Raw genomic sequence first — 68,548 nt, forward strand, 5'->3', positions numbered from 1 at the left:
CATGCTCCAAGCTCTTCTCCAGCCATGAGAAGATGTCCTTAACCCTGGCACTGGGCAGGCAACACAGTCTTTGGGAATCCCGGTCGTGGATGAAGAGAATAATATCTATCCACCTGACCACACTGTAACCTACCTCTACCACATTCCTTTGTACTCCCCCCACTCGAATGGCCTCCTGTAGTAGGGTTCTGTGGTCAGTTTATCCATCCTCCCTGCAGTTTTTGTTCCCATCCACACAGGTAGTAAGAACCTCGTATCTGTTGGACAAGGGCAAAGACTGTGCCTCCTCCACCACTGCATCTGGGGTCCCCATACCTGCCTGACTTGCAGGCAAATCCTCCTGTCCCTGGGCCACTAACCAAATCTAAACTACTACCTAACCTAAGAGATATGATTGCCTTCTGGATCAAAGTGTCCAGATAACTCTCCCCCCTACATGATGCATCGCAATGTCGGCAGATCGGACGCCAGCTCAACAACTCTGAGCCGAAATTCCTCCAGTTGCAGACACTTACTGCAGATGTGATGGTTCAGGACCACACTGGTCTCCACAAACTCCCACATGATGCAGTCACAACACACAATCTGCACTGCCATCTCTATCTAACCTTGTTTTATTTATTTAAATATTTTTATGTCGTTAATTCACTTGATTTATTTTTAGTATTAGCAAGTTATAGGTTCCTAGTTGAAACCACTCCCTGAGCTTAGAGAATATAAAATATATATTAATCACCAACCTCATGTCCTGTGACTTCACCGGGTCTGGAAGATCTTGACCCAGCCGAATGAACGCTTTTGGTAAAATCTCACCCATATTAAACTCGGTTTAATTATTCCACTTCTTTACCTTCGATCTTTACCTCAATTCTTCTCCCCCATAATTACCTTACTTCCCTCGGGTTCTGCCTCTCCTTCCTCTCTGCGCTGATTCTGACCTCACCCTGACGTTAATCTTTCAAATTTCTGCCTGTGTTTGAGTTGATCTCGGCTCCCGCTCCGTCCAGTCTCGGCTCCCGCTCCGTCTGGTCTTGGCCCTCCGCACATCATATTCCCACTCCTTCTAACCTCAGCTCTCCGCTGCCTCCACACTTTATATCCCCGCTCTCGCTACACTCCTGATCCTTTTAGGTCTAAATTTTAATTCCACAAATGGGATGTTGGGTAAATCTTGTCAAAAACTAAAATCCGACCCCAACTGGCCTCCAACCCGCCCACTTCCGGTTTTAATGGGTGTGGGTCTGCGGGGGGTGGGGGCGGGCGACCAACGCGCTATCAGGAGGAGGGTCGGTCACCAACTGCATATAAGGAGGCTGCCGGCCTCCATTTTTACAGCTTTATTATTTTTAACTCCTGGGGGCCTGGGTTCCCAGGCCTTCAGATTAATGCCACATCAGAGGAGGTGAGAAGGCCCGGATCTGCAGGGAAGTGCCTTTGTTGCACTGCTTGTGGGCCCGAAGGAGCAGGAGTGCTTCCCTGAAGCTCAACAAGCCGATCTGCAGTGCCATCCCCTCTAGGATCCCTTTATATTTCCAAGTCAGGATGATGTTTGACTTGGAGGGGAACGTGCAGGTGGTGTTGTTCCCATGTGCCTTCTGCTCTTGTCCTTCCAGGTGGTAGAGGTCGCGGGTTTGGGAGGTGCTGTCGAAGAAGCCTTGGCAAGCTGCTGCAGTGCATCCTGTGGATGGTACACACTGCAGCCACAGTGCACTGGTGGGGAAGGGAGTGAATGTTTAGGGTGGTGGATGGGGTGCCAATCAAGCGGGCTGTTTTGTCCTGGATGGTGTCGAGCTTCTTGAGTGTTGTTGGAGCTGCACTCATCCAGGCAAGTGGAGAGTATTCCATCACACTCCTGACTTGTGCCTTGTAGATGGTGGGAAGGCTTTGGGGAATCAGGAGGTGAGTCACTCGCTGCAGAATATCCAGCCTCTGACCTGCTCTCGTAGCCACAGTATTTATATGGCTGGTCCAGTTAAGTTTCTGGTCAATGGTGACCCCCAGGATGTTGCTGGGGACACGCCGTGGGGTACCTACCGCCATTTTGTCCAAGATGTCGACCGCAATTGCCTCTATGTTGTCCAACCGGCTGCCGTACTTGCCGCCATTCTGTCCGTGTGCAGATACACACATTTCGAGAGAAATATATTATAAATACAAGTTGCTGTTGTTGTAATAATTGTGGTGGTCTCAATGCCACTCTGGGATCAATCTGGAGTGACTGGGTGCAATCTGGGATCCGTGGCTGCACTCTGTATCGCTTTGGAGTGACTGAGTGCACTCTGGGATCCCTGGCTGCAATCTGTGATCACTCTGGCGTGACTGAGTGCACTCTGGGATCCCTGGCTGCAATCTGTGATCACTCTGGCGTGACTGAGTGCACTCTGGGATCTCTGGCTGCTCTCTGGGATCATTGTGGGGTGACTGGGTGCACTCTGGGATTCCTGGCTGCACTCTGGGATCAATCTGGGGTGACTGGGTGCACTCTGGAATTCCTGGCTGCACTCTGGGATCATTGTGGAGTGGCTGGGTGCACTCTGGGATCCGTGCGTGCACTCCGGGTCGCTCTGGGGTGACTGGGTGCAATCTGGGATCCCTGGGTGCACTCTGGGTTCATTGGGGGGTGACTGGGTGCACTCTGGGATCCCTGACTGCACTCTGGAATCATTGTGGGGTGCCTGGGTGCACTCTGGGATCCTAGGCTGCACTCTGGGATCATTGTGGCGTGACTGGGTGCACTCTGGGATCCCTGGGTGCACTCGGGGTGGCTCTGGGGTGACCGGGTGCACACTGGGATTCCTGGCTGCACTCTGGGATCAATCTGGGGTGACTGGGTGCACTCTGGGTTCCCTGGGTGCACTCTGGATTAATGTGGCGTGAATCGGTGCACTCTGGGATCCGTGGCTGCAATCTGGGTCGCTCTGGGTTGAATGGGTGTTCTCTGGCATCCCTTGGAGCACTCCAGGTCGCTCTGGGGTAACTCGGTGCACTCTGGGATCCCTGGGTGCACTCTAGGTCGCTCTGGGGTGACTGGGTGCACTCTGGGATCCCTGGCCGCACTCTGGGATAACTGTGGGGTGACTGGGTGCACTCCGGGATCCCTGGCCGCACTCTGGGATCAATCTGAGGTGACTGGGTGCACTCTGGGATCCCTGGCTGCACTCTGGGATCATTGTGGAGTGACAGGGTGCACTCTGGGATACCTGGGTGCATTCTGGGATCATTGCGGGGTGACTGGGTGCAATCTGGGATCATGTGGGGTGACTAGGTGCACTCTGGGATCCGTGGCTGCAATCTGGGTCGCTCTGGGGTGATTGGGTGCACTCTGGGTGACTGGGTGCACTCTGGGATCCCTGTGTGCACTCTGGGTCGCTCAGGGGTGACTGGGTGCACTCTGGGATCCCTAGGTGCACTCTGGGATCCCTGGGTGCACTCTCTGGGATCAATGTGGGATGGCTGGGTGCACTCTGGGATCCCTGGCTGCACTCTGGGACCATTGTGGGATGACTGGGTACACTCTGGCACCTCTGGGTGCACTCTAGGTCGCTCTGGGGTGACTGGGTGCACTCTGGGAACGCTGGGTGCACTCTAGGTCGCTCTGGGGTAACTGGGTGCACTCTGGGATCCATGGCTGCACTCTGGGATCATTGTAGGGTGACTGGGTGCACTCTGGGATCCCCGGGTGCACTCTAGGTCGCTCTGGGGTGACTGGGTGCACTCTGGGATCCCTAGGTGCACTCTGGGATCATTGTGGGGTGACTGGGTGCACTCTGGGATCCCTGGCTGCACTCTGGGATCATTGTGGGGTGACTGGGTGCACTCTGGGATCACTGGGTGCACTCTGGGATCATTGTGGGGTGACAGGATGCACTCTGGGATCCCTGGCTGCTCTCTGGGATAATTGTGGGGTGTGTGCACTCTGGGATCATTGTGGGGTGACTGGTTGCACTCTGGGATTCCTAGCTGCACTCTGGGATCAATCTGGAGTGACTGGGTGCGATCTGGAATCCCTGGGTGCACTCTGGATTAATGTGGGGTGAATCGCTGCACTCTGGGGTCCGTGGCTGCAATCTGGGTCGCTCTGGGGTGACTGGGTGTATTCTGGGATACCTGGGTGCACTCTGGGTCCCTCTGGGGTGACTGGGTGTACTCCGGCACCCCTGGGTGCACTCTAGGTCGCTCTGGGGTGACTGGGTGCACTCTGGGAACGCTGGGTGCACTCTAGTTCGCTCTGGGGTGACTGGGTGCACTCTGGGATCCCTGGCTGCACTCTGGGATCATTCTGGGGTGACTGGGTGCACTATGGGATCCCTGGGTGCACTCTAGGTCGCTCTGGGGTGACTGGGTGCACTCTGGGATCCATGGCTGCACTCTGGGATCAATCTGAGGTGACTGGGTGCACTCTGGGATCCCTGGCTGCATTCTGGGATCATTGTGGGGTGACGGGGTGCACTCTGGGATCCCTGTGTGCACTCTGGGTCGCTCTGGGGTGACTGGGTGCACTCTGGGATCCCTGGCTGCACTCTGGGATCATTGTGGGGTGACGGGGTGCACTCTGGGATCCCTGTGTGCACTCTGGGTCGCTCTGGGGTGACTGGGTGCACTCCGGGATCCCTGGCTGCACTCTGGGATCAATCTGGGGTGACTGGGTGCACTCTGGGATCCCTGGCTGCATTCTGGGATCATTGTGGGGTGACAGGGTGCACTCTGGGATCGCTGGGTGCACTCTGGGATCATTGGGGGGTGACTGGGTGCACTTTGGGATCATTGTGGGGTGACTGGGTGCACTCTGGGTTACTGTGGGGTGACTAGGTGCACTCTGGGATCCCTGGCTGCACACTGGGATAATTGTGGGGTGACTGGGTGCACTCCGGGATCCCTGGGTGCACTCTGGGATCATTGTGGGCTGACAGGGTGCACTCTGGGATCCCTGGCTGCACACTGGGATAATTGTGGGGTGACTGGGTGCACTCTGGGATCCCTGGGTGCACTCTGGGATAATTGTGGGGTGACTGGGTGCACTCCGGGATCCCTGGGTGCACTCTAGGTCGCTCTGGGGTGACAGGGTGCACTCTGGGATCCCTGGGTGCACTCTGGGATCATTGTGGGGTGACTGGGTGCATTCTGGGATAATGTGGGGTGACTAGGTGCACTCTGGGATCCGTGGCTGCAATCTGGGTCGCTCTTGGGTGACTGGGTGCACTCTAGAATCCCTGTGTGCACTCTGGGTCGCTCTGGGGTGACTGGGTGCACTCGAGAATCCCTGTGTGCACTCTGGGGTGACTGGGTGAACTCTGGGATCAGTGTGGGGTGACTGGGTGCACTCGAGGATTCCTGGCTGCACTCTGGGTCGCTCTGGGTTGACTGAGTATATTCTGGGATCCCTGGCTGCACTCTGCGATAATGTGGGGTGACGAGGTGCACTCTGGGATCCGTGGCTGCAATCTGGGTCGCCCTGGGGTGACTGGGTGCACTCTGCGATCCCTGGGTGGACTCTGGGTCGCTCTGGGGTGACTTGATGCACTCTGGGAACCCTGGGTGCACTCTGGGATCATTGTGGGGTGACCGGGTACACTCTGGGAACCCTGGGTGCACTCTGGGATAATGTGGGGTGACTGGGTACACTCTGGGAACCCTGGGTGCAGTCTGGGATAATGTGGGGTGACTGGGTACACTCTGGGAACCCTGGGTGCACTCTGGGATCATTGTGGGGTGACCGGGTACACTCTGGGAACCCTGGGTGCACTCTGGGATCATTGTGGGGTGACTGGGTGCATTTGGGATCATTGTTGGGTGGTTCGTGCACTCTGGGATCCCAAGCTGCTATGTGGGTCGCTCTGGGTTGACTGTGTGTAGTCTGGGATCCCTGGGTGCACTCTGGGATCATTGTGGGGTGACCGAGTGCACTCTGGGATCCCTGGCTGCTCTCTGGGTCGCTCTGGGGTGACTGGGTGTACTCTGGGATCATTGTGGGGTGATAGGGTGCACTCTGGGATCCCTGGCTGCACTCTGGGATCATTGTGGGGTGACTGGGTGCATTTGGTATCATTGTTTGGTGATTCGTGCACTCTGGGATCCCTAGCCGCTCTGTGGGTCGCTCTGGGGTGACTGTGCACTCTGGGATCATTGTGGGGTGCCTGGGTGCACTCTGAGATCCCTGGCTGCTCTCTGGGAGCAGGAAAATAAAGAGCGAGGAGCGGAGCAGGTAAATAAAGAGTGAGGAGAGGAGCAGATAAATAAAGAGTGAGGAGAGGAGCAGGGAAATAAAGAGTGAGGAGAGGAGCAGGTAAATAAAGAGTGAGGAGAGGAGCAGGTAAATAAAGTGTGAGGAGCAGAGCAGGTAAATGAAGAGTGAGGAGCGGAGAAGGTAAATAAAGAGTGAGGAGCGGAGCAGATAAATGAAGAGTGAGGATGGAGCAGGTAAATAAAGAGTGAGGAGTCGAGCAGGTAATTAAAGAGCGAGGAGTAGAGCAGGTAAATCAAGAGCGAGGAGCGGAGCAGGAAAATTAAGAGTGAGGATGGAGCAGGTAAATAATGAGTGAGGAGTGGAGCAGGTAAATAAAGTGAGGAGCGGTGCAGGTAAATGAAGAGTGAGGAGTGGAGCAGGTAAATAAAGAGCGAGGAGTGGAGCATGTAAATAAAGAGTGAGGAGAGGAGCAGATAAATAAAGAACGAGGAGAGGAGCAGGCAAATAAAGAGTGAGGAGTCGAGCAGTTAAATAAAGAGTGAGGAGAGGAGCAGGTAAATAAAGAGTGAGGAGTGGAGCAGATAAATTAAGAGTGAGGAGAGGAGCAGGAAAATAAAGAGTGAGGAGAGAAGCAGATAAATAAAGAGAGAGGAGAGGAGCAGATAAATAAAGAGCGAGGAGAGGAGCAGGTAAATAAAGAGTGAGGACTAGAGCAGTTAAATAAAGAGTGAGGAGAGGAGCAGGTAAATAAAGAGCTTGGAGAGGAGCAGATATATAAAGAGTGAGGAGCAGAGCAGGTAAATAAAGAGTGAGGAGTGGAGCAGACAAATAAAGAGTGAGGAGAGGAGCAGGTAAATAAAGAGTGAGGAGTGGAGCAGATAAATAAAGAGCGAGGAGCAGAGTAGGTCAATAAAGAGTGAGGACTAGAGCAGTTAAATAAAGAGTGAGGAGACGAGCAGGTAAATAAAGAGCGTGGAGAGGAGCAGATATATAAAGAGTGGGGAGCAGAGCAGGTAAATAAAGAGTGAGGAGAGGACCAGACACATAAAGAGCGAGGAGAGGAGCAGGTAAATAAAGAGCGAGGAGAGGAGCAGGAAAATAAAGAGCGAGGAGTGGAGCAGGTAAATAAAGTGCAAGGAGCGGAGCAGGTAAATAAAGAGTGAGGAGCGGAGCAGGACATTTAAGAGCACATCGTGGAGTTGGTAATTATAGAGTTAGGAGCGGATCAGATCAAAAAAGAGCGAGGATTGGAGCACGTTAATAAAGAGTGAGGAGCAGAGCAGTTAAATAAAGAGCGAGGAGAGGAGCAGGCAAATTAAGAGCGAGGAGAGGAGCAGGTAAATAAAGAGCGAGGAGACGAGCAGATAAATTAAGAACGAGGAGAGGTGCAAGCAAAAAAAAGAGTGAGGAGCGGAGCAGATAAATAAAGAGCGAGGAGAGGAGCAGGTAAATAAAGAGTGAGGAGAGGAGCAGATAAAGAAAGAGCGTGGAGAGGAGCAGTTAAATAAATAGTGAGGACGAGAGCAGTTTAATAAAGAGTGAGGAGAGGAGCAGGTAAATAAAGAGCGTGGAGAGGAACAGATATATAAAGAGTGAGGAGCAGAGCAGGTCAATAAAGAGTGAGGAGTGGAGCAGATAAATAAAGAGTGAGGAGAGGAGCAGGTAAATAAAGAGTGAGGAGTGGAGCAGATAAATGAAGAGTGAGGAGTGGAGCAGATAAATAAAGAGCGTGGAGCGGAGTAGGTAAATCAAGAGCGAGGATATGAGCAGGTAAATAAAGAGCGAGGAGTAGAGCAGGTAAACAAAGAGTGAGGAGAGTAGCAGGTAATTAAAGAGTGAGGAGCGGAGCAGGAAATTTCAGAGCACATCGTGGAGCTGGTAAATACAGAGTGAGGAGCGGATCAGATCAATAAACAGCGAGGAATGGAGCAGGTAAATAAAGTGCGAGGAGAGGAGCAGGTAAATAAATAGCGAGGAGCGGAGCAGGTAAATAAAGAGCGAGGAGAAGAGCAGGTAAATAAAGAGCGAGCAGAGGAGCAGGTAAACAAAGAGCGAGCAGACGAGCAGGTAAATGAAGAGCGAGGAGAGGAGCAGATAAATTAAGAGCGAGGAGAGGAGCAGGTAAATAAAGAGCGAGCAGAGGAGCAGGTAAATGAAGAGCGAGGAGAGGAGCAGATAAATTAAGAGCGAGGAGAGGAGCAGGTAAATAAAGAGCGAGGAGAGGAGAAGATAAATTAACAGTGAGGAGAGGAGCAGCGAAATAAAGAGTGAGTAGCGGAGCAGGTAAATAAAGAGCGAGGAGAGCAGCAGGTGAATAAAGAGCGAGGAGAGGTGCAGGTAAATGAAGAGTGAGGAGCAGAGCAGTTAAATAAAGAGCGAGGAGAGGAGCAGGTAAATAAAGAGTGAGGAGAGGAGCAGGTAAATAAAGAGTGAGGAGAGGAGCAGAAAAATAAAGAGCGAGGAGAGGAGCAGGGAAATAAATATTGAGGAGAGGAGCAGATAAAGAAAGAGCGTGGAGAGGAGCAGGTAAATAAAGAGTGAGGAGAGGAGCAGGTCAATAAAGAGTGAGGAGAGGAGCAGATAAATAAAGAGCGAGGCAAGGAGCAGGTAAACAAAGAGCGAGGAGTAGAGCAGGAAAATAAAGAGTGAGGAGAGAAGCAGATAAATAAAGAGCGAGGAGAGGAGCAGATAAATAAAGAGCGAGGAGAGGAGCAGGTCAATAAAGAGCGAGGAGCAGAGCAGATATATGAAGAGTGAGGAGCAGAGCAGATAAATAAAGAGTGAGGAGAGGAGCAGGTAAATAAAGAGTGAGGAGTGGAGCAGATAAATAAAGAGCGAGGAGTGGAGCAGGTAAATAAAGAGTGAGGAGTAGAGCAGGTAAATAAAGTGCGAGGAGCGGAGCAGGTAAATAAAGAGTGAGGAGCGGAGCAGGACATTTAAGAGCACATCGTGGAGTTGGTAATTATAGAGTTCGGAGCGGATCAGATCAATAAAGAGCGAGGAGTGGAGCAGATTAATAAAGAGTGAGGAGAGGAGCAGGTAAATAAAGAGCGAGGTGCGGAGCAGGTAAATAAAGAGCGAGGAGAGGTGCAGGTCAATAAAGAGCGAGGAGTGGAGCAAATAAATTAAGAGCGAGGAGAGGAGCCGGTAAATAAAGAGCGAGGAGAGGAGCAGATAAATTAAGAGTGAGGAGAGGAGCAGGGAAATAATGAGTGAGGAGCGGAGCAGGTAAATAAAGAGCGAGGAGAGCAGCAGGTGAATAAAGAGCGAGGAGAGGTGCAGGTAAATGAAGAGTGAGGAGCAGAGCAGTTGAATAAAGAGCGAGGAGAGGAGCAGGTAAATATAGAGTGAGGAGAAGAGCAAGCAAAAAAAAGAGTGAGGAGCGGAGCAGATAAATAAAGAGCGAGGAGAGGCGCAGGTAAATAAAGAGTGAGGAGTGGAGCAGGTCAATAAAGAGTGAGGAGAGGAGCAGGTAAATAAAAAGAGAGGAGATGAGCAGATAAATAAAGAGCGAGGAGCAGAGCAGGTAAATAAAGAGTGAGGAGCGGAGCAGGGAAATAAAGCTCGAGGATAGGAGCAGGAAAATCAAGAGCGAGGAGTGGCGCAGGTAAATAAAGAGTGAGGAGTAGAGCAGGTAAATAAAGTGCAAGGAGCGGAGCAGGTAAATAAAGAGTCAGGAGCGGAGCAGGACATTTAAGAGCACATCGTGGAGTTGGTAATTATAGAGTTCGGAGCGGATCAGATCAATAAAGAGCGAGGAGTGGAGCAGATAAATTAAGAGCGAGGAGAGGAGCCGGTAAATAAAGAGCGAGGAGAGGAGCAGATAAATTAAGAGTGAGGAGCGGAGCAGGGAAATAATGAGTGAGGAGCGGAGCAGGTAAGTAAAGAGCGAGGAGAGCAGCAGGTGAATAAAGAGCGAGGAGAGGTGCAGGTAAATGAAGAGTGAGGAGCAGAGCAGTTGAATAAAGAGCGAGGAGAGGAGCAGGTAAATATAGAGTGAGGAGAAGAGCAAGCAAAAAAAAGAGTGAGGAGCGGAGCAGATAAATAAAGAGCGAGGAGAGGAGCAGGTGAATAAAGACTGAGGAGAGGAGCAGGTAAATAAAGAGTGAGGAGAGGAGCAGATAAATAAAGAGTGAGGAGAGGAGCAGGTAAATAAAGATTGAGGAGAGGAGCAGATAAAGAAAGAGCCTGGAGATGAGCAGGGAAATAAAGAGTGAGGAGAGGAGCAGGTAAATAAAGAGCGAGGAGAGGAGCAGCTAAATAAAGAGCGAGCAGAGGAGCAGGTAAATAAAGAGCGAGCAGAAGAGCAGGTAAATGAAGAGCGAGGAGAGGAGCAGGTAAATGAAGAGCGAGGAGAGGAGCAGATAAATTAAGAGCGAGGAGAGGAGCAGGTCAACAAAGAGCGAGGAGAGGAGCAGATAAATTAAGAGTGAGGAGAGGAGCAGGGAAATAAATAGCGAGGAGCGGAGCAGGTAAATAAAGAGCGAGGAGAGCAGCAGGTGAATAAAGAGCGAGGAGAGGTGCAGGTAAATGAAGAGTGAGGAGCAGAGCAGTTAAATAAAGAGCGAGGAGAGGACCAGGTCTATAAAGTGTGAGGAGAGGAGCAAGCAAAAAAAAGAGTGAGGAGCGGAGCAGATAAATAAAGAGCGAGGAGAGGAGCAGGTAAATAAAGAGTGAGGAGAGGAGCAGGTAAATAAAGAGTGAGGTGAGTAGCAGACAAAAAAAGAGCGAGGAGAGGAGCAGTTAAATAAAGATTGAGGAGAGGAGCAGATAAAGAAAGTGCGTGTAGTGGAGCAGGTAAATAAAGAGTGAGGGGAGGAGCAGGTAAATAAAGAGTGAGGAGAGGAGCAGATAATTAAAGAGCGAGGAGAGGAGCAGGTCAATAAAGAGCGAGGAGTAGAGCAGTTAAATAAAGAGCGTGGAGAGGAGCAGATATATAAAGAGTGAGGAGCAGAGCAGATAAATTAAAAGTGAGGAGAGGAGCAGGTAAATAAAGAGTGGGGAGTGGAGCAGATAAATAAAGAGTGAGGAGAGGAGCAGGAAAATAAAGAGTGAGGAGGGAAGCAGATAAATAAAGAGCGAGGAGAGGAGCAGATAAATAAAGAGCGAGGAGAGGAGCAGGTAAACAAAGAGTGAGGACTAGAGCAGTTAAATAAAGAGTGAGGAGAGGAGCAGGTAAATAAAGAGCGTGGAGAGGACCAGATATATAAAGAGTGAGGAGCAGAGCAGGTAAATAAAGAGTGAGGAGTGGAGCAGACAAATAAAGAGTGAGGAGAGGAGCAGGTAAATAAAGTGTGTGGAGTGGAGCAGATAAATAAAGAGTGAGGAGAGGAGCAGTTAAATAAAGAGTGAGGAGCGGAGCAGACAAATAAAGAGTGAGGAGAGGAGCAGGTAAATAAAGAGTGAGGAGAGGAGCAGGGAAATAAAGAGTGAGGAGAGGAGCAGGTCAATAAAGAGTGAGGAGAGGAGCGGATAAATAAAGAGCGAGGCAAGGAGCAGGTAAACAAAGAGCGAGGAGTAGAGCAGGAAAATAAAGAGTGAGAAGAGAAGCAGATAAATAAAGAGCGAGGAGAGGAGCAGATAAATAAAGAGCGAGGAGAGGAGCAGGTAAATAAAGAGCGAGGAGCAGAGCAGATATATAAAGAGTGAGGAGCAGAGCAGATAAATAAAGAGTGAGGAGAGGAGCAGGGAAATAAAGAGTGAGGAGTGGAGCAGATAAATAAAGAGTGAGGAGAGGAGCAAGGAAATAAAGAGTGAGGAGTGGAGCAGATACATAAAGAGTGAGAAGTGGAGCAGATAAATAAAGAGCGTGGAGCGCAGCAGGTCAATAAAGAGTGAGGACTAGAGCAGTTAAATAAAGAGTGAGGAGACGAGCATATAAATAAAGAGCGTGGAGAGGAGCAGATATATAAAGAGTGGGGAGCAGAGCAGGTAAATAAAGAGTGAGGAGTGGAGCAGATAAATAAAGATCGAGGATAGGAGCAGGAAAATCAAGAGCGAGGAGTGGAGCAGGTAAATAAAGAGTGAGGAGTAGAGCAGGTAAATAAAGTGCGAGGAGCGGAGCAGGTAAATAAAGAGCGAGGAGAGGAGCAGGTAAATCAAGAGTGAGGAGCGGAGCAGGACATTTAAGAGCACATCGTGGAGTTGGTAATTATAGAGTTCGGAGCGGATCAGATCAATAAAGAGCGAGGAGTGGAGCAGATTAATAAAGAGTGAGGAGAGGAGCAGGTAAATAAAGAGCGAGGTGCGGAGCAGGTAAATAAAGAGCGAGGAGAGGTGCAGGTCAATAAAGAGCGAGGAGTGGAGCAGATAAATTAAGAGCGAGGAGAGGAGCCAGTAAATAAAGAGCGAGGAGAGGAGCAGATAAATTAAGAGTGAGGAGAGGAGCAGGGAAATAATGAGTGAGGAGCGGAGCAGGTAAATAAAGAGCGAGGAGAGCAGCAGATGAATAAAGAGCGAGGGGAGGTGCAGGTAAATATAGAGTGAGGAGAAGAGCAAGCAAAAAAAAGAGTGAGGAGCGGAGCAGATAAATAAAGAGCGAGGAGAGGAGCAGGTAAATAAACAGTGAGGAGTGGAGCAGGTCAATAAAGAGTGAGGAGAGGAGCAGATAAATAAAGAGCGAGGCAAGGAGCAGGTAAACAAAGAGCGAGGAGTAGAGCAGGAAAATAAAGAGTGAGGAGAGAAGCAGATAAATAAAGAGCGAGGAGAGGAGCAGGTAAATAAAGAGCGAGGAGAGGAGCAGCTCAATAAAGAGCGAGCAGAGGAGCAGGTAAACAAAAAGCGAGCAGAAGAGCAGGTAAATGAAGAGCGAGGAGAGGAGCAGATAAAATAAGAGCGAGGAGAGGAGCAGGTAAATAAAGAGCGAGCAGAGGAGCAGGTAAATGAAGAGCGAGGAGAGGAGCAGATAAATCAAGAGCGAGGAGAGGAGCAGGTCAACAAAGAGCGAGGAGAGGAGCAGATAAATTAAGAGTGAGGAGAGGAGCAGGGAAATAAAGAGCGAGGAGCGGAGCAGGTAAATAAAGAGCGAGGAGAGCAGCAGGTGAATAAAGAGCGAGGAGAGGTGCAGGTAAATGAAGAGTGAGGAGTAGAGCAGTTAAATAAAGAGCGTGGAGAGGAGCACATATATAAAGAGTGAGGAGCAGAGCAGATAAATTAAAAGTGAGGAGAGGAGCAGGGAAATAAAGAGTGGGGAGTGGAGCAGATAAATAAAGAGTGAGGAGAGGAGCAGAAAAATAAAGAGTGAGGAGGGAAGCAGATAAATAAAGAGCGAGGAGAGGAGCAGATCAATAAAGAGCGAGGAGAGGAGCAGGTAAACAAAGAGTGAGGACTGGAGCAGTTAAATAAAGAGTGAGGAGAGGATCAGGTAAATAAAGAGCGTGGGGAGGAGCAGATAAATTAAGAGCGAGGAGCGGATTAGGTCAATAAAGAGTGAGGAGTGGAGCAGACAAATATAGAGTGAGGAGAGGAGCAGGTAAATAAAGAGCGAGGTGCGGAGCAGGTAAATAAAGAGCGAGGAGAGGCGCAGGTAAATAAAGAGCGAGGAGAGGAGCAGATATATTAAGAGCGAGGAGAGGAGCCGGTAAATAAAGAGCGAGGAGAGGAGCAGGTAAATTAAGAGTGAGGAGAGGAGCAGGGAAATAATGAGTGAGGAGCGGAGCAGGTAAATAAAGAGCGAGGAGAGCAGCAGGTGAATAAAGAGCGAGGAGAGGTGCAGGTAAATGAAGAGTGAGGAGCAGAGCAGTTGAATAAAGAGAGAGGAGAGTTGCAGGTAAATAAAGAGTGAGGAGAAGAGCAAGCAAAAAAAAGAGTGAGGAGCGGAGCAGATAAATAAAGAGCGAGGAGAGGAGCAGGTAAATAAAGAGTGAGGAGAGGAGCAGGTAAATAAAGAGTGAGGAGAGGAGCAGATAAATAAAGAGTGAGGAGAGGAGCAGGTAAATAAAGATTGAGGAGAGGAGCAGGTCAATAAAGAGTGAGGAGAGGAGCAAGCAAAAAAAAGAGTCAGGAGCGGAGCAGATAAATAAAGAGCGAGGAGAGGAGCAGGTAAATAAAGAGTGAGGAGAGGAGCAGGTAAATAAAGATTGAGGAGAGGAGCAGATAAAGAAAGAGCGTGGAGAGGAGCAGGTAAATAAAAAATGAGGAGAGGAGCAGGTAAATAAAGAGTGAGGAGAGGAGCAGATAAATAAAGAGCGAGGCAAGGAGCACGTAAATAAAGAGCGAGGAGTAGAGCAGGAAAATAAAGAGTGAGGAGAGAAGCAGTTAAATAAAGAGCGAGGAGAGGAGCAGATAAATAAAGAGCGAGGAGAGTAGCAGATATATAAAGAGCGAGGATTAGAGCAGTTAAATAAAGAGCGTGGAGAGGAGCAGATATATAAAGAGTGAGGAGCAGAGCAGATAAATTAAAAGTGAGGAGAGGAGCAGGTAAATAAAGAGTGGGGAGTGGAGCAGATAAATAAAGAGTGAGGACAGGAGGAGGAAAATAAAGAGTGAGGAGGGAAGCAGATAAATAAAGAGCGAGGAGAGGAGCAGTTAAATAAAGAGCGAGGAGAGGAGCAGGTAAACAAAGAGTGAGGACTGGAGCAGTTAAATATAGAGTGAGGAGAGGAGCAGGTAAATAAAGAGCGTGGAGAGGAGCAGATATATAAAGAGTGAGGAGCAGAGCAGTTAAATAAAGAGTGAGGAGAGGAGCAGATAAATAAAGAGTGAGGAGAGGAGCAGGTAAAGAAAGAGTGAGGAGTGGAGCAGATAAATAAAGAGTGAGGAGAGGAGCAGTTAAATAAAGAGCGTGGAGAGGAGGAGATATATAAAGAGTGAGGAGCAGAGTAGGTAAATAAAGAGTGAGGAGTGGAGCAGATAAATAAAGAGCGAGGAGAGGAGCAGGTAAATAAAGAGTGGGGAGCAGAGCAGGTAAATAAAGAGTGAGGAGTGGAGCAGATAAATAAAGAGCGAGGAGAGGAGCAGGTAAATAAAGAGTGAGGAGTAGAGCAGGTAAATAAAGTGTGAGGAGCGGAGCAGGTAAATAAAGAGTGAGGAGCGGAGCAGGACATTTAAGAGCACATCGTAGAGTTGGTAATGATAGAGTTAGGAGCGGATCAGATCAATAAAGAGCGAGGAGAGGAGCAGATCAATTAAGAGTGAGGAGAGGAGCAGGGAAATAATGAGTGAGCAGCGGAGCAGGTAAATAAAGAGCGAGGAGAGCAGCAGGTGAATAAAGAGCGAGGAGAGGTGCAGTTAAATGAAGAGTGAGGAGCAGAGCAGTTGAATAAAGAGCGAGGAGAGGAGCAGGTAAATAAAGAGTGAGGAGAAGAGCAAGCAAAAAAAAGAGTGAGGAGCGGAGCAGATAAATAAAGAGCGAGGAGAGGAGCAGGTAAATAAAGAGTGAGGAGAGGAGCAGGTAAATAGAGTGAGGAGAGGAGCAGATAAATAAAGAGCGAGGAGAGGAGCAGGTAAATAAAGATTGAGGAGAGGAGCAGATAAAAAAAGAGCGTGGAGATGAGCAGGTAAATAAAGAGTGAGGAGAGGAGCAGGTAAATAAAGAGCGAGGAGAGGAGCAGGTAAATAACGAGCGAGCAGAGGAGCAGGTAAATAAAGAGCGAGCAGAGGAGCAGGTAAATAAAGAGCGAGCAGAGGAGCAGGTAAATGAAGAGCGAGGAAAGGAGCAGATAAAATAAGAGCGAGGAGAGGAGCAGGTAAATAAAGAGCGCGCAGAGGAGCAGGTAAATGATGAGCGAGGAGAGGAGCAGATAAATTAAGAGCGAGGAGAGGAGCAGGTAAACAAAGAGCGAGGAGAGGAGCAGATAAATTAAGAGTGAGGAGAGGAGCAGGGAAATAAAGAGCGAGGAGCGGAGCAGGTAAATAAAGAGCGAGGAGAGCAGCAGGTGAATAAAGAGCGAGGAGAGGTGCAGGTAAATGAAGAGTGAGGAGCAGAGCAGTTAAATAAAGAGCGAGGAGAGGAGCAGTTCAATAAAGATTGAGGAGAGGAGCAGATAAAGAAAGAGCGTGGAGAGGAGCAGGTTAATAAAGAGTGAGGAGAGGAGCAGGTAGATAAAGAGTGAGGAGAGTAGCAGATAAATAAAGAGCGAGGCAAGGAGCACGTAAATAAAGAGCGAGGAGTAGAGCAGGAAAATAAAGAGTGAGGAGAGAAGCAGTTAAATAAAGAGCGAGGAGAGGAGCAGATAAATAAAGAGCGAGGAGAGGCGCAGGTATATAAAGAGCGAGGAGTAGAGCAGTTCAAAAAAGAGCGTGGAGAGGAGCAGATATATAAAGAGTGAGGAGCAGAGCAGATAAATTAAAAGTGAGGAGATGAGCAGGTAAATAAAGAGTGGGGAGTGGAGCAGATAAATAAAGAGTGAGGAGAGGAGCAGGAAAATAAAGAGTGAGGAGGGAAGCAGATAAATAAAGAGCGAGGAGAGGAGCAGATAAATAAAGAGCGAGGAGTGGAGCAGGTAAAAAAAGAGTGAGGACTAGAGCAGTTAAATAAAGAGTGAGGAGAGGAGCAGGTAAATGAAGAGCGTGGAGAGGAGCAGATATATAAAGAGTGAGGAGCAGAGCAGGTAAATAAAGAGTGAGGAGAGGAGCAGATAAATAAAGAGTGAGGAGAGGAGCAGATAAATAAAGAGTGAGGAGTGGAGCAGTTAAATAAAGACCGAGGAGAGGAGCAGGTCAATAAAGAGTGAGGAGAGGAGCAAGCAAAAAAAAGAGTGAGGAGCGGAGCAGATAAATAAAGAGCGAGGAGAGGAGCAGGTAAATAAAGAGTGAGGACAGGAGCAGGTAAATAAAGAGTGAGGAGAGGAGAAAGCAAAAAAAAGAGTGAGGAGCGGAGCAGATAAATAAAAAGCGAGGAGAGGAGCAGGTAAATAAAGAGTGAGGAGAGGAGCAGGTAAATAAAGAGTGAGGAGAGGAACAGATAAATAATGAGCGAGGAGAGGAGCAGTTAAATAAAGATTGAGGAGAGGAGCAGATAAAGAAAGAGCGTGGAGAGGAGCAGGTAAATAAACAGTGAGGAGAGGAGCAGGTAAATAAAGAGTGAGGAGAGGAGCAGATAAATAAAGAGCGAGGCAAGGAGCACGTAAATAAAGAGCGAGGAGCAGAGCAGGAAAATAAAGAGTGAGGAGAGAAGCAGTTAAATAAAGAGCGAGGAGAGGAGCAGATAAATAAAGAGCCAGGAGAGGAGCAGGTATATAAAGAGCGAGGAGAGGAGCAGATAAATAAAGAGCGAGGAGAGGAGCAGTTAAATAAAGATTGAGGAGAGGAGCAGATAAAGAAAGAGCGTGGAGAGGAGCAGGTTAATAAAGAGTGAGGAGAGGAGCAGGTAAATAAAGAGCGAGGCAAGGAGCACGTAAATAAAGAGCGAGGAGTAGAGCAGGAAAATATAGAGTGAGGAGAGAAGCAGTTAAATAAAGAGCGAGGAGAGGAGCAGAAAAATAAAGAGCGAGGAGAGGAGCAGGTATATAATGAGCGAGGAGTAGAGCAGATAATAAAGAGCGTGGAGAGGAGCAGATATATAAAGAGTGAGGAGCAGAGCAGATCAATTAAAAGTGAGGAGAGGAGCAGGTAAATAAAGAGTGGGGAGTGGAGCAGATAAATAAACAGTGAGCAGAGGAGCAGGAAAATAAAGAGTGAGGAGGGAAGCAGATAAATAAAGAGCGAGGAGAGGAGCAGGTAAATAAAGAGCGTGGGGAGGAGCAGATATATAAAGAGTGAGGAGCAGAGCAGGTAAATAAAGAGTGAGGAGTGGAGCAGATAAATAAAGAGCGAGGAGAGGAGCAGATAAATAAAGAGTGAGGAGAGGAGCAGGTAAACAAAGAGTGAGGAGCAGAGCAGATAAATTAAAAGTGAGGAGAGGAGCAGGTAAATAAAGAGCGTGGAGAGGAGCAGATATATAAAGAGTGAGGAGCAGAGCAGGTAAATAAAGAGTGAGGAGAGGAGCAGATAAATAAAGAGTGAGGAGAGGAGCAGGTAAATAAAGAGTGAGGAGTGGAGCAGTTAAATAAAGACCGAGGAGAGGAGCAGGTCAATAAAGAGTGAGGAGAGGAGCAAGCAAAAAAAAGAGTGAGGAGCGGAGCAGATAAATAAAGAGCGAGGAGAGGAGCAGGTAAATAAAGAGTGAGGAGAGGAGCAGGTAAATAAATAGTGAGGAGAGGAGCAAGCAAAAAAAAGAGTGAGGAGCGGAGCAGATAAATAAAGAGCGAGGAGAGGAGCAGGTAAATAAAGAGTGAGGAGAGGAGCAGGTAAATAAAGAGTGAGGAGAGGAACAGATAAATAAAGAGCGAGGAGAGGAGCAGTTAAATAAAGATTGAGGAGAGGAGCAGATAAAGAAAGAGCGTGGAGAGGAGCAGGTAAATAAAGAGTGAGGAGAGGAGCAGGTAAATAAAGAGTGAGGAGAGGAGCAGATAAATAAAGAGCGAGGCAAGGAGCACGTAAATAAAGAGCGAGGAGCAGAGCAGGAAAATAAAGAGTGAGGAGAGAAGCAGTTAAATAAAGAGCGAGGAGAGGAGCAGATGAATAAAGAGCGAGGAGAGGAGCAGGTATGTAAAGAGCGAGGATTAGAGCAGTTAAATAAAGAGCGTGGAGAGGAACAGATATATAAAGAGTGAGGAGCAGAGCAGATCAATTAAAAGTGAGGAGAGGAGCAGGTAAATAAAGAGTGGGGATTGGAGCAGATAAATAAAGAGTGAGGACAAGAGCAGGAAAATAAAGAGTGAGGAGGGAAGCAGATAAATAAAGAGCGAGGAGAGGAGCAGATAAATAAAGAGCGAGGAGAGGAGCAGGTAAACAAAGAGTGAGGACTGGAGCAGTTAAATAAAGAGTGAGGAGAGGAGCAGGTAAATAAAGAGCGTGGAGAGGAGCAGATATATAAAGAGTGAGGAACAGAGCAGGTAAATAAAGAGTGAGGAGAGGAGCAGATAAATAAAGAGTGAGGAGAGGAGCAGGTAAATAAAGAGTGAGGAGTGGAGCAGATAAATAAAGCGTGAGGAGAGGAGCAGTTAAATAAAGGGTGAAGAGTGGAGCAGATAAATAATGAGTGAAGAATGGAGCAGATAAATTAAGAGCGAGGAGCGGATTAGGTCAATAAAGAGTGAGGACTAGAGCAGTTAAATAAAGAGTGAGGAGACGAGCAGGTAAATAAAGAGCGTGGAGAGGAGCAGATATATAAAGAGTGAGGAGCAGAGCAGGTAAATAAAGAGTGAGGAGTGGAGCAGATAAATAAAGAGCGAGGAGAGGAGCAGGTAAATAAAGTGTGAGAAGCGGAGCAGGTAATGAAGAGCGAGGAGAGGAGCAGGTAAATAAAGAGCGAGGAAAGGAGCAGATAAATAAAGTGTGAGAAGCGGAGCAGGTAAGTAAAGAGCGAGGAGCAGAGCAGGCAAATAAAGAGTGAGGAGCGGAGCAGGTAGATAAAGTGCGAGGAGCGGAGCAGGTAAATTAAGAGTGAGGAGCGGAGCAGGACATTTAAGAGCACATCGTAGAGTTGGTAATGATAGAGTTAGGAGCGGATCAGATCAATAAAGAGCGAGGAGTGAAGCAGGTTAATAAAGAGTGAGGAGAGGAGCAGGTAAATAAAGAGCGAGGTGCGGAGCAGGTCAATAAAGAGCGAGGAGAGGCGCAGTTAAATAAAGATTGAGGAGAGGAGCAGATAAAGAAAGAGCGTGGAGAGGAGCGGGTAAATAAAGATTGAGGAGAGGAGCAGATAAAGAAAGAGCGTGGAGAGGAGCAGGTTAATAAAGAGTGAGGAGAGGAGCAGGTAAATAAAGAGCGAGGCAAGGAGCACGTAAATAAAGAGCGAGGAGTAGAGCAGGAAAATAAAGAGTGAGGAGAGAAGCAGTTAAATAAAGAGCGAGGAGAGGAGCAGATAAATAAAGAGCGAGGAGAGGAGCAGGTATATAATGAGCGAGGAGTAGAGCAGATAATAAAGAGCGTGGAGAGGAGCAGATATATAAAGAGTGAGGAGCAGAGCAGATAAATTAAAAGTGAGGAGAGGAGCAGGTAAATAAAGAGTGGGGAGTGGAGCAGATAAATAAAGAGTGAGGAGAGGAGCAGGAAAATAAAGAGTGAGGAGGGAAGCAGATAAATAAAGAGCGAGGAGAGGAGCAGATAAATAAAGAGCGAGGAGAGGAGCAGGTAAATAAAGAGTGAGGACTAGAGCAGTTAAATAAAGAGTGAGGAGAGGAGCAGGTAAATAAAGAGCGTGGGGAGGAGCAGATATATAAAGAGTGAGGAGCAGAGCAGGTAAATAAAGAGTGAGGAGTGGAGCAGATAAATAAAGAGCGAGGAGAGGAGCAGATAAATAAAGAGCGAGGAGAGGAGCAGGTAAACAAAGAGTGAGGAGCAGAGCAGATAAATTAAAAGTGAGGAGAGGAGCAGGTAAATAAAGAGCGTGGAGAGGAGCAGATATATAAAGAGTGAGGAGCAGAGCAGGTAAATAAAGAGTGAGGAGAGGAGCAGATAAATAAAGAGTGAGGAGAGGAGCAGGTAAATAAAGAGTGAGGAGAGGAGCAAGCAAAAAAAAGAGTGAGGAGCGGAGCAGATAAATAAAGAGCGAGGAGAGGAGCAGGTAAATAAAGAGTGAGGAGAGGAGCAGGTAAATAAAGAGTGAGGAGAGGAACAGATAAATAAAGAGCGAGGAGAGGAGCAGTTAAATAAAGATTGAGGAGAGGAGCAGATAAAGAAAGATCGTGGAGAGGAGCAGGTTAATAAAGAGTGAGGAGAGGAGCAGGTTAATAAAGAGTGAGGAGAGGAGCAGGTTAATAAAGAGTGAGGAGAGGAGCAGGTTAATAAAGAGTGAGGAGAGGAGCAGGTATATAAAGAGCGAGGATTAGAGCAGTTAAATAAAGAGCGTGGAGAGGAACAGATATATAAAGATTGAGGAGCAGAGCAGATAAATTAAAAGTGAGGAGAGGAGCAGGTAAATAAAGATTGGGGAGTGGAGCAGATAAAGAAAGAGCGTGGAGAGGAGCAGGTTAATAAAGAGTGAGGAGAGGAGCAGGTAAATAAAGAGCGAGGCAAGGAGCACGTAAATAAAGAGCGAGGAGTAGAGCAGGAAAATAAAAAGTGAGGAGAGAAGCAGTTAAATAAAGAGCGAGGAGAGGAGCAGATAAATAAAGAGCGAGGAGAGGAGCAGGTATATAATGAGCGAGGAGTAGAGCAGATAATAAAGAGCGTGGAGAGGAGCAGATATATAAAGAGTGAGGAGCAGAGCAGATAAATTAAAAGTGAGGAGAGGAGCAGGTAAATAAAGAGTGGGGAGTGGAGCAGATAAATAAAGAGTGAGGAGAGGAGCAGGAAAATAAAGAGTGAGGAGGGAAGCAGATAAATAAAGAGCGAGGAGAGGAGCAGATAAATAAAGAGCGAGGAGAGGAGCAGGTAAATAAAGAGTGAGGAGCAGAGCAGATAAATTAAAAGTGAGGAGAGGAGCAGGTAAATAAAGAGCGTGGAGAGGAGCAGATATATAAAGAGTGAGGAGCAGAGCAGGTAAATAAAGAGTGAGGAGAGGAGCAGATAAATAAAGAGTGAGGAGAGGAGCAGGTAAATAAAGAGTGAGGAGAGGAGCAAGCAAAAAAAAGAGTGAGGAGCGGAGCAGATAAATAAAGAGCGAGGAGAGGAGCAGGTAAATAAAGAGTGAGGAGAGGAGCAGGTAAATAAAGAGTGAGGAGAGGAACAGATAAATAAAGAGCGAGGAGAGGAGCAGTTAAATAAAGATTGAGGAGAGGAGCAGATAAAGAAAGATCGTGGAGAGGAGCAGGTTAATAAAGAGTGAGGAGAGGAGCAGGTTAATAAAGAGTGAGGAGAGGAGCAGGTTAATAAAGAGTGAGGAGAGGAGCAGGATAATAAAGAGTGAGGAGAGGAGCAGGTATATAAAGAGCGAGGATTAGAGCAGTTAAATAAAGAGCGTGGAGAGGAACAGATATATAAAGATTGAGGAGCAGAGCAGATAAATTAAAAGTGAGGAGAGGAGCAGGTAAATAAAGATTGGGGAGTGGAGCAGATAAATAAAGAGTGAGGACAGGAGCAGGAAAATAAAGAGTGAGGAGGGAAGCAGATAATAAAGAGCGAGGAGAGGAGCAGATAAATAAAGAGTGAGGAGAGGAGCAGGTAAATAAAGAGTGAGGAGTGGAGCAGATAAATAAAGCGTGAGGAGAGGAGCAGTTAAATAATGGGTGAAGAGTGGAGCAGATAAATAAAGAGTGAAGAGTGGAGCAGATAAATTAAGAGCGAGGAGCGGATTAGGTCAATAAAGAGTGAGGACTAGAGCAGTTAAATAAAGAGTGTGGAGACGAGCAGGTAAATAAAGAGCGTGGAGAGGAGCAGATATATAAAGAGTGAGGAGCAGAGCAGGTAAATAAAGAGTGAGGAGTGGAGCAGATAAATAAAGAGCGAGGAGAGGAGCAGGTAAATAAAGAGTGAGGAGCAGAGCAGGTAAATAAAGAGTGAGGAGTGGAGCAGATAAATAAAGAGCGAGGAGAGGAGCAGGTAAATAAAGAGTGAGGAGCAGAGCAGGTAAATAAAGTGTGAGGAGCGGAGCAGGTAAGTAAAGAGCGAGGAGAGGAGCAGGTATATAAAGAGCGAGGAAAGGTGCAGATAAATAAAGAGCGAGGAGCAGAGCAGGCAAATAAAGAGTGAGGAGCGGAGCAGGTAGATAAAGTGCGAGGAGCGGAGCAGGTAAATAAAGAATGAGGAGCGGAGCAGGACATTTAAGAGCACATCGTAGAGTTGGTAATGATAGAGTTAGGAGCGGATCAGATCAATAAAGAGCGAGGAGTGAAGCAGGTTAATAAAGAGTGAGGAGAGGAGCAGGTAAATAAAGAGCGAGGTGCGGAGCAGGTCAATAAAGAGCGAGGAGAGGCGCAGTTAAATTAAGATTGAGGAGAGGAGCAGATAAAGAAAGAGCGTGGAGAGGAGCAGGTAAATAAAGATTGAGGAGAGGAGCAGATAAAAAAAGAGCGTGGAGATGAGCAGGTAAATAAAGAGTGAGGAGAGGAGCAGGTAAATAAAGAGCGATGAGAGGAGCAGGTAAATAACGAGCGAGCAGAGGAGCAGGTAAATAAAGAGTGAGGACAGGACAGGTAAATAAAGAGTGAGGAGAGGAGCAGATAAATAAAGAGCGAGGAGAGGAGCAGTTAAATAAAGATTGAGGAGAGTAGCAGATAAAGAAAGATCGTGGAGAGGAGCAGGTTAATAAAGAGTGAGGAGAGGAGCAGGTAAATAAAGAGTGAGGAGAGGAGCAGATAAATAAAGAGCGAGGCAAGGAGCACGTAAATAAAGAGCGAGGAGTAGAGCAGGAAAATAAAGAGTGAGGAGAGAAGCAGTTAAATAAAGAGCGAGGAGAGGAGCAGATAAATAAAGAGCGAGGAGAGGAGCAGGTATATAAAGAGCGAGGAGTAGAGCGGTTAAATAAAGAGCGTGGAGAGGAGCAGATATATAAAGAGTGAGGAGCAGAGCAGATAAATTAAAAGTGAGGAGATGAGCAGGTAAATAAAGAGTGGGGATTGGAGCAGATAAATAAAGAGTGAGGACAAGAGCAGGAAAATAAAGAGTGAGGAGGGAAGCAGATAAATAAAGAGCGAGGAGAGGAGCAGATAAATAAAGAGCGAGGAGAGGAGCAGGTAAACAAAGAGTGAGGACTGGAGCAGTTAAATAAAGAGTGAGGAGAGGAGCAGGTAAATAAAGAGCGTGGAGAGGAGCAGATATATAAAGAGTGAGGAACAGAGCAGGTAAATAAAGAGTGAGGAGAGGAGCAGATAAATAAAGAGTGAGGAGAGGAGCAGGTAAATAAAGAGTGAGGAGTGGAGCAGATAAATAAAGAGCGAGGAGAGGAGCAGGTAAATAAAGTGTGAGAAGCGGAGCAGGTAAGTAAAGAGCGAGGAGAGGAGCAGGTAAATAAAGAGCGAGGAAAGGAGCAGATAAATAAAGAGCGAGGAGCAGAGCAGGCAAATAAAGAGTGAGGAGCGGAGCAGGTAGATAAAGTGCGAGGAGCGGAGCAGGTAAATAAAGAGTGAGGAGCGGAGCAGGACATTTAAGAGCACATCGTAGAGTTGGTAATGATAGAGTTAGGAGCGGATCAGATCAATAAAGAGCGAGGAGTGAAGCAGGTTAATAAAGAGTGAGGAGAGTAGCAGGTAAATAAAGAGCGAGGTGCGGAGCAGGTCAATAAAGAGCGAGGAGAGGCGCAGTTAAATAAAGATTGAGGAGAGGAGCAGATAAAGAAAGAGCGTGGAGAGGAGCGGGTAAATAAAGATTGAGGAGAGGAGCAGATAAAGAAAGAGCGTGGAGAGGAGCAGGTTAATAAAGTGTGAGGAGAGGAGCAGGTAAATAAAGAGCGAGGCAAGGAGCACGTAAATAAAGAGCGAGGAGTAGAGCAGGAAAATAAAGAGTGAGGAGAGAAGCAGTTAAATAAAGAGCGAGGAGAGGAGCAGATAAATAAAGAGCGGGGAGAGGAGCAGGTATATAATGAGCGAGGAGTAGAGCAGATAATAAAGAGCGTGGAGAGGAGCAGATATATAAAGAGTGAGGAGCAGAGCAGATAAATTAAAAGTGAGGAGAGGAGCAGGTAAATAAAGAGTGGGGAGTGGAGCAGATAAATAAAGAGTGAGGAGAGGAGCAGGAAAATAAAGAGTGAGGAGGGAAGCAGATAAATAAAGAGCGAGGAGAGGAGCAGATAAATAAAGAGCGAGGAGAGGAGCAGGTAAATAAAGAGTGAGGACTAGAGCAGTTAAATAATGAGTGAGGAGAGGAGCAGGTAAATAAAGAGCGTGGGGAGCAGCAGATATATAAAGAGCGAAGAGAGGAGCAGGTAAACAAAGAGTGAGGAGCAGAGCAGATAAATTAAAAGTGAGGAGAGGAGCAGGTAAATAAAGAGCGTGGAGAGGAGCAGATATATAAAGAGTGAGGAGCAGAGCAGGTAAATAAAGAGTGAGGAGAGGAGCAGATAAATAAAGAGTGAGGAGAGGAGCAGGTAAATAAAGAGTGAGGAGAGGAGCAAGCAAAAAAAAGAGTGAGGAGCGGAGCAGATAAATAAAGAGCGAGGAGAGGAGCAGGTAAATAAAGAGTGAGGAGAGGAACAGATAAATAAAGAGCGAGGAGAGGAGCAGTTAAATAAAGATTGAGGAGAGGAGCAGATAAAGAAAGATCGTGGAGAGGAGCAGGTTAATAAAGAGTGAGGAGAGGAGCAGGTTAATAAAGAGTGAGGAGAGGAGCAGGTTAATAAAGAGTGAGGAGAGGAGCAGGTTAATAAAGAGTGAGGAGAGGAGCAGGTATATAAAGAGCGAGGATTAGAGCAGTTAAATAAAGAGCGTGGAGAGGAACAGATATATAAAGATTGAGGAGCAGAGCAGATAAATTAAAAGTGAGGAGAGGAGCAGGTAAATAAAGATTGGGGAGTGGAGCAGATAAATAAAGAGTGAGGACAGGAGCAGGAAAATAAAGAGTGAGGAGGGAAGCAGATAAATAAAGAGCGAGGAGAGGAGCAGATAAATAAAGAGCGAGGAGAGGAGCAGGTAAACAAAGAGTGAGGACTGGAGCAGTTAAATAAAGAGTGAGGAGAGGAGCAGGTAAATAAAGAGCGTGGAGAGGAGCAGATATATAAAGAGTGAGGAGCAGAGCAGGTAAATAAAGAGTGAGGAGAGGAGCAGATAAATAAAGAGTGAGGAGAGGAGCAGGTAAATAAAGAGTGAGGAGTGGAGCAGATAAATAAAGCGTGAGGAGAGGAGCAGTTAAATAAAGGGTGAAGAGTGGAGCAGATAAATAAAGAGTGAAGAGTGGAGCAGATAAATTAAGAGCGAGGAGCGGATTAGGTCAATAAAGAGTGAGGACTAGAGCAGTTAAATAAAGAGTGAGGAGACGAGCAGGTAAATAAAGAGCGTGGAGAGGAGCAGATATATAAAGAGTGAGGAGCAGAGCAGGTAAATAAAGAGTGAGGAGTGGAGCAGATAAATAAAGAGCGAGGAGAGGAGCAGGTAAATAAAGAGTGAGGAGCAGAGCAGGTAAATAAAGAGTGAGGAGTGGAGCAGATAAATAAAGAGCGAGGAGAGGAGCAGGTAAATAAAGAGTGAGGAGCAGAGCAGGTAAATAAAGTGTGAGGAGCGGAGCAGGTAAGTAAAGAGCGAGGAGAGGAGCAGGTATATAAAGAGCGAGGAAAGGAGCAGATAAAAAAAGAGCGAGGAGCAGAGCAGGCAAATAAAGAGTGAGGAGCGGAGCAGGTAGATAAAGTGCGAGGAGCGGAGCAGGTAAATAAAGAATGAGGAGCGGAGCAGGACATTTAAGAGCACATCGTAGAGTTGGTAATGATAGAGTTAGGAGCGGATCAGATCAATAAAGAGCGAGGAGTGAAGCAGGTTAATAAAGAGTGAGGAGAGGAGCAGGTAAATAAAGAGCGAGGTGCGGAGCAGGTCAATAAAGAGCGAGGAGAGGCGCAGTTAAATAAAGATTGAGGAGAGGAGCAGATAAAGAAAGAGCGTGCAGAGGAGCAGGTAAATAAAGATTGAGGAGAGGAGCAGATAAAAAAAGAGCGTGGAGATGAGCAGGTAAATAAAGAGTGAGGAGAGGAGCAGGTAAATAAAGAGCGATGAGAGGAGCAGGTAAATAACGAGCGAGCAGAGGAGCAGGTAAATAAAGAGTGAGGACAGGACAGGTAAATAAAGAGTGAGGAGAGGAGCAGATAAATAAAGAGCGAGGAGAGGAGCAGTTAAATAAAGATTGAGGAGAGTAGCAGATAAAGAAAGATCGTGGAGAGGAGCAGGTTAATAAAGAGTGAGGAGAGGAGCAGGTAAATAAAGAGCGAGGAGTAGAGCAGGAAAATAAAGAGTGAGGAGAGAAGCAGTTAAATAAAGAGCGAGGAGAGGAGCAGATAAATAAAGAGCGAGGAGAGGAGCAGGTATATAAAGAGCGAGGAGTAGAGCGGTTAAATAAAGAGCGTGGAGAGGAGCAGATATATAAAAAGTGAGGAGCAGAGCAGATAAATTAAAAGTGAGGAGAGGAGCAGGTAAATAAAGAGTGGGGAGTGGAGCAGATAAATAAAGAGTGAGGAGAGGAGCAGGAAAATAAAGAGTGAGGAGGGAAGCAGATAAATAAAGAGCGAGGAGAGGTGCAGATAAATAAAGAGCGAGGAGGGGAGCAGGTAAACAAAGAGTGAGGACTAGAGCAGTGAAATAAAGAATGAGGAGAGGAGCAGGTAAATAAAGAGCGTGGAGAGGAGCAGATATATAAAGAGTGAGGAGCAGAGCAGGTCAATAAAGAGTGAGGAGAGGAGCAGATAAATAAAGAGTGAGGAGAGGAGCAGGTCAATAAAGAGTGAGGAGTGGAGCAGATAAATAAAGAGTGAGGAGAGGAGCAGTTAAATAAGGGGTGAAGAGTGGAGCAGATAAATAAAGAGTGAAGAGTGGAGCAGATAAATTTAGAGCGAGGAGCGGATTAGGTCAATAAAGAGTGAGGACTAGAGCAGTTTAATAAAGAGTGAGGAGACGAGCAGGTAAATAAAGAGCGTGGAGAGGAGCAGATATATAAAGAGTGAGGAGCAGAGCAGGTAAATAAAGAGTGAGGAGAGGAGCAGATAAATAAAGAGCGAGGAGAGGAGCAGTTAAATAAAGATTGAGGAGAGTAGCAGATAAAGAAAGATCGTGGAGAGGAGCAGGTTAATAAAGAGTGAGGAGAGGAGCAGGTAAATAAAGAGTGAGGAGAGGAGCAGATAAATAAAGAGCGAGGAGTAGAGCAGGAAAATAAAGAGTGAGGAGAGAAGCAGTTAAATAAAGAGCGAGGAGAGGAGCAGATAAATAAAGAACGAGGAGAGGAGCAGGTATATAAAGAGTGAGGAGTCGAGCGGTTAAATAAAGAGCGTGGAGAGGTGCAGATATATAAAGAGTGAGGAGCAGAGCAGATAAATTAAAAGTGAGGAGAGGAGCAGGTAAATAAAGAGTGGGGAGTGGAGCAGATAAATAAAGAGTGAGGAGAGGAGCAGGAAAATAAAGAGTGAGGAGGGAAGCAGATAAATAAAGAGCGAGGAGAGGTGCAGATAAATAAAGAGCGAGGAGGGGAGCAGGTAAACAAAGAGTGAGGACTAGAGCAGTTAAATAAAGAATGAGGAGAGGAGCAGGTAAATAAAGAGCGTGGAGAGGAGCAGATATATAAAGAGTGAGGAGCAGAGCAGGTCAATAAAGAGTGAGGAGAGGAGCAGATAAATAAAGAGTGAGGAGAGGAGCAGGTAAATAAAGAGTGAGGAGTGGAGCAGATAAATAAAGAGTGAGGAGAGGAGCAGTTAAATAAGGGGTGAAGAGTGGAGCAGATAAATAAAGAGTGAAGAGTGGAGCAGATAAATTTAGAGCGAGGAGCGGATTAGGTCAATAAAGCGTGAGGACTAGAGCAGTTTAATAAAGAGTGAGGAGACGAGCAGGTAAATAAAGAGCGTGGAGAGGAGCAGATATATAAAGAGTGAGGAGCAGAGCAGGTAAATAAAGAGTGAGGAGTGGAGCAGATAAATAAAGAGCGAGGAGAGGAGCCGGTAAATAAAGAGCGAGGAGAGGAGCAGATAAATTAAGAGTGAGGAGAGGAGCAGGGAAATAATGAGTGAGGAGCGGAGCAGGTAAATAAAGAGCGAGGAGAGCAGCAGGTGAATAAAGAGCGAGGAGAGGAGCAGGTAAATAAAGAGTGAGGAGAAGAGCAAGCAAAAAAAAGAGTGAGGAGCGGAGCAGATAAATAAAGAGCGAGGAGAGGAGCAGGTAAATAAAGAGTGAGGAGAGGAGCAGGTAAATAAAGAGCGAGGAGAGGAGCAGATAAATAAAGAGCGAGGAGAGGAGCAGGTAAATAAAGATTGAGGAGAGGAGCAGATTAAAAAAAGAGCGTGGAGATGAGCAGGTGAATAAAGAGTGAGGAGAGGAGCAGGTAAATAAAGAGCGAGGAGAGGAGCAGGTAAATAAAGAGCGAGCAGAGGAGCAGGTAAATAAAGAGCGAGCAGAGGAGCAGGTAAATGATGAGCGAGGAGAGGAGCAGATAAATTAAGAGCGAGGAGACGAGCAGGGAAACAAAGAGCGAGGAGAGGAGCAGATAAATTAAGAGTGAGGAGAGGAGCAGGGAAATAAAGAGCGAGGAGCGGAGCAGGTAAATAAAGAGCGAGGAGAGCAGCAGGTGAATAAAGAGCGAGGAGAGGTGCAGGTAAATGAAGAGTGAGGAGCAGAGCAGTTAAATAAAGAGCGAGGAGATGAGCAGGTAAATAAAGAGTGAGGAGAGGAGCAAGCAAAAAAAAGAGTGAGGAGCGGAGCAGATAAAAAAAGAGCGAGGAGAGGAGCAGGTAAATAAAGAGCGAGGAGAGGAGCAGTTAAATAAAGATTGAGGAGAGGAGCAGATAAAGAAAGAGCGTGGAGAGGAGCAGGTTAATAAAGAGTGAAGAGAGGAGCAGGTAAATAAGGAGTGAGGAGAGGAGCAGATAAATAAAGAGCGAGGCAAGGAGCACGTAAATAAAGAGCGAGGAGTAGAGCAGGAAAATAAAGAGTGAGGAGAGAAGCAGTTAAATAAAGAGCGAGGAGAGGAGCAGATAAATAAAGAGCGAGGAGAGGAGCAGGTATTTAAAGAGCGAGGAGTAGAGCAGTTAAATAAAGAGCGTGGAGAGGAGCAGATATATAAAGAGTGAGGAGCAGAGCAGATAAATTAAAAGTGAGGAGAATAGCAGGTAAATAAAGAGTGGGGAGTGGAGCAGATAAATAAAGAGTGAGGAGAGGAGCAGGAAAATAAAGAGTGAGGAGGGAAGCAGATAAAAAAAGAGCGAGGAGAGGAGCAGATAAATAAAGAGCGAGGAGAGGAGCAGGTAAACAAAGAGTGAGGACTAGAGCAGTTAAATGAAGAGTGAGGAGAGGAGCAGGTAAATAAAGAGCGTGGAGAGGAGCAGATATATAAAGAGTGAGGAGAGGAGCAGGTAAATAAAGAGTGAGGAGTGGAGCAGATAAATAAAGAGTGAGGAGATGAGCAGTTAAATAAAGGGTGAAGAGTGGAGCAGATAAATAAAGAGTGAAGAGTGGAACAGATAAATTTAGAGCGAGGAGCGGATTAGGTCAATAAAGAGTGAGGACTAGAGCAGTTAAATAAAGAGTGAGGAGACGAGCAGGTAAATAAAGAGCGTGGAGAGGAGCAGATATATAAAGAGTGAGGAGCAGAGCAGGTAAATAAAGAGTGAGGAGTCGAGCAGATAAATAAAGAGCGAGGAGAGGAGCAGGTAAATAAAGAGTGAGGAGTAGAGCAGGTAAATAAAGTGTGAGGAGCGGAGCAGGTAAATAAAGAGTGAGGAGCGGAGCAGGACATTTAAGAGCACATCGTAGAGTTGGCAATGATAGAGTTAGGAGCGGATCAGATCAATAAAGAGCGAGGTGCGGAGCAGGTAAAGAAAGAGCGAGGAGAGGCGCAGGTAAATAAAGAGCGAGGAGAGGAGCAGATAAATTTAGAGCGAGGAGAGGAGCCGGTAAATAAAGAGCGAGGAGAGGAGCAGATAAATTAAGAGTGTGGAGAGGAGCAGGGAAATAATGAGTGAGGAGCGGAGCAGGTAAATAAAGAGCGAGGAGAGCAGCAGGTGAATAAAGAGCGAGGAGAGGTGCAGGTAAATGAAGAGTGAGGAGCAGAGCAGTTGAATAAAGAGCGAGGAGAGGAGCAGGTAAATAAAGAGTGAGGAGAAGAGCAAGCAAAAAAAAGAGTGAGGAGCGGAGCAGATAAATACAGAGCGAGGAGAGGAGCAGGTAAATGAAGAGTGAGGAGAGGAGCAGGTAAATAAAGAGTGAGGAGAGGAGCAGATAAATAAAGAGCGAGGAGAGGAGCAGGTAAATAAAGATTGAGGAGAGGAGCAGATAAAAAAAGAGCGTGGAGATGAGCAGGTAAATAAAGAGTGAGGAGAGGAGCAGGTAAATAAAGAGCGAGGAGAGGAGCAGGTAAATAAAGAGCGAGCAGAGGAGCAGGTAAATAAAGAGCGAGCAGAGGAGCAGGTAAATAAAGAGCGAGCAGTGGAGCAGGTAAATGAAGAGAGAGGAGAGGAGCAGATAAAATAAGAGCGAGGAGAGGAGCAGGTAAATAAAGAGCGAGCAGAGGAGCAGGTCAATGATGAGCGAGGAGAGGAGGAGATAAATTAAGAGTGAGGAGAGGAGCAGGGAAATAAAGAGCGAGGAGCGGAGCAGTTAAATAAAGAGCGAGGAGAGCAGCAGGTGAATAAAGAGCGAGGAGAGGTGCAGTTAAATGAAGAGTGAGGAGCAGAGCAGTTGAATAAAGAGCGAGGAGATGAGCAGGTAAATAAAGAGTGAGGAGAGGAGCAAGCAAAAAAAAGAGTGAGGAGCGGAGCAGATAAAAAAAAGAGCGAGGAGAGGAGCAGGTAAATAAAGAGTGAGGAGAGGAGCAGGTAAATAAAGAGTGAGGAGAGGAGCAGGTAAATAAAGAGTGAGTAGTAGAGCAGGTAAATAAAGTGTGAGGAGCGGAGCAGGTAAATAAAGTGCGAGGAGCGGAGCAGGTAAATAAAGAGTGAGGAGCGGAGCAGGACATTTAAGAGCACATCGTAGAGTTGGTAATGATAGAGTTAGGAGCGGATCAGATCAATAAAGAGCGAGGAGTGAAGCAGGTTAATAAAGAGTGAGGAGAGGAGCAGGTAAATAAAGAGCGAGGTGCGGAGCAGGTAAATAAAGAGCGAGGAGAGGCGCAGGTAAATAAAGAGCGAGGAGAGAAGCAGATAAATTCAGAGTGAGGAGAGGAGCAGGGAAATAATGAGTGAGGAGCGGAGCAGGTAAATAAAGAGCGAGGAGAGGAGCAGGTAAATAAAGAGTGAGGAGAGGAGCAGATAAATAAAGAGCGAGGTGAGGAGCAGGTAAATAAAGATTGAGGATAGGAGCAGATAAAAAAAAGAGCGTGGAGATGAGCAGGTAAATAAAGAGTGAGGAGAGGAGCAGGTAAATAAAGAGCGAGGAGAGGAGCAGGTAAATAAAGAGCGAGGAGAGGAGCAGGTAAATAAAGATTGAGGAGAGGAGCAGATAAAAAAAGAGCGTGGAGATGAGCAGGTAAATAAAGAGTGAGGAGAGGAGCAGGTAAATAAAGAGCGAGGAGAGGAGCAGGTAAATAAAGAGCGAGCAGAGGAGCAGGTAAATAAAGAGCGAGCAGAGGAGCAGGTAAATAAAGAGCGAGCAGAGGAGCAGGTAAATGAAGAGCGAGGAGAGGAGCAGATAAAATAAGAGCGAGGAGAGGAGCAGGTAAATAAAGAGCGAGCGGAGGAGCAGGTAAATGATGAGCGAGGAGAGGAGCAGATAAATTAAGAGCGAGGAGAGGAGCAGGTAAACAAAGAGCGAGGAGAGGAGCAGATAAATTAAGAGTGAGGAGAGGAGCAGGTAAATGAAGAGTGAGGAGCAGAGCAGTTAAATAAAGAGCGAGGAGAGGAGCAGGTAAATAAAGAGTGAGGAGAGGAGCAAGCAAAAAAAAGAGTGAGGAGCGGAGCAGATAAAAAAAAGAGCGAGGAGAGGAGCAGGTAAATAAAGAGTGAGGAGAGGAGCAGGTAAATAAAGAGTGAGGAGAGGAGCAGATAAATAAAGAGCGAGGAGAGGAGCAGTTAAATAAAGATTGAGGAGAGGAGCAGATAAAGAAAGAGCGTGGAGAGGAGCAGGTTAATAAAAAGTGAGGAGAGGAGCAGGTAAATAAAGAGTGAGGAGAGGAGAAGATAAATAAAGAGCGAGGCAAGGAGCACGTAAATAAAGAGCGAGGAGTAGAGCAGGAAAATAAAGAGTGAGGAGAGAAGCAGATAAATAAAGAGCGAGGAGAGGAGCAGATAAATAAAGAGCGAGGAGAGGAGCAGGTAAATAAAGAGCGAGGAGTAGAGCAGTTAAATAAAGAGCGTGGAGAGGAGCAGATATATAAAAAGTGAGGAGCAGAGCAGATAAATTAAAAGTGAGGAGAGGAGCAGGTAAATAAAGAGTGAGGAGTGGAGCAGATAAATAAAGAGTGAGGAGAGGATCAGGTAAATAAAGAGCGAGGAGAGGAGCAGATAAATGAAGAGTGAGGAGAGGAGCAGATAAATAAAGAGCGAGGAGAGGAGCAGGTAAATAAAGATTGAGGAGAGGAGCAGATAAAGAAAGAGTGTGGAGAGGAGCAGGTAAATAAAGAGTGAGGAGAGGAGCAGGTAAATAGTGAGGAGAGGAGCAGATAAATAAAGAGCGAGGCAAGGAGCAGGTAAATAAAGAGCGAGGAGTAGAGCAGGAAAATAAAGAGTGAGGAGAGAAGCAGATAAATAAAGAGTGTGGAGAGGAGCAGATAAATAAAGAGCGAGGAGAGGAGCAGGTAAATACAGAGCGAGGAGTAGAGCAGTTAATTAAAGAGTGAGGAGAGGAGCAGGTAAATTAAGAGAGAGGAGTGGGGCAGGTAAATAAAGACTGAGGAGAGGAGCAGGAAAACAAAGAGCGAGGAGAGGAGCAGATAAATAAAGAGCGAGGAGAGGAGCAGGTAAATAAAGAGTGAGGAGGAGAGCAGGTAAATGAAGTGTGAGGAGCGGAGCAGGTAAGTAAAGAGCGAGGATAGGAGCAGGTAAATAAAGAGTGAGGAGTCGAGCAGGTAAATATTGAGTGAGGAGAGTCGCAGGTAATTAAAGAGTGAGGAGCGGAGCAGGAAATTTAAGAGCACATCGTGGAGCTGGTAAATACAGAGTGAGGAGCCGATCAGATCAGTAAAGAGCGAGGAGTGGAGAAGGTAAATAAAGAGCGAGGTGTGGAGCCGGTTAATAAAGAGTGAGGAGAGGAGCAGATAAATTAAGAGCGAGGAGTGGAGCAGATAAATTAAGAGCGAGGAATGGAGCAGTTAAATAAAAAGCGAGGAGAGGAGCAGATAAATTAAGAGCGAGGAGAGGAGCAGGTAAACAAAGAGTGAGGAGCAGAGCAGGCAAATAAAGAGCGAGGAGAGTAGCAGGTAAATAAAGAGCGAGGAGAGGAGCAAGCAAAAAAAAGAGCGAGGAGAGGAGCAGGTAAATAAAGAGTGAGGAGTAGAGCAGGTAAATAAAGAGTGAGGAGCAGAGCAGGAAAATAAAGAGTGAGGAGCGGAACAGGTAAATAAAGAGCGAGGAGAGGAGCAGATAAATAAAGAGCGAGGAGAGGAGCAGGTAAATAAAGAGCGAGGAGTAGAGCAGTTAAATAAAGAGCGTGGAGAGGAGCAGACATATAAAAAGTGAGGAGCAGAGCAGATAAATTAAAAGTGAGGAGAGGAGCAGGTAAATCAAGAGTGAGGAGTGGAGCAGATAAATAAAGAGTGAGGAGAGGAGCAGGTAAATAAAGAGCGAGGAGAGGAGCAGATAAATGAAGAGTGAGGAGAGGAGCAGATAAATAAAGAGCGAGGAGAGGAGCAGGTAAATAAAGATTGAGGAGAGGAGCAGATAAAGAAAGAGTGTGGAGAGGAGCAGGTAAATAGTGAGGAGAGGAGCAGATAAATAAAGAGCGAGGCAAGGAGCAGGTAAATAAAGAGCGAGGAGTAGAGCAGGAAAATAAAGAGTGAGGAGAGAAGCAGATAAATAAAGAGCGAGGAGAGGAGCAGATAAATAAAGAGCGAGGAGAGGAGTAGGTAAATACAGAGCGAGGAGTAGAGCAGTTAATTAAAGAGTGAGGAGAGGAGCAGGTAAATTAAGAGAGAGGAGTGGGGCAGGTAAATAAAGAGTGAGGGGATGAGCAGGGAAGAAAAGAGTGAGGAGAGGAGCTGGGAAATACAGAGTGAGGAGCGGAGCAGGTAAAAAAAGAGCGAGTTTAGCAGCAGGTGAATAAAGAGCGAGGAGTGGAGAAGGTAAATAAAGAGCGAGGAGAGGAGCAGGTCAATAAAGAGCGAGGAGAGGAGCTGGTAAATATCGAGCGAGGAGAGTAGCAGGTAAATAAAGAGCGAGGAGAGGAGCAGGAAAATAAAGAGCGAGGAGAGGAGCAGATAAATAAAGAGCGAGGAGAGGAGCAGGTAAATAAAGAGTGAGGAGGAGAGCAGGTAAATGAAGTGTGAGGAGCGGAGCAGGTAAGTAAAGAGCGAGGATAGGAGCAGGTAAATAAAGAGTGAGGAGTCGAGCAGGTAAATAATGAGTGAGGAGAGTCGCAGGTAATTAAAGAGTGAGGAGTGGAGCAGGAAATTTAAGAGCACATCGTGGAGCTGGTAAATAGAGAGTGAGGAGCCGATCAGATCAATAAAGAGCGAGGAGTGGAGCAGGTAAATAAAGAGCGAGGTGTGGAGCCGGTTAATAAAGAGTGAGGAGAGGAGCAGATAAATTAAGAGCGAGGAATGGAGCAGATAAATTAAGAGCGAGGAATGGAGCAGTTAAATAAAAAGCGAGGAGAGGAGCAGATAAATTAAGAGCGAGGAGAGGAGCAGGTAAACAAACAGTGAGGAGCAGAGCAGGCAAATAAAGAGCGAGGAGAGTAGCAGGTAAATAAAGAGCGAGGAGAGGAGCAAGCAAAAAAAAGAGCGAGGAGAGGAGCAGGTAAATAAAGAGTGAGGAGTAGAGCAGGTAAATAAAGAGTGAGGAGCAGAGCAGGAAAATAAAGAGTGAGGAGCGGAACAGGTAATTAAAGAGCGAGGAGAGGAGCAGGTAAATAAAGAGGGAGGAGAGGAGCAAGCAAAAAAAAGAGCGAGGAGAGCAGCAGATAAATAAAGAGCGAGGAGCAGAGCAGGTAAATAAAGAGTGAGGAGCGGAGCAGGAAATTTAAGAGCACATGGAGGAGCTGGTAAATATAGAGTGAGGAGCGGATTAGATCAATAAAGTGCGTGGAGTGCAGCAGTTTAATAAAGAGTGAGGAGAGGAGTAGGTAAATAAAGAGTGAGGAGCGTAGCAGGTAAATAAAGAGCGAGGAGCGGAACAGGTAAATAATTAGCAAGGAGAGGAGCAGATTCATAAAGATCGAGGAGCAGAGCAGGGAAATAAAGAATGAGGAGCGGAGCAGGTAAATAAAGAGCGAGGAGGGGAGCAGGCAAAAAAAGAGCGAGGAGAGGATCAGATAAATAAAGAGCGAGGAGCAGAAAAGGTAAATAAAGAGTGAGGAGCGGAGCTTGAAATTTAAGAGCACATCGTGGAGCTGGTAAGTAAAGAGTGAAGAGCGGATCAGATCAATAAAGAACGATAAGTGGAGCAGGTTAATAAAGAACGAGGAGTGGAGCAGTTTAATAAAGAGCGAGGAGAGGAGCAGATGAATTAAGAGCGAGGAGTGGGGCAGGTAAATAAAGAGTGAGGAGAGGAGCAGGGAAATAAAGAGTGAGGAGAGGAGCTGGGAAATAAAGAGTGAGGAGCAGAGCAGGAAAATAAAGAGCGAGGTGTGGAGCAGGTTAATAAAGAGTGAAGAGAGGAGCAGGTAAATTAAGAGTGAGGAGCAGAGCAGGTAAATAAAGAGCGAGGAGAGGAGCAGGTAAATAAAGAGGGAGGAGAGGAGGAAGCAAAAAAAAGAGCGAGGAGAGGAGCAGGTAAATAAAGAGGGAGGAGAGGAGCAAGCAAAAAAAAGAGCGAGGAGAGCAGCAGATAAATAAAGAGCGAGGAGCAGAGCAGGTAAATAAAGAGTGAGGAGCGGAGTAGGAAATTTAAGAGCACATGGAGGAGCTGGTAAATATAGAGTGAGGAGCGGATTAGATCAATAAAGTGCGTGGAGTGCAGCAGTTTAATAAAGAGTGAGGAGAGGAGCAGGTAAATAAAGAGTGAGGAGCGTAGCAGGTAAATAAAGAGCGAGGAGCGGAGCAGGTAAATCAGGAGCTAGAAGCGGAGCAGGGAAATAAAGAGTGAGGAGCGGAGCCGGGAAATAAAGAGCGAGGAGAGGAGCAGGTCAATAAACAGCGAGGAGAGGAGCAGGGAAAAACAGAGTGAGATGCGGAGCAGGTAAATAAAGAGCGAGGAGGGCAGCAGGTAAATAAGGAGCGAGACGCGGAGCAGTTTAATAAAGAGTGAGGAGAGGAGCAGGTAAATAAGGAGCGAGAAGCGGAGCAGGTAAATAAAGAGTGAGGAGCGGAGCCGGGAAATGAAGAGCGAGGAGAGGAGCAGGTAAATAAAGAGCGAGGAGAGGAGCAGATGAATTAAGAGCGAGGAGTGGGGCAGGTAAATAAAGAGTGAGGAGAGGAGCAGGGAAATAAAGAGTGAGGAGAGGAGCTGGGAAATAAAGAGTGAGGAGCAGAGCAGGAAAATAAAGAGCGAGGTGTGGAGCAGGTTAATAAAGAGTGAAGAGAGGAGCAGGTAAATTAAGAGTGAGGAGCAGAGCAGGTAAATAAAGAGCGAGGAGAGGAGCAGGTAAATAAAGAGTGAGGAGAGGAGCAGGGAAATAAAGAGTGAGGAGAGGAGCTGGGAAATAAAGAGTGAGGAGCAGAGCAGGAAAATAAAGAGCGAGGTGTGGAGCAGGTTAATAAAGAGTGAAGAGAGGAGCAGGTAAATTAAGAGTGAGGAGAGGAGGAAGCAAAAAAAAGAGCGAGGAGAGGATCAGGTAAATAAAGAGTGAGGAGTAGAGCAGGTAAATAAAGAGTGAGGAGCAGAGCAGGAAAATAAAGAGTGAGGAGCGGAACAGGTAAATAACGAGCGAGGAGAGGAGCAGGGAAATAAAGAGGGAGGAGAGGAGCAAGCAAAAAAAAGAGCGAGGAGAGCAGCAGACAAATAAAGAGCGAGGAGCAGAGCAGGTAAATATAGAGTGAGGAGCGGATCAGATCAATAAAGAGCGTGGAGTGGAGCAGTTTAATAAAGATTGAGGAGAGGAGCAGGTCAATAAAGAATGATGAGCGTAGCAGGTAAATAAAGAGCGAGGAGGGGAGCAGGCAAAAAAAGAGCGAGGAGAGGAGCAGATAAATAAAGAGCGAGGAGCAGAGCAGGGAAATAAAGAGTGAGGAGCGGAGCAGGAAATTTAAGAGCACATCGTTGAGCTGGTAAATAAAGAGTAAAGAGCGGATCAGATCAATAAAGAACGATAAGTGGAGCAGGTTAATAAAGAACGAGGAGTGGAGCAGTTTAATAAAGAGTGAGGAGAGGAGCAGGTCAATAAGGAGCGAGAAGCGGAGCAGGTAAATAAAGAGTGAGTAGGGGAGCAGGTAAATAAAGAGCGAGTTTATCAGCAGGTGAATAAAGAGCGAGGAGTGGAGCAGCGAAATAAAGAGCGAGGAGAGGAGCAGCTCAATAAAGAGTGAGGAGCGGAGCAGGTAAATAAAGAGCGAGGAGAGGAGCAGGTAAATAAAGAGCGAGGAGAGGAGCAGGTAAATATAGAGCGAGGAGAGGAGCAGGTATATAAAGAGCGAGGAGAGGAGCAGATAAATAAAGAGCGAGGAGAGGAGCAGGTAAATAAAGATTGAGGAGAGGAGCAGATTAAAAAAAGAGCGTGGAGATGAGCAGGTAAATAAAGAGTGAGGAGAGGAGCAGGTAAATAAAGAGCGAGGAGAGGAGCAGGTAAATAAAGAGCGAGCAGAGGAGCAGGTAAATAAAGAGCGAGCAGAGGAGCAGGTAAATAAAGAGCGAGCAGAGGAGCAGGTAAATTAAGAGCGAGGAGAGGAGCAGATAAAATAAGAGCGAGGAGAGGAGCAGGTAAATAAAGAGCGAGCAGAGGAGCAGGTAAATGATGAGCGAGGAGAGGAGCAGATAAATTAAGAGCGAGGAGACGAGCAGGTAAAAAAAGAGCGAGGAGAGGAGCAGATAAATTAAGAGTGAGGAGAGGAGCAGGGAAATAAAGAGCGAGGAGCGGAGCAGGTAAATGAAGAGCGAGGAGAGCAGCAGGTGAATAAAGAGCGAGGAGAGGTGCAGGTAAATGAAGAGTGAGGAGCAGAGCAGTTAAATAAAGAGCGAGGAGATGAACAGGTAAATAAAGAGTGAGGAGAGGAGCAAGCAAAAAAAAGAGTGAGGAGCGGAGCAGATAAAAAAACAGCGAGGAGAGGAGCAGGTAAATAAAGAGCGAGGAGAGGAGCAGTTAAATAAAGATTGAGGAGAGGAGCAGATAAAGAAAGAGCGTGGAGAGGAGCAGGTTAATAAAGAGTGAGGAGAGGAGCAGGTAAATAAGGAGTGAGGAGAGGAGCCGGTAAATAAAGAGCGAGGAGAGGAGCAGATAAATTAAGAGTGTGGAGAGGAGCAGGGAAATAATGAGTGAGGAGCGGAGCAGGTAAATAAAGAGCGAGGAGAGCAGCAGGTGAATAAAGAGCGAGGAGAGGTGCAGGTAAATGAAGAGTGAGGAGCAGAGCAGTTGAATAAAGAGCGAGGAGAGGAGCAGGTAAATAAAGAGTGAGGAGAGGAGCAGGTAAATAAAGATTGAGGAGAGGAGCAGATAAAAAAAGAGCGTGGAGATGAGCAGGTAAATAAAGAGTGAGGAGAGGAGCAGGTAAATAAAGAGCGAGGAGAGGAGCAGGTAAATAAAGAGCGAGCAGAGGAGCAGGTAAATGATGAGCGAGGAGAGGAGCAGATAAATTAAGAGCGAGGAGAGGAGCAGGTAAACAAAGAGCGAGGAGAGGAGCAGATAAATTAAGAGTGAGGAGAGGAGCAGGGAAATAAAGAGCGAGGAGCGGAGCAGGTAAATAAAGAGCGAGGAGAGCAGCAGGTGAATAAAGAGCGAGGAGAGGTGCAGGTAAATGAAGAGTGAGGAGCAGAGCAGTTGAATAAAGAGCGAGGAGATGAGCAGGTAAATAAAGAGTGAGGAGAGGAGCAAGCAAAAAAAAGAGTGAGGAGCGGAGCAGATAAAAAAAAGAGCGAGGAGAGGAGCAGGTAAATAAAGAGTGAGGAGCAGAGCAGGTAAATAAAGAGTGAGGAGTGGAGCAGATAAATAAAGAGCGAGGAGAGGAGCAGGTAAATAAAGAGTGAGGAGTAGAGCAGGTAAATAAAGTGTGAGGAGCGGAGCAGGTAAATAAAGTGCGAGGAGCGGAGCAGGTAAATATAGAGTGAGGAGCGGAGCAGGACATTTAAGAGCACATCGTAGAGTTGGCAATGATAGAGTTAGGAGCGGATCAGATCAATAAAGAGCGAGGTGCCGAGCAGGTAAAGAAAGAGCGAGGAGAGGCGCAGGTAAATAAAGAGCGAGGAGAGGAGCAGATAAATTTAGAGCGAGGAGAGGAGCCGGTAAATAATTAGCGAGGAGAGGAGCAGATAAATTAAGAGTGTGGAGAGGAGCAGGGAAATAATGAGTGAGGAGCGGAGCAGGTAAATAAAGAGCGAGGAGAGCAGCAGGTGAATAAAGAGCGAGGAGAGGTGCAGGTAAATGAAGAGTGAGGAGCAGAGCAGTTGAATAAAGAGCGAGGAGAGGAGCAGGTAAATAAAGAGTGAGGAGAAGAGCAAGCAAAAAAAAGAGTGAGGAGCGGAGCAGATAAATACAGAGCGAGGAGAGGAGCAGGTAAGTAAAGAGTGAGGAGAGAAGCAGGTAAATAAAGAGTGAGGAGAGGAGCAGATAAATAAAGAGCGAGGAGAGGAGCAGGTAAATAAAGATTGAGGAGAGGAGCAGATAAAAAAAGAGCGTGGAGATGAGCAGGTAAATAAAGAGTGAGGAGAGGAGCAGGTAAATAAAGAGCGAGGAGAGGAGCAGGTAAATGATGAGCGAGGAGAGGAGCAGGTAAATGATGAGCGAGGAGAGGAGCAGATAAATTAAGAGCGAGGAGAGGAGCAGGTAAACAAAGAGCGAGGAGAGGAGCAGATAAATTAAGAGTGAGGAGAGGAGCAGGGAAATAAAGAGCGAGGAGCGGAGCAGGTAAATAAAGAGCGAGGAGAGCAGCAGGTGAATAAAGAGCGAGGAGAGGTGCAGGTAAATGAAGAGTGAGGAGCAGAGCAGTTGAATAAAGAGCGAGGAGATGAGCAGGTAAATAAAGAGTGAGGAGAGGAGCAAGCAAAAAAAAGAGTGAGGAGCGGAGCAGATAAAAAAAAGAGCGAGGAGAGGAGCAGGTAAATAAAGAGTGAGGAGAGGAGCAGGTAAATAAAGAGTGAGGAGAGGAGCAGGTAAATAAAGAGTGAGTAGTAGAGCAGGTAAATAAAGTGTGAGGAGCGGAGCAGGTAAATAAAGTGCGAGGAGCGGAGCAGGTAAATAAAGAGTGAGGAGCCGAGCAGGACATTTAAGAGCACATCGTAGAGTTGGTAATGATAGAGTTAGGAGCGGATCAGATCAATAAAGAGCGAGGAGTGAAGCAGGTTAATAAAGAGTGAGGAGAGGAGCAGGTAAATAAAGAGCGAGGTGCGGAGCAGGTAAATAAAGAGCGAGGAGAGGCGCAGGTAAATAAAGAGCGAGGAGAGGAGCAGATAAATTCAGAGTGAGGAGAGGAGCAGGGAAATAATGAGTGAGGAGCGGAGCAGGTAAATAAAGAGCGAGGAGAGGAGCAGGTAAATAATGAGTGAGGAGAGGAGCAGATAAATAAAGAGCGAGGAGAGGAGCAGGTAAATAAAGATTGAGGAGAGGAGCAGATAAAAAAAGAGCGTGGAGATGAGCAGGTAAATAAAGAGTGAGGAGAGGAGCAGGTAAATGAAGAGTGAGGAGCAGAGCAGTTAAATAAAGAGCGAGGAGAGGAGCAGGTAAATAAAGAGTGAGGAGAGGAGCAAGCAAAAAAAAGAGTGAGGAGCGGAGCAGATAAAAAAAAGAGCGAGGAGAGGAGCAGGTAAATAAAGAGTGAGGAGAGGAGCAGGTAAATAAAGAGTGAGGAGAGGAGCAGATAAATAAAGAGCGAGGAGAGGAGCAGTTAAATAAAGATTGAGGAGAGGAGCAGATAAAGAAAGAGCGTGGAGAGGAGCAGGTTAATAAAAAGTGAGGAGAGGAGCAGGTAAATAAAGAGTGAGGAGAGGAGAAGATAAATAAAGAGCGAGGCAAGGAGCACGTAAATAAAGAGCGAGTAGAGCAGGAAAATAAAGAGTGAGGAGAGAAGCAGATAAATAAAGAGCGAGGAGAGGAGCAGATAAATAAAGAGCGAGGAGAGGAGCAGGTAAATAAAGAGCGAGGAGTAGAGCAGTTAAATAAAGAGCGTGGAGAGGAGCAGACATATAAAAAGTGAGGAGCAGAGCAGATAAATTAAAAGTGAGGAGATGAGCAGGTAAATAAAGAGTGAGGAGTGGAGCAGATAAATAAAGAGTGAGGAGAGGAGCAGGTAAATAAAGAGCGAGGAGAGGAGCAGATAAATGAAGAGTGAGGAGAGGAGCAGATAAATAAAGAGCGAGGAGAGGAGCAGGTAAATAAAGATTGAGGAGAGGAGCAGATAAAGAAAGAGTGTGGAGAGGAGCAGGTAAATAAAGAGTCAGGAGAGGAGCAGACAAATAAAGAGCGAGGAGAGGAGCAGGTAAATAGTGAGGAGAGGAGCAGATAAATAAAGAGCGAGGCAAGGAGCAGGTAAATAAAGAGCGAGGCGTAGAGCAGGAAAATAAAGAGTGAGGAGAGAAGCAGATAAATAAAGAGCGAGGAGAGGAGCAGATAAATAAAGAGCGAGGAGAGGAGCAGGTAAATACAGAGCGAGGAGTAGAGCAGTTAATTAAAGAGTGAGGAGAGGAGCAGGTAAATTAAGAGAGAGGAGTGGGGCAGGTAAATAAAGAGTGAGGGGATGAGCAGGGAAAAAAAGAGTGAGGAGAGGAGCTGGGAAATACAGAGTGAGGAGCGGAGCAGGTAAAAAAAGAGCGAGTTTAGCAGCAGGTGAATAAAGAGCGAGGAGTGGAGAAGGTAAATAAAGAGCGAGGAGAGGAGCAGGTCAATAAAGAGCGAGGAGAGGAGCTGGTAAATATCGAGCGAGGAGAGTAGCAGGTAAATAAAGAGCGAGGAGAGGAGCAGGAAAATAAAGAGCGAGGAGAGGAGCAGGTAAATAAAGAGCGAGGAGAGGAGCAGGTAAATAAAGAGTGAGGAGGAGAGCAGGTAAATGAAGTGTGAGGAGCGGAGCAGGTAAGTAAAGAGCGAGGATAGGAGCAGGTAAATAAAGAGTGAGGAGTCGAGCAGGTAAATAATGAGTGAGGAGAGTCGCAGGTAATTAAAGAGTGAGGAGCGGAGCAGGAAATTTAAGAGCACATCGTGGAGCTGGTAAATACAGAGTGAGGAGCCGATCAGATCAATAAAGAGCGAGGAGTGGAGCAGGTAAATAAAGAGCGAGGTGTGGAGCCGGTTAATAAAGAGTGAGGAGAGGAGCAGATAAATTAAGAGCGAGGAATGGAGCAGATAAATTAAGAGCGAGGAATGGAGCAGTTAAATAAAAAGCGAGGAGAGGAGCAGATAAATTAAGAGCGAGGAGAGGAGCAGGTAAACAAACAGTGAGGAGCAGAGCAGGCAAATAAAGAGCGAGGAGAGTAGCAGGTAAATAAAGAGCGAGGAGAGGAGCAAGCAAAAAAAAGAGCGAGGAGAGGAGCAGGTAAATAAAGAGTGAGGAGTAGAGCAGGTAAATAAAGAGTGAGGAGCAGAGCAGGAAAATAAAGAGTGAGGAGCGGAACAGGTAAATAAAGAGCGAGGAGAGGAGCAGGTAAATAAAGAGGGAGGAGAGGAGCAAGCAAAAAAAAGAGCGAGGAGAGCAGCAGATAAATAAAGAGCGAGGAGCAGAGCAGGTAAATAAAGAGTGAGGAGCAGAGCAGGAAATTTAAGAGCACATGGAGGAGCTGGTAAATATAGAGTGAGGAGCGGATTAGATCAATAAAGTGCGTGGAGTGCAGCAGTTTAATAAAGAGTGAGGAGAGGAGCAGGTAAATAAAGAGTGAGGAGCGTAGCAGGTAAATAAAGAGCGAGGAGCGGAGCAGGTAAATAAGGAGCGAGAAGCGGAGCAGGTAAACAAAGAGTGAGGAGCGGAGCCGGGAAATAAAGAGCGAGGAGAGGAGCAGGTAAATAAACAGCGAGGAGAGGAGCAGGGAAAAACAGAGTGAGATGCGGAGCAGGTAAATAAAGAGCGAGGAGGGCAGCAGGTAAATAAGGAGCGAGACGCGGAGCAGTTTAATAAAGAGTGAGGAGAGGAGCAGGTAAATAAGGAGCGAGAAGCGGAGCAGGTAAATAAAGAGTGAGGAGCGGAGCCGGGAAATGAAGAGCGAGGAGAGGAGCAGGTAAATAAAGAGCGAGGAGAGGAGCAGATGAATTAAGAGCGAGGAGTGGGGCAGGTAAATAAAGAGTGAGGAGAGGAGCAGGGAAATAAAGAGTGAGGAGAGGAGCAGGTAAATAAAGAGTGAGTAGTAGAGCAGGTAAATAAAGTGTGAGGAGCGGAGCAGGTAAATAAAGTGCGAGGAGCGGAGCAGGTAAATAAAGAGTGAGGAGCCGAGCAGGACATTTAAGAGCACATCGTAGAGTTGGTAATGATAGAGTTAGGAGCGGATCAGATCAATAAAGAGCGAGGAGTGAAGCAGGTTAATAAAGAGTGAGGAGAGGAGCAGGTAAATAAAGAGCGAGGTGCGGAGCAGGTAAATAAAGAGCGAGGAGAGGCGCAGGTAAATAAAGAGCGAGGAGAGGAGCAGATAAATTCAGAGTGAGGAGAGGAGCAGGGAAATAATGAGTGAGGAGCGGAGCAGGTAAATAAAGAGCGAGGAGAGGAGCAGGTAAATAATGAGTGAGGAGAGGAGCAGATAAATAAAGAGCGAGGAGAGGAGCAGGTAAATAAAGATTGAGGAGAGGAGCAGATAAAAAAAGAGCGTGGAGATGAGCAGGTAAATAAAGAGTGAGGAGAGGAGCAGGTAAATGAAGAGTGAGGAGCAGAGCAGTTAAATAAAGAGCGAGGAGAGGAGCAGGTAAATAAAGAGTGAGGAGAGGAGCAAGCAAAAAAAAGAGTGAGGAGCGGAGCAGATAAAAAAAAGAGCGAGGAGAGGAGCAGGTAAATAAAGAGTGAGGAGAGGAGCAGGTAAATAAAGAGTGAGGAGAGGAGCAGATAAATAAAGAGCGAGGAGAGGAGCAGTTAAATAAAGATTGAGGAGAGGAGCAGATAAAGAAAGAGCGTGGAGAGGAGCAGGTTAATAAAAAGTGAGGAGAGGAGCAGGTAAATAAAGAGTGAGGAGAGGAGAAGATAAATAAAGAGCGAGGCAAGGAGCACGTAAATAAAGAGCGAGGAGTAGAGCAGGAAAATAAAGAGTGAGGAGAGAAGCAGATAAATAAAGAGCGAGGAGAGGAGCAGATAAATAAAGAGCGAGGAGAGGAGCAGGTAAATAAAGAGCGAGGAGTAGAGCAGTTAAATAAAGAGCGTGGAGAGGAGCAGACATATAAAAAGTGAGGAGCAGAGCAGATAAATTAAAAGTGAGGAGATGAGCAGGTAAATAAAGAGTGAGGAGTGGAGCAGATAAATAAAGAGTGAGGAGAGGAGCAGGTAAATAAAGAGCGAGGAGAGGAGCAGATAAATGAAGAGTGAGGAGAGGAGCAGATAAATAAAGAGCGAGGAGAGGAGCAGGTAAATAAAGATTGAGGAGAGGAGCAGATAAAGAAAGAGTGTGGAGAGGAGCAGGTAAATAAAGAGTCAGGAGAGGAGCAGACAAATAAAGAGCGAGGAGAGGAGCAGGTAAATAGTGAGGAGAGGAGCAGATAAATAAAGAGCGAGGCAAGGAGCAGGTAAATAAAGAGCGAGGCGTAGAGCAGGAAAATAAAGAGTGAGGAGAGAAGCAGATAAATAAAGAGCGAGGAGAGGAGCAGATAAATAAAGAGCGAGGAGAGGAGCAGGTAAATACAGAGCGAGGAGTAGAGCAGTTAATTAAAGAGTGAGGAGAGGAGCAGGTAAATTAAGAGAGAGGAGTGGGGCAGGTAAATAAAGAGTGAGGGGATGAGCAGGGAAAAAAAGAGTGAGGAGAGGAGCTGGGAAATACAGAGTGAGGAGCGGAGCAGGTAAAAAAAGAGCGAGTTTAGCAGCAGGTGAATAAAGAGCGAGGAGTGGAGAAGGTAAATAAAGAGCGAGGAGAGGAGCAGGTCAATAAAGAGCGAGGAGAGGAGCTGGTAAATATCGAGCGAGGAGAGTAGCAGGTAAATAAAGAGCGAGGAGAGGAGCAGGAAAATAAAGAGCGAGGAGAGGAGCAGGTAAATAAAGAGCGAGGAGAGGAGCAGGTAAATAAAGAGTGAGGAGGAGAGCAGGTAAATGAAGTGTGAGGAGCGGAGCAGGTAAGTAAAGAGCGAGGATAGGAGCAGGTAAATAAAGAGTGAGGAGTCGAGCAGGTAAATAATGAGTGAGGAGAGTCGCAGGTAATTAAAGAGTGAGGAGCGGAGCAGGAAATTTAAGAGCACATCGTGGAGCTGGTAAATACAGAGTGAGGAGCCGATCAGATCAATAAAGAGCGAGGAGTGGAGCAGGTAAATAAAGAGCGAGGTGTGGAGCCGGTTAATAAAGAGTGAGGAGAGGAGCAGATAAATTAAGAGCGAGGAATGGAGCAGATAAATTAAGAGCGAGGAATGGAGCAGTTAAATAAAAAGCGAGGAGAGGAGCAGATAAATTAAGAGCGAGGAGAGGAGCAGGTAAACAAACAGTGAGGAGCAGAGCAGGCAAATAAAGAGCGAGGAGAGTAGCAGGTAAATAAAGAGCGAGGAGAGGAGCAAGCAAAAAAAAGAGCGAGGAGAGGAGCAGGTAAATAAAGAGTGAGGAGTAGAGCAGGTAAATAAAGAGTGAGGAGCAGAGCAGGAAAATAAAGAGTGAGGAGCGGAACAGGTAAATAAAGAGCGAGGAGAGGAGCAGGTAAATAAAGAGGGAGGAGAGGAGCAAGCAAAAAAAAGAGCGAGGAGAGCAGCAGATAAATAAAGAGCGAGGAGCAGAGCAGGTAAATAAAGAGTGAGGAGCGGAGCAGGAAATTTAAGAGCACATGGAGGAGCTGGTAAATATAGAGTGAGGAGCGGATTAGATCAATAAAGTGCGTGGAGTGCAGCAGTTTAATAAAGAGTGAGGAGAGGAGCAGGTAAATAAAGAGTGAGGAGCGTAGCAGGTAAATAAAGAGCGAGGAGCGGAGCAGGTAAATAAGGAGCGAGAAGCGGAGCAGGTAAACAAAGAGTGAGGAGCGGAGCCGGGAAATAAAGAGCGAGGAGAGGAGCAGGTAAATAAACAGCGAGGAGAGGAGCAGGGAAAAACAGAGTGAGATGCGGAGCAGGTAAATAAAGAGCGAGGAGGGCAGCAGGTAAATAAGGAGCGAGACGCGGAGCAGTTTAATAAAGAGTGAGGAGAGGAGCAGGTAAATAAGGAGCGAGAAGCGGAGCAGGTAAATAAAGAGTGAGGAGCGGAGCCGGGAAATGAAGAGCGAGGAGAGGAGCAGGTAAATAAAGAGCGAGGAGAGGAGCAGATGAATTAAGAGCGAGGAGTGGGGCAGGTAAATAAAGAGTGAGGAGAGGAGCAGGGAAATAAAGAGTGAGGAGAGGAGCTGGGAAATAAAGAGTGAGGAGCAGAGCAGGAAAATAAAGAGCGAGGTGTGGAGCAGGTTAATAAAGAGTGAAGAGAGGAGCAGGTAAATTAAGAGTGAGGAGCAGAGCAGGTAAATAAAGAGCGAGGAGAGGAGCAGGTAAATAAAGAGGGAGGAGAGGAGGAAGCAAAAAAAAGAGCGAGGAGAGGATCAGGTAAATAAAGAGTGAGGAGTAGAGCAGGTAAATAAAGAGTGAGGAGCAGAGCAGGAAAATAAAGAGTGAGGAGCGGAACAGGTAAATAAAGAGCGAGGAGAGGAGCAGGTAAATAAAGAGGGAGGAGAGGAGCAAGCAAAAAAAAGAGCGAGGAGAGCAGCAGATAAATAAAGAGCGAGGAGCAGAGCAGGTAAATAAAGAGTGAGGAGCGGAGTAGGAAATTTAAGAGCACATGGAGGAGCTGGTAAATATAGAGTGAGGAGCGGATTAGATCAATAAAGTGCGTGGAGTGCAGCAGTTTAATAAAGAGTGAGGAGAGGAGCAGGTAAATAAAGAGTGAGGAGCGTAGCAGGTAAATAAAGAGCGAGGAGCGGAGCAGGTAAATCAGGAGCTAGAAGCGGAGCAGGGAAATAAAGAGTGAGGAGCGGAGCCGGGAAATAAAGAGCGAGGAGAGGAGCAGGTAAATAAATAGCGAGGAGAGGAGCAGGGAAAAACAGAGTGAGATGCGGAGCAGGTAAATAAAGAGCGAGGAGGGCAGCAGGTAAATAAGGAGCGAGACGCGGAGCAGTTTAATAAAGAGTGAGGAGCGGAGCCGGGAAATGAAGAGCGAGGAGAGGAGCAGGTAAATAAAGAGCGAGGAGAGGAGCAGATGAATGAAGAGCGAGGAGTGGGGCAGGTAAATAAAGAGTGAGGAGAGGAGCAGGGAAATAAAGAGTGAGGAGAGGAGCTGGGAAATAAAGAGTGAGGAGCAGAGCAGGAAAATAAAGAGCGAGGTGTGGAGCAGGTTAATAAAGAGTGAAGAGAGGAGCAGGTAAATTAAGAGTGAGGAGCAGAGCAGGTAAATAAAGAGCGAGGAGAGGAGCAGGTAAATAAAGAGGGAGGAGAGGAGGAAGCAAAAAAATGAGCGAGGAGAGGATCAGGTAAATAAAGAGTGAGGAGTAGAGCAGGTAAATAAAGAGTGAGGAGCAGAGCAGGAAAATAAAGAGTGAGGAGCGGAACAGGTAAATAAAGAGCGAGGAGAGGAGCAGGGAAATAAAGAGGGAGGAGAGGAGCAAGCAAAAAAAAGAGCGAGGAGAGCAGCAGACAAATAAAGAGCGAGGAGCAGAGCAGGTAAATATAGAGTGAGGAGCGGAGCAGGAAATTTAAGAGCACATGGTGGAGCTAGTAAATATAGAGTGACGAGCGGATCAGATCAATAAAGAGCGTGGAGTGGAGCAGTTTAATAAAGAGTGAGGAGAGGAGCAGGTAAATAAAGAATGATGAGCGTAGCAGGTAAATAAAGAGCGAGGAGGGGAGCAGGCAAAAAAAGAGCGAGGAGAGGAGCAGATAAATAAAGAGCGAGGAGCAGAGCAGGTAAATAAAGAGTGAGGAGCGGAGCAGGAAATTTAAGAGCACATCGTTGAGCTGGTAAATAAAGAGTAAAGAGCGGATCAGATCAATAAAGAGCGTGGAGTGGAGCAGTTTAATAAAGAGTGAGGAGAGGAGCAGGTAAATAAAGAGTGAGGAGCGGAGCAGGTAAATAAATAGCGAGGAATGGAGCAGATTCATAAAGCTCGAGGAGCAGAGCAGGTAAATAAAGAATGAGGAGCAGAGCAGGTAAATAAAGAGTGAGGAGCGGAGCAGGAAATTTAAGAGCACATCGTTGAGCTGGTAAATAAAGAGTAAAGAGCGGATCAGATCAATAAAGAACGATAAGTGGAGCAGGTTAATAAAGAACGAGGAGTGGAGCAGTTTAATAAAGAGTGAGGAGAGGAGCAGGTCAATAAGGAGCGAGGAGCGGAGCAGGTAAATAAAGAGTGAGGAGGGGAGCAGGTAAATAAAGAGCGAGTTGAGCAGCAGGTGAATAAAGAGCGAGGAGTGGAGCAGCGAAATAAAGAGCGAGGAGAGGAGCAGCTCAATAAAGAGTGAGGAGCGGAGCAGGTAAATAAAGAGCGAGGAGAGGAGCAGGTAAATAAAGAGCGAGGAGAGGAGCAGGTAAATATAGAGCGAGGAGAGGAGCAGGTATATAAAGAGTGAGGAGTAGAGCAGGTAAATAAAGTGTGAGGAGCGGAGCAGGTCAGTCAAGATCGAGGAGAGGAGCAGGGAAAAAAAGAGTGAGATGCCGAGCAGGTAAATAAAGAGCGAGGAGGGCATCAGTTAATAAAGAGCGAAGAGAGCAACAGGTAAATAAAGATTGAGGAGCAGAGCAGGTTAAAAAAGAGTGAGGAACGGAGCAAGTAAAAAAAGAGCGAGGAGAGGAGCAGTTAAATAAAGAGCGAGGAGAGGAGCAGATAAATTAAGAGCGAGGAGTGGGGTTGGTAAATAAAGAGTGAGGAGAGGAGCAGGGAAATAAAGAGTGAGGAGAAGAGCTGGGAAATAAAGAGTGAGGACCGGAGCAGGTAAATAAAGAGCGAGTTGAGCAGCAGGTGAATGAATAGCGAGGAGTGGAGCAGGGAAATAAAGAGCGAGGAGAGGAGCAGGTAAATAAAGAGTGAGGAGCGGAGCAGGTAAATAAAGAGCGAGGAGAGGAGCAGGTAAATAAAGAGCGAGGAGAGGAGCAGGTAAATATAGAGCGAGGAGAGGAGCAGGTAAATAAAGAGCGAGGAGAGGAGCAGGAAAATAAAGAGCGAGGAGAGCAGCAGCTAAATAAAGAGCGAGGAGCAGAGCAGGTAAATAAAGAGTGAGGAGAGGAGCAGGTAAATGAAGAGTGAGGAGCGGAGCAGGAAATTTAAAGCACATCGTGGAGCTGTTAAATATAAAGTGAGGAGCGCATCAGATCAATAAAGAGCGAGGTGTGGAGCAGGTTAATAAAGAGTGAGGAGAGGAGCAGGTAAATTAAGAACGAGGAGAGGAGCAGGTAAATAAAGAGCGAGGAGAGGAGCAGATAAATTAAGAGCGAGGAATGGAGCAGGTAAATAAAGAGCGAGGAGAGGAGCAGATAAATTAAGAGCGAGGAGAGGAGCAGGTTAATAAAGAGTGAGGAGCAGAGCAGATAAATAAAGAGCGAGGAGAGGAGCAGGTAAATAAAGAGGGGGGAGAGGAGCAAGCAAAAAAAAAGAGCGAGGATAGGAGCAGGTAAATAAAGAGTGAGGAGTAGAGCCGGTGAATAAAGAGTGAGGAGCAGAGCAGGAAAATAAAGAGTGAGGAGCGGAACAGGTAAATAAAGAGCGAGGAGAGGAGCAGATAAATTAAGAGCGAGGATTGGGGCAGGTTAATAAAGAGTGAGGAGAGGAGCAGGGAAATAAAGTGTGAGGAGAGGAGCTGGGAAATAAAGTGTGAGGAGAGGAGCTGGGAAATAAAGAGTGAGGAGCGGAGCAGGTAAATAAAGAGCGAGTTGAGCAGCACGTGAATAAAGAGCGAGGAGTGGAGCAGGTAAATAAAGAGCGAGGAGAGGAGCAGGTAAATAAAGAGTGAGGAGCGGAGCAGGTAAATAAAGAGCGAGGAGAGGAGCAGGTATATAAAGAGCGAGGAGAGGAGCAGGTAAGTATAGAGCGAGGAGAGGAGCAAGTAAATAAAAAGCGAGGAGAGGAGCAGGAAAATAAAGAGCGAGGAGAGGAGCAGCTAAATAAAGAGCGAGGAGCAGAGCAGGTAAATAAAGAGTAAGGAGCGGAGCAGGTAAATAAAGAGCGAGGAGAGGAGCAGGAAAATAAAGAGCGAGGAGAGCAGCAGCTAAATAAAGAGCGAGGAGCAGAGCAGGTAAATAAAGAGTGAGGAGAGGAGCAGATAAATTAAGAGCGAGGAATGGAGCAGGTAAATAAAGAGCGAGGAGAGGAGCAGATAAATTAAGAGCGAGGAGAGGAGCACGTTGATAAAGAGTGAGGAGCAGAGCAGATAAATAAAGAGCGAGGAGAGGAGCAGTTAAATAAAGAGGGGGGAGTAGAGCAGGTAAATAAAGAGTGAGGAGCAGAGCAGGAAAATAAAGAGTGAGGAGCGGAACAGGTAAATAAAGAGCGAGGATTGGGGCAGGTTAATAAAGAGTGAGGATAGGAGCAGGGAAATAAAGAGTGAGGAGAGGAGCTGGGAAATAAAGAGTGAGGAGCGGAGCAGGTAAATAAAGAGCGAGTTGAGCAGCAGGTGAATAAAGAGCGAGGAGTGGAGCAGGTAAATAAAGAGCGAGGAGAGGAGCAGGTAAATAAAGAGTGAGGAGCGGAGCAGGTAAATAAAGAGCGAGGAGAGGAGCAGGTTAATAAAGCGTGAGGAGTAGAGCAGGTAAATAAAGAGTGAGGAGCAGAGCAGGAAAATATAGAGTGAGGAGCGGAACAGGGAAATAAAGAGCGAGGAGAGGAGCAGGCAAAAAAAGAGCGAGGAGAGCAGCAGATTAATAAAGAGCGAGGAGCAGAGCAGGTAAATAAAGAGTGAGGAGCGGAGCGTGAAATTTAAGAGCACATCGTGGAGCTGGTCAGCAAAGAGTGAAGAGCGGATCAGATCAATAAAAAACGATAAGTGGAGCAGGTTAATAAAGAACGAGGAGTGGATCAGTTTAATAAAGAGTGAGGAGAGGAGCAGGTAAATAAGGAGCGAGAAGCGGAGCAGTTAAATAAAGAGTGAGGAGCGGAGCCGGGAAATAAAGAGCGAGGAGAGGAACAGGTAAATAAACAGCGAGGAGAGGAGCAGGGAAAAACAGAGTGAGATGCGGAGCAGGTAAATAAAGAGCGAGGAGGGCAGCAGGTAAATAAGGAGCGAGACGCGGAGCAGTTTAATAAAGAGTGAGGAGAGGAGCAGGTAAATAAGGAGCGAGAAGCGGAGCAGGTAAATAAAGAGTGAGGAGCGGAGCCGGGAAATGAAGAGCGAGGAGAGGAGCAGGTAAATAAAGAGCGAGGAGAGTAGCAGATGAATTAAGAGCGAGGAGTGGGGCAGGTAAATAAAGAGTGAGGAGAGGAGCAGGGAAATAAAGAGTGAGGAGAGGAGCTGGGAAATAAAGAGTGAGGAGCAGAGCAGGAAAATAAAGAGCGAGGTGTGGAGCAGGTTAATAAAGAGTGAAGAGAGGAGCAGGGAAATAAAGAGCGAGGAGAGGAGCAGGCAAAAAAAGAGCGAGGAGAGCAGCAGATTAAAAAAAGAGCGAGGAGCAGAGCAGGTAAATAAAGAGTGAGGAGCGGAGCAGGAAATTTAAGAGCACATGGTGGAGCTGGTAAATATAGAGTGAGGAGCGGATCAGATCAATTAAGAGCGTGGAGTGGAGCAGTTTAATAAAGAGTGAGGAGAGGAGCAGGTAAATAAAGAGTGAGGAGCGGAGCAGATAAATAAATAGCGAGGAATGGAGCAGATTCATAAAGCTCGAGGAGCAGAGCAGGTAAATAAAGAATGAGGAGCAGAGCAGGTAAATAAAGAGTGAGGAGCGGAGCAGGAAATTTAAGAGCACATCGTTGAGCTGGTAAATAAAGAGTAAAGAGCGGATCAGATCAATAAAGAACGATAAGTGGAGCAGGTTAATAAAGAACGAGGAGTGGAGCAGTTTAATAAAGAGTGAGGAGAGGAGCAGGTCAATAAGGAGCGAGAAGCGGAGCAGGTAAATAAAGAGTGAGTAGGGGAGCAGGTAAATAAAGAGCGAGTTGAGCAGCAGGTGAATAAAGAGCGAGGAGTGGAGCAGCGAAATAAAGAGCGAGGAGAGGAGCAGCTCAATAAAGAGTGAGGAGCGGAGCAGGTAAATAAAGAGCGAGGAGAGGAGCAGGTAAATAAAGAGCGAGGAGAGGAGCAGGTAAATATAGAGCGAGGAGAGGAGCAGGTAAATAAACAGCGAGGAGAGGAGCAGGAAATAAAGAGCGAGGAGAGGAGCAGGTATATAAAGAGTGAGGAGTAGAGCAGGTAAATAAAGTGTGAGGAGCGGAGCAGTTCAGTCAAGATCGAGGAGAGGAGCAGGGAAAAAAAGAGTGAGATGCGGAGCAGGTAAATAAAGAGCGAGGAGGGCATCAGTTAATAAAGAGCGAAGAGAGCAACAGGTAAATAAAGATTGAGGAGCAGAGCAGGTTAAAAAAGAGTGAGGAACGGAGCAAGTAAAAAAAGAGCGAGGAGAGGAGCAGTTAAATAAAGAGCGAGGAGAGGAGCAGATAAATTAAGAGCGAGGAGTGGGGCAGGTAAATAAAGAGTGAGGAGAGGAGCAGGGAAATAAAGAGTGAGGAGAAGAGCTGGGAAATAAAGAGTGAGGACCGGAGCAGGTAAATAAAGAGCGAGTTGAGCAGCAGGTGAATAAAGAGCGAGGAGTGGAGCAGGTAAATAAAGAGCGAGGAGAGGAGTAGGTAAATAAAGAGTGAGGAGCGGAGCAGGTAAATAAAGAGCGAGTTGAGCAGCAGGTGAATGAATAGCGAGGAGTGGAGCAGGGAAATAAAGAGCGAGGAGAGGAGCAGGTAAATAAAGAGTAAGGAGCGGAGCAGGTAAATAAAGAGCGAGGAGAGGAGCAGGTCAATAAAGAGCGAGGAGAGGAGCAGGTAAATATAGAGCGAGGAGAGGAGCAGGTAAATAAAGAGCGAGGAGAGGAGCAGGAAAATAAAGAGCGAGGAGAGCAGCAGCTAAATAAAGAGCGAGGAGCAGAGCAGGTAAATAAAGAGTGAGGAGAGGAGCAGGTAAATGAAGAGTGAGGAGCGGAGCAGGAAATTTAAAGCACATCGTGGAGCTGTTAAATATAAAGTGAGGAGCGCATCAGATCAATAAAGAGCGAGGTGTGGAGCAGGTTAATAAAGAGTGAGGAGAGGAGCAGGTAAATTAAGAACGAGGAGAGGAGCAGGTAAATAAAGAGCGAGGAGAGGAGCAGATAAATTAAGAGCGAGGAATGGAGCAGGTAAATAAAGAGCGAGGAGAGGAGCAGATAAATTAAGAGCGAGGAGAGGAGCAGGTTAATAAAGAGTGAGGAGCAGAGCAGATAAATAAAGAGGGGGGAGAGGAGCAAGCAAAAAAAAAGAGCGAGGAGAGGAGCAGGTAAATAAAGAGTGAGGAGTAGAGCCGGTGAATAAAGAGTGAGGAGCAGAGCAGGAAAATAAAGAGTGAGGAGCGGAACAGGTAAATAAAGAGCGAGGAGAGGAGCAGATAAATTAAGAGCGAGGATTGGGGCAGGTTAATAAAGAGTGAGGAGAGGAGCAGTGAAATAAAGTGTGAGGAGAGGAGCTGGGAAATAAAGAGTGAGGAGCGGAGCAGGTAAATAAAGAGCGAGTTGAGCAGCACGTGAATAAAGAGCGAGGAGTGGAGCAGGTAAATAAAGAGCGAGGAGAGGAGCAGGTCAATAAAGAGTGAGGAGCGGAGCAGGTAAATAAAGAGCGAGGAGAGGAGCAGGTAAATAAAGAGCGAGGAGAGGAGCAGCTAAATAAAGAGCGAGGAGCAGAGCAGGTAAATAAAGAGTAAGGAGCGGAGCAGGTAAATAAAGAGCGAGGAGAGGAGCAGGAAAATAAAGAGCGAGGAGAGCAGCAGCTAAATAAAGAGCGAGGAGCAGAGCAGGTAAATAAAGAGTGAGGAGAGGAGCAGATAAATTAAGAGCGAGGAATGGAGCAGGTAAATAAAGAGCGAGGAGAGGAGCAGATAAATTAAGAGCGAGGAGAGGAGCACGTTGATAAAGAGTGAGGAGCAGAGCAGATAAATAAAGAGCGACGAGAGGAGCAGTTAAATAAAGAGGGGGGAGAGGAGCAAGCAAAAAAAAAGAGCGAGGAGAGGAGCAGGTAAATAAAGAGTGAGGAGTAGAGCAGGTAAATAAAGAGTGAGGAGCAGAGCAGGAAAATAAAGAGTGAGGAGCGGAACAGGTAAATTAAGAGCGAGGAGAGGAGCAGATAAATTAAGAGCGAGGATTGGGGCAGGTTAATAAAGAGTGAGGATAGGAGCAGGGAAATAAAGAGTGAGGAGAGGAGCTGGGAAATAAAGAGTGAGGAGCGGAGCAGGTAAATAAAGAGCGAGTTGAGCAGCAGGTGAATAAAGAGCGAGGAGTGGAGCAGGTAAATAAAGAGCGAGGAGAGGAGCAGGTAAATAAAGAGTGAGGAGCGGAGCAGGAAAATATAGAGTGAGGAGCGGAACAGGGAAATAAAGAGCGAGGAGAGGAGCAGGCAAAAAAAGAGCGAGGAGAGCAGCAGATTAATAAAGAGCGAGGAGCAGAGCAGGTAAATAAAGAGTGAGGAGCGGAGCTTGAAATTTAAGAGCACATCGTGGAGCTGGTAAGTAAAGAGTGAAGAGCGGATCAGATCAATAAAGAACGATAAGTGGAGCAGGTTAATAAAGAACGAGGAGTGGATCAGTTTAATAAAGAGTGAGGAGAGGAGCAGGTCAATAAGGAGCGAGAAGCGGAGCAGTTAAATAAAGAGTGAGGAGCGGAGCCGGGAAATAAAGAGCGAGGGGAGGAACAGGTAAATAAACAGCGAGGAGAGGAGCAGGGAAAAACAGAGTGAGATGCGGAGCAGGTAAATAAAGAGCGAGGAGGGCAGCAGGTAAATAAGGAGCGAGACGCGGAGCAATTTAATAAAGAGTGAGGAGAGGAGCAGGCAAATAAGGAGCGAGAAGCGGAGCAGGTAAATAAAGAGTGAGGAGCGGAGCCGGGAAATGAAGAGCGAGGAGAGGAGCAGGTAAATAAAGAGCGAGGAGAGTAGCAGATGAATTAAGAGCGAGGAGTGGGGCAGGTAAATAAAGAGTGAGGAGAGGAGCAGGGAAATAAAGAGTGAGGAGAGGAGCTGGGAAATAAAGAGTGAGGAGCAGAGCAGGAAAATAAAGAGCGAGGTGTGGAGCAGGTTAATAAAGAGTGAAGAGAGGAGCAGGGAAATAAAGAGGGAGGAGAGGAGCAAGCAAAAAAAAGAGCGAGGAGAGCAGCCGACAAATAAAGAGCGAGGAGCAGAGCAGGTAAATAAAGAGTGAGGAGCGGAGCAGGAAATTTAAGAGCACATGGTGGAGCTAGTAAATATAGAGTGAGGAACGGATCAGCTCAATAAAGAGCGTGGAGTGGAGCAGTTTAATAAAGAGTGAGGAGAGGAGCAGGTAAATAAAGAATGGCGAGCGTAGCAGGTAAATAAAGAGCGAGGAGCGGAGCAGGAAAATATAGAGTGAGGAGCGGAACTGGGAAATAAAGAGCGAGGAGAGGAGCAGGCAAAAAAAGAGCGAGGAGAGCAGCAGATTAATAAAGAGCGAGGAGCAGAGCAGGTAAATAAAGAGTGAGGAGCGGAGCTTGAAATTTAAGAGCACATCGTGGAGCTGGTAAGTAAAGAGTGAAGAGCGGATCAGATCAATAAAGAACGATAAGTGGAGCAGGTTAATAAAGAACGAGGAGTGGATCAGTTTAATAAAGAGTGAGGAGAGGAGCAGGTAAATAAGGAGCGAGAAGCGGAGCAGTTAAATAAAGAGTGAGGAGCGGAGCCGGGAAATAAAGAGCGAGGAGAGGAACAGATAAATAAACAGCGAGGAGAGGAGCAGGGAAAAACAGAATGAGATGCGGAGCAGGTAAATAAAGAGCGAGGAGGGCAGCAGGTAAATAAGGAGCGAGACGCGGAGCAGTTTAATAAAGAGTGAGGAGAGGAGCAGGTAAATAAGGAGCGAGAAGCGGAGCAGGTAAATAAAGAGTGAGGAGCGGAGCCGGGAAATGAAGAGCGAGGAGAGGAGCAGGTAAATAAAGAGCGAGGAGAGGAGCAGATGAATTAAGAGCGAGGAGTGGGGCAGGTAAATAAAGAGTGAGGAGAGGAGCAGGGAAATAAAGAGTGAGGAGAGGAGCTGGGAAATAAAGAGTGAGGAGCAGAGCAGGAAAATAAAGAGCGAGGTGTGGAGCAGGTTAATAAAGAGTGAAGAGAGGAGCAGGGAAATAAAGAGGGAGGAGAGGAGCAAGCAAAAAAAAGAGCGAGGAGAGCAGCCGACAAATAAAGAGCGAGGAGCAGAGCAGGTAAATAAAAAGTGAGGAGCGGAGCAGGAAATTTAAGAGCACATGGTGGAGCTAGTAAATATAGAGTGAGGAGCGGATCAGCTCAATAAAGAGCGTGGAGTGGAGCAGTTTAATAAAGAGTGAGGAGAGGAGCAGGTAAATAAAGAATGACGAGCGTAGCAGGTAAATAAAGAGCGAGGAGCGGAGCAGGTCAATAAATAGCGAGTAGAGGAGCAGATTCATAAAGATCGAGGAGCAGAGCAGGGAAATAAAGAATGGGGAGCGGAGCAGGTAAATAAAGAGCGAGGAGGGGAGCAGGCAAAAAAAGAGCGAGGAGAGGATCAGATAAATAAAGAGCGAGGAGCAGAGCAGGTAAATAAAGAGTGAGGAGCGGAGCAGGAAATTTAAGAGCACATCGTTGAGCTGGTAAATAAAGAGTAAAGAGCGGATCAGATCAATAAAGAACGATAAGTGGAGCAGGTTAATAAAGAACGAGGAGTGGAGCAGTTTAATAAAGAGTGAGGAGAGGAGCAGGTCAATAAGGAGCGAGAAGCGGAGCAGGTAAATAAAGAGTGAGTAGGGGAGCAGGTAAATAAAGAGCGAGTTGAGCAGCAGGTGAATAAAGAGCGAGGAGTGGAGCAGCGAAATAAAGAGCGAGGAGAGGAGCAGCTCAATAAAGAGTGAGGAGCGGAGCAGGTAAATAAAGAGCGAGGAGAGGAGCAGGTAAATAAAGAGCGAGGAGAGGAGCAGGTAAATATAGAGCGAGGAGAGGAGCAGGTAAATAAAGAGCGAGGAGAGGAGCAGGAAATAAAGAGCGAGGAGAGGAGCAGGTAAATAAAGAGTGAGGAGTAGAGCAGGTAAATAAAGTGTGAGGAGCGGAGCAGTTCAGTCAAGATCGAGGAGAGGAGCAGGGAAAAACAGAGTGAGATGCGGAGCAGGTAAATAAAGAGCGAGGAGGGCATCAATTAATAAAGAGCGAAGAGAGCAACACGTAAATAAAGATTGAGGAGCAGAGCAGGTTAAAAAAGAGTGAGGAACGGAGCAAGTAAAAAAAGAGCGAGGAGAGGAGCAGTTAAATAAAGAGCGAGGAGAGGAGCAGATAAATTAAGAGCGAGGAGTGGGGCAGGTAAATAAAGAGTGAGGAGAGGAGCAGGGAAATAAAGAGTGAGGAGAAGAGCTGGGAAATAAAGAGTGAGGACCGGAGCAGGTAAATAAAGAGCGAGTTGAGCAGCAGGTGAATAAAGAGCGAGGAGTGGAGCAGGTAAATAAAGAGCGAGGAGAGGAGTAGGTAAATAAAGAGTGAGGAGCGGAGCAGGTAAATAAAGAGCGAGTTGAGCAGCAGGTGAATGAAGAGCGAGGAGTGGAGCAGGGAAATAAAGAGCGAGGAGAGGAGCAGGTAAATAAAGAGTAAGGAGCGGAGCAGGGAAATAAAGAGCGAGGAGAGGAGCAGGTAAATAAAGAGCGAGGAGAGGAGCAGGTAAATATAGAGCGAGGAGAGGAGCAGGAAAATAAAGAGCGAGGAGAGCAGCAGCTAAATAAAGAGCGAGGAGCAGAGCAGGTAAATAAAGAGTGAGGAGAGGAGCAGGTAAATGAAGAGTGAGGAGCGGAGCAGGAAATTTAAAGCACATCGTGGAGCTGTTAAATATAAAGTGAGGAGCGCATCAGATCAAAAAAGAGCGAGGTGTGGAGCAGGTTAATAAAGAGTGAGGAGAGGAGCAGGTAAATTAAGAACGAGGAGAGGAGCAGGTAAATAAAGAGCGAGGAGAGGAGCAGATAAATTAAGAGCGAAGAATGGAGCAGGTAAATAAAGAGCGAGGAGAGGAGCAGATAAATTAAGAGCGAGGAGAGGAGCAGGTTAATAAAGAGTGAGGAGCAGAGCAGATAAATAAAGAGCGAGGAGAGGAGCAGGTAAATAAAGAGGGGGGAGAGGAGCAAGCAAAAAAAAAGAGCGAGGAGAGGAGCAGGTAAATAAAGAGTGAGGAGTAGAGCCGGTGAATAAAGAGTGAGGAGCAGAGCAGGAAAATAAAGAGTGAGGAGCGGAACAGGTAAATAAAGAGCGAGGAGAGGAGCAGATAAATTAAGAGCGAGGATTGGGGCAGGTTAATAAAGAGTGAGGAGAGGAGCAGGGAAATAAAGTGTGAGGAGAGGAGCTGGGAAATAAAGAGTGAGGAGCGGAGCAGGTAAATAAAGAGCGAGTTGAGCAGCACGTGAATAAAGAGCGAGGAGTGGAGCAGGTAAATAAAGAGCGAGGAGAGGAGCAGGTAAATAAAGAGTGAGGAGCGGAGCAGGTAAATAAAGAGCGAGGAGAGGAGCAGGTAAATAAAGAGCGAGGAGAGGAGCAGGTAAATAAAGAGCGAGGAGAGGAGCAAGTAAATAAAAAGCGAGGAGAGGAGCAGGAAAATAAAGAGCGAGGAGAGGAGCAGGTAAATAAAGAGTGAGGAGTAGAGCAGTAAATAAAGTGTGAGGAGCGGAGCAGGTCAGTCAAGAGCGAGGAGAGGAGCAGGTAAATAAAGAGCGAGGAGAGGAGCAGCTAAATAAAGAGCGAGGAGCAGAGCAGGTAAATAAAGAGTAAGGAGCGGAGCAGGTAAATAAAGAGCGAGGAGAGGAGCAGGAAAATAAAGAGCGAGGAGAGCAGCAGCTAAATAAAGAGCGAGGAGCAGAGCAGGTAAATAAAGAGTGAGGAGAGGAGCAGGTAAATGAAGAGTGAGGAGCGGAGCAGGAAATTTAAAGCACATCGTGGAGCTGTTAAATATAAAGTGAGGAGCGCATCAGATCAATAAAGAGCGAGGTGTGGAGCAGGTTAATAAAGAGTGAGGAGAGGAGCAGGTAAATTAAGAACGAGGAGAGGAGCAGGTAAATAAAGAGCGAGGAGAGGAGCAGATAAATTAAGAGCGAGGAATGGAGCAGGTAAATAAAGAGCGAGGAGAGGAGCAGGAAATAAAGAGCGAGGAGAGGAGCAGGTAAATAAAGAGTGAGGAGTAGAGCAGGTAAATAAAGTGTGAGGAGCGGAGCAGTTCAGTCAAGATCGAGGAGAGGAGCAGGGAAAAACAGAGTGAGATGCGGAGCAGGTAAATAAAGAGCGAGGAGGGCATCAATTAATAAAGAGCGAAGAGAGCAACACGTAAATAAAGATTGAGGAGCAGAGCAGGTTAAAAAAGAGTGAGGAACGGAGCAAGTAAAAAAAGAGCGAGGAGAGGAGCAGTTAAATAAAGAGCGAGGAGAGGAGCAGATAAATTAAGAGCGAGGAGTGGGGCAGGTAAATAAAGAGTGAGGAGAGGAGCAGGGAAATAAAGAGTGAGGAGAAGAGCTGGGAAATAAAGAGTGAGGACCGGAGCAGGTAAATAAAGAGCGAGTTGAGCAGCAGGTGAATAAAGAGCGAGGAGTGGAGCAGGTAAATAAAGAGCGAGGAGAGGAGTAGGTAAATAAAGAGTGAGGAGCGGAGCAGGTAAATAAAGAGCGAGTTGAGCAGCAGGTGAATGAAGAGCGAGGAGTGGAGCAGGGAAATAAAGAGCGAGGAGAGGAGCAGGTAAATAAAGAGTAAGGAGCGGAGCAGGGAAATAAAGAGCGAGGAGAGGAGCAGGTAAATAAAGAGCGAGGAGAGGAGCAGGTAAATATAGAGCGAGGAGAGGAGCAGGAAAATAAAGAGCGAGGAGAGCAGCAGCTAAATAAAGAGCGAGGAGCAGAGCAGGTAAATAAAGAGTGAGGAGAGGAGCAGGTAAATGAAGAGTGAGGAGCGGAGCAGGAAATTTAAAGCACATCGTGGAGCTGTTAAATATAAAGTGAGGAGCGCATCAGATCAAAAAAGAGCGAGGTGTGGAGCAGGTTAATAAAGAGTGAGGAGAGGAGCAGGTAAATTAAGAACGAGGAGAGGAGCAGGTAAATAAAGAGCGAGGAGAGGAGCAGATAAATTAAGAGCGAAGAATGGAGCAGGTAAATAAAGAGCGAGGAGAGGAGCAGATAAATTAAGAGCGAGGAGAGGAGCAGGTTAATAAAGAGTGAGGAGCAGAGCAGATAAATAAAGAGCGAGGAGAGGAGCAGGTAAATAAAGAGGGGGGAGAGGAGCAAGCAAAAAAAAAGAGCGAGGAGAGGAGCAGGTAAATAAAGAGTGAGGAGTAGAGCCGGTGAATAAAGAGTGAGGAGCAGAGCAGGAAAATAAAGAGTGAGGAGCGGAACAGGTAAATAAAGAGCGAGGAGAGGAGCAGATAAATTAAGAGCGAGGATTGGGGCAGGTTAATAAAGAGTGAGGAGAGGAGCAGGGAAATAAAGTGTGAGGAGAGGAGCTGGGAAATAAAGAGTGAGGAGCGGAGCAGGTAAATAAAGAGCGAGTTGAGCAGCACGTGAATAAAGAGCGAGGAGTGGAGCAGGTAAATAAAGAGCGAGGAGAGGAGCAGGTAAATAAAGAGTGAGGAGCGGAGCAGGTAAATAAAGAGCGAGGAGAGGAGCAGGTAAATAAAGAGCGAGGAGAGGAGCAGGTAAATAAAGAGCGAGGAGAGGAGCAAGTAAATAAAAAGCGAGGAGAGGAGCAGGAAAATAAAGAGCGAGGAGAGGAGCAGGTAAATAAAGAGTGAGGAGTAGAGCAGTAAATAAAGTGTGAGGAGCGGAGCAGGTCAGTCAAGAGCGAGGAGAGGAGCAGGTAAATAAAGAGCGAGGAGAGGAGCAGCTAAATAAAGAGCGAGGAGCAGAGCAGGTAAATAAAGAGTAAGGAGCGGAGCAGGTAAATAAAGAGCGAGGAGAGGAGCAGGAAAATAAAGAGCGAGGAGAGCAGCAGCTAAATAAAGAGCGAGGAGCAGAGCAGGTAAATAAAGAGTGAGGAGAGGAGCAGGTAAATGAAGAGTGAGGAGCGGAGCAGGAAATTTAAAGCACATCGTGGAGCTGTTAAATATAAAGTGAGGAGCGCATCAGATCAATAAAGAGCGAGGTGTGGAGCAGGTTAATAAAGAGTGAGGAGAGGAGCAGGTAAATTAAGAACGAGGAGAGGAGCAGGTAAATAAAGAGCGAGGAGAGGAGCAGATAAATTAAGAGCGAGGAATGGAGCAGGTAAATAAAGAGCGAGGAGAGGAGCAGATAAATTAAGAGCGAGGAGAGGAGCAGGTTGATAAAGAGTGAGGAGCAGAGCAGATAAATAAAGAGCGAGGAGAGGAGCAGTTAAATAAAGAGGGGGGAGAGGAGCAAGCAAAAAAAAAGAGCGAGGAGAGGAGCAGGTAAATAAAGAGTGAGGAGTAGAGCAGGTAAATAAAGAGTGAGGAGCAGAGCAGGAAAATAAAGAGTGAGGAGCGGAACAGGTAAATAAAGAGCGAGGAGAGGAGCAGATAAAATAAGAGCGAGGATTGGGGCAGGTTAATAAAGAGTGAGGATAGGAGCAGGGAAATAAAGAGTGAGGAGAGGAGCTGGGAAATAAAGAGTGAGGAGCGGAGCAGGTAAATAAAGAGCGAGTTGAGCAGCAGGTGAATAAAGAGCGAGGAGTGGAGCAGGTAAATATAGAGCGAGGAGAGGAGCAAATAAATAAAAAGCGAGGAGAGGAGCAGGAAAATAAAGAGCGAGGAGAGGAGCAGGTAAATAAAGAGTGAGGAGTCGAGCAGTAAATAAAGTGTGAGGAGCGGAGCAGGTCAGTCAAGAGCGAGGAGAGGAGCAGGTAAATAAAGAGCGAGGAGAGGAGCAGCTAAATAAAGAGCGAGGAGCAGAGCAGGTAAATAAAGAGTAAGGAGCGGAGCAGGTAAATAAAGAGCGAGGAGAGGAGCAGGAAAATAAAGAGCGAGGAGAGCAGCAGCTAAATAAAGAGCGAGGAGCAGAGCAGGTAAATAAAGAGTGAGGAGAGGAGCAGGTAAATGAAGTGTGAGGAGCGGAGCAGGAAATTTAAAGCACATCGTGGAGCTGTTAAATATAAAGTGAGGAGCGCATCAGATCAATAAAGAGCGAGGTGTGGAGCAGGTTAATAAAGAGTGAGGAGAGGAGCAGGTAAATTAAGAACGAGGAGAAGAGCAGGTAAATAAAGAGCGAGGAGAGGAGCAGATAAATTAAGAGCGAGGAATGGAGCAGGTAAATAAAGAGCGAGGAGAGGAGCAGATAAATTAAGAGCGAGGAGAGGAGCAGGTTGATAAAGAGTGAGGAGCAGAGCAGATAAATAAAGAGCGAGGAGAGGAGCAGTTAAATAAAGAGGGGGGAGAGGAGCAAGCAAAAAAAAAGAGCGAGGAGAGGAGCAGGTAAATAAAGAGTGAGGAGTAGAGCAGGTAAATAAAGAGTGAGGAGCAGAGCAGGAAAATAAAGAGTGAGGAGCGGAACAGGTAAATAAAGAGCGAGGAGAGGAGCAGATAAATTAAGAGCGAGGATTGGGGCAGGTTAATAAAGAGTGAGGATAGGAGCAGGGAAATAAAGAGTGAGGAGAGGAGCTGGGAAATAAAGAGTGAGGAGCGGAGCAGGTAAACAAAGAGCGAGTTGAGCAGCAGGTGAATAAAGAGCGAGGAGTGGAGCAGGTAAATAAAGAGCGAGGAGAGGAGCAGGTAAATAAAGAGTGAGGAGCGGAGCAGGTAAATAAAGAGCGAGGAGAGGAGCAGGTAAATAAAGAGCGAGGAGAGGAGCAGGTTAATAAAGCGTGAGGAGTAGAGCAGGTAAATAAAGAGTGAGGAGCAGAGCAGGAATATATAGAGTGAGGAGCGGAACAGGGAAATAAAGAGCGAGGAGAGGAGCAGGCAAAAAAAGAGCGAGGAGAGCAGCAGATTAATAAAGAGCGAGGAGCAGAGCAGGTAAATAAAGAGTGAGGAGCGGAGCAGGAAATTTAAGAGCACATGGTGGAGCTGGTAAATATAGAGTGAGGAGCGGATCAGATCAATTAAGAGCGTGGAGTGGAGCAGTTTAATAAAGAGTGAGGAGAGGAGCAGGTAAATAAAGAGTGAGGAGCGGAGCAAGTAAATAAATAGCGAGGAATGGAGCAGATTCATAAAGCTCGAGGAGCAGAGCAGGTAAATAAAGAATGAGGAGCAGAGCAGGTAAATAAAGAGTGAGGAGCGGAGCAGGAAATTGAAGAGCACATCGTTGAGCTGGTCAATAAAGAGTAAAGAGCGGATCAGATCAATAAAGAACGATAAGTGGAGCAGGTTAATAAAGAACGAGGAGTGGAGCAGTTTAATAAAGAGTGAGGAGAGGAGCAGGTCAATAAGGAGCGAGAAGCGGAGCAGGTAAATAAAGAGTGAGGAGGGGAGCAGGTAAATAAAGAGCGAGTTGAGCAGCAGGTGAATAAAGAGCGAGGAGTGGAGCAGCGAAATAAAGAGCGAGGAGAGGAGCAGCTCAATAAAGAGTGAGGAGCGGAGCAGGTAAATAAAGAGCGAGGAGAGGAGCAGGTAAATAAAGAGCGAGGAGAGGAGCAGGTAAATATAGAGCGAGGAGAGGAGCAGGTAAATAAAGAGCGAGGAGAGGAGCAGGAAATAAAGAGCGAGGAGAGGAGCAGGTAAATAAAGAGTGAGGAGTAGAGCAGGTAAATAAAGTGTGAGGAGCGGAGCAGGTCAGTCAAGATCGAGGAGAGGAGCAGGGAAAAACAGAGTGAGATGCGGAGCAGGTAAATAAAGAGCGAGGAGGGCATCAGTTAATAAAGAGCGAAGAGAGCAACAGGTAAATAAAGATTGAGGAGCAGAGCAGGTTAAAAAAGAGTGAGGAACGGAGCAAGTAAAAAAAGAGCGAGGAGAGGAGCAGTTAAATAAAGAGCGAGGAGAGGAGCAGATAAATTAAGAGCGAGGAGTGGGGCAGGTAAATGAAGAGTGAGGAGAGGAGCAGGGAAATAAAGAGTGAGGAGAAGAGCTGGGAAATAAAGAGTGAGGACCGGAGCAGGTAAATAAAGAGCGAGTTGAGCTGCAGGTGAATAAAGAGCGAGGAGTGGAGCAGGTAAATAAAGAGCGAGGAGAGGAGTAGGTAAATAAAGAGCGAGGAGAGGAGTAGGTAAATAAAGAGTGAGGAGCGGAGCAGGTAAATAAAGAGCGAGTTGAGCAGCAGGTGAATGAAGAGCGAGGAGTGGAGCAGGGAAATAAAGAGCGAGGAGAGGAGCAAGTAAATAAAGAGTAAGGAGCGGAGCAGGTAAATAAAGAGCGAGGAGAGGAGCAGATAAATTAAGAGCGAGGATTGGGGCAGGTTAATAAAGAGTGAGGATAGGAGCAGGGAAATAAAGAGTGAGGAGAGGAGCTGGGAAATAAAGAGTGAGGAGCGGAGCAGGTAAACAAAGAGCGAGTTGAGCAGCAGGTGAATAAAGAGCGAGGAGTGGAGCAGGTAAATAAAGAGCGAGGAGAGGAGCAGGTAAATAAAGAGTGAGGAGCGGAGCAGGTAAATAAAGAGCGAGGAGAGGAGCAGGTAAATAAAGAGCGAGGAGAGGAGCAGGTTAATAAAGCGTGAGGAGTAGAGCAGGTAAATAAAGAGTGAGGAGCAGAGCAGGAATATATAGAGTGAGGAGCGGAGCAGGTAAATAAAGAGCGAGGAGAGCAGCAGATTAATAAAGAGCGAGGAGCAGAGCAGGTAAATAAAGAGTGAGGAGCGGAGCAGGAAATTTAAGAGCACATGGTGGAGCTGGTAAATATAGAGTGAGGAGCGGATCAGATCAATTAAGAGCGTGGAGTGGAGCAGTTTAATAAAGAGTGAGGAGAGGAGCAGGTAAATAAAGAGTGAGGAGCGGAGCAAGTAAATAAATAGCGAGGAATGGAGCAGATTCATAAAGCTCGAGGAGCAGAGCAGGTAAATAAAGAATGAGGAGCAGAGCAGGTAAATAAAGAGTGAGGAGCGGAGCAGGAAATTGAAGAGCACATCGTTGAGCTGGTCAATAAAGAGTAAAGAGCGGATCAGATCAATAAAGAACGATAAGTGGAGCAGGTTAATAAAGAACGAGGAGTGGAGCAGTTTAATAAAGAGTGAGGAGAGGAGCAGGTCAATAAGGAGCGAGAAGCGGAGCAGGTAAATAAAGAGTGAGGAGGGGAGCAGGTAAATAAAGAGCGAGTTGAGCAGCAGGTGAATAAAGAGCGAGGAGTGGAGCAGCGAAATAAAGAGCGAGGAGAGGAGCAGCTCAATAAAGAGTGAGGAGCGGAGCAGGTAAATAAAGAGCGAGGAGAGGAGCAGGTAAATAAAGAGCGAGGAGAGGAGCAGGTAAATATAGAGCGAGGAGAGGAGCAGGTAAATAAAGAGCGAGGAGAGGAGCAGGAAATAAAGAGCGAGGAGAGGAGCAGGTAAATAAAGAGTGAGGAGTAGAGCAGGTAAATAAAGTGTGAGGAGCGGAGCAGGTCAGTCAAGATCGAGGAGAGGAGCAGGGAAAAACAGAGTGAGATGCGGAGCAGGTAAATAAAGAGCGAGGAGGGCATCAGTTAATAAAGAGCGAAGAGAGCAACAGGTAAATAAAGATTGAGGAGCAGAGCAGGTTAAAAAAGAGTGAGGAACGGAGCAAGTAAAAAAAGAGCGAGGAGAGGAGCAGTTAAATAAAGAGCGAGGAGAGGAGCAGATAAATTAAGAGCGAGGAGTGGGGCAGGTAAATGAAGAGTGAGGAGAGGAGCAGGGAAATAAAGAGTGAGGAGAAGAGCTGGGAAATAAAGAGTGAGGACCGGAGCAGGTAAATAAAGAGCGAGTTGAGCTGCAGGTGAATAAAGAGCGAGGAGTGGAGCAGGTAAATAAAGAGCGAGGAGAGGAGTAGGTAAATAAAGAGCGAGGAGAGGAGTAGGTAAATAAAGAGTGAGGAGGGGAGCAGGTAAATAAAGAGCGAGTTGAGCAGCAGGTGAATGAAGAGCGAGGAGTGGAGCAGGGAAATAAAGAGCGAGGAGAGGAGCAAGTAAATAAAGAGTAAGGAGCGGAGCAGGTAAATAAAGAGCGAGGAGAGGAGCAGGTAAATAAAGAGCGAGGAGAGGAGCAGATAAATTAAGAGCGAGGTGAGGAGCAGGTTAATAAAGAGTGAGGAGCAGAGCAGATAAATAAAGAGCGAGGAGAGGAGCAGGTAAATAAAGAGGGGGGAGAGGAGCAAGCAAAAAAAAAGAGCGAGGAGAGGAGCAGGTAAATAAAGAGTGAGGAGTAGAGCCGGTGAATAAAGAGTGAGGAGCAGAGCAGGAAAATAAAGAGTGAGGAGCGGAACAGGTAAATAAAGAGCGAGGAGAGGAGCAGATAAATTAAGAGCGAGGATTGGGGCAGGTTAATAAAGAGTGAGGAGAGGAGCAGGGAAATAAAGTGTGAGGAGAGGAGCTGGGAAATAAAGAGTGAGGAGCGGAGCAGGTAAATAAAGAGCGAGTTGAGCAGCACGTGAATAAAGAGCGAGGAGTGGAGCTGGTAAATAAAGAGCGAGGAGAGGAGCAGGTAAATAAAGAGCGAGGAGAGGAGCAGCTCAATAAAGAGTGAGGAGCGGAGCAGGTAAATAAAGAGCGAGGAGAGGAGCAGGTAAATAAAGAGCGAGGAGAGGAGCAGGTAAATATAGAGCGAGGAGAGGAGCAGGTAAATAAACAGCGAGGAGAGGAGCAGGAAATAAAGAGCGAGGAGAGGAGCAGGTATATAAAGAGTGAGGAGTAGAGCAGGTAAATAAAGTGTGAGGAGCGGAGCAGGTCAGTCAAGATCGAGGAGAGGAGCAGGGAAAAAAAGAGTGAGATGCGGAGCAGGTAAATAAAGAGCGAGGAGGGCATCAGTTAATAAAGAGCGAAGAGAGCAACAGGTAAATAAAGATTGAGGAGCAGAGCAGGTTAAAAAAGAGTGAGGAACGGAGCAAGTAAAAAAAGAGCGAGGAGAGGAGCAGTTAAATAAAGAGCGAGGAGAGGAGCAGATAAATTAAGAGCGAGGAGTGGGGCAGGTAAATAAAGAGTGAGGAGAGGAGCAGGGAAATAAAGAGTGAGGAGAAGAGCTGGGAAATAAAGAGTGAGGACCGGAGCAGGTAAATAAAGAGCGAGTTGAGCTGCAGGTGAATAAAGAGCGAGGAGTGGAGCAGGTAAATAAAGAGCGAGGAGAGGAGTAGGTAAATAAAGAGCGAGGAGAGGAGTAGGTAAATAAAGAGTGAGGAGCGGAGCAGGTAAATAAAGAGCGAGGAGAGGAGCAGGTTAATAAAGAGTGAGGAGCAGAGCAGATAAATAAAGAGCGAGGAGAGGAGCAGGTAAATAAAGAGGGGGGAGAGGAGCAAGCAAAAAAAAAGAGCGAGGAGAGGAGCAGGTAAATAAAGAGTGAGGAGTAGAGCCGGTGAATAAAGAGTGAGGAGCAGAGCAGGAAAATAAAGAGTGA

This window comes from Heptranchias perlo, chromosome 5 (assembly GCF_035084215.1).
Source record: "Heptranchias perlo isolate sHepPer1 chromosome 5, sHepPer1.hap1, whole genome shotgun sequence".
In the NCBI taxonomy this organism is placed as follows: Eukaryota; Metazoa; Chordata; class Chondrichthyes; order Hexanchiformes; family Hexanchidae; genus Heptranchias; species Heptranchias perlo.